Below are 71,177 nucleotides of genomic sequence, written 5' to 3'. Positions count from 1 at the left end.
TCTTTGGTAGCAAGAGAAGGTGCACACACTGTGGCCAGGCCTCTCCTGGTTATAACAGTGCCAATTAACTGCACTAATTACTGCACAGTGACAACTGCAGAGGTAAAGGTTCACTTTGGATTTGTTATTTTAAGGCATGCTTGGCATGTAAAGAGTATTTTTCTTGTCTGTTTTTACAGCTATTAAACACAGATTTCTTTTCTTGGTCAAAGGAAGACTTTAAAGAACAAAACAAAACACAATTATCAGGATATCACACTTGTAATGTCACTGTACAGTATATACTGGATTTACCTCCAAGAGCATGCAATGCAGTTGTCTTCTGCTTGCCTCAGTACCACCTAATGTAAATCTGTTTTAATGACAAAACGTTATGGGCAACTAGAATATATGTTATAACCTAGAATATATGTTATAAGCCTAGAATAACCCAAATGAACAATTTCTCCAGTCATACAACATTTTAGCAATAAAACTTGTCCTTTGCAGTAAGAACAAATACAGACTCGTTCCTGTAATATGACACTGAGCAACCTCCATGATCAGCCAATTTAAGTGTGAGGTGAGGACGCTTACTGGACTCCAACAATAAAGCTTGTTGCATGAGATGACACTGAGGACCCATCTCAACAATTTACTTGGCCATCTCCTAGAGTTTCAAAATAGGCTGAGGTCATTCAAGTTTTCCCTGACTAGTAAAAATATCTCCCTGACCTCCCTAAGCAGTAATATGAGACTCATAACCATGAGGTTAAGTTTCCTTTATCATACCACCTGAGCTCTAACAAAAGAAGCCCAAGTGCTTGCTCTCACTTCACTTACCCTTCCAGGTTCAAGTGACAAGTAAAGACAATAACAACACCAATCTGCCTAAGTGATCATGCCTTGTTAAATCAACATTATTGGTAATCAAAATGCTCTGTTTGTCAGATGTAGGTAAAGAAAAGCAGCAAACTTTAACAGAAGTAACTACTTTCCTCTGGAACTAAAATACACCTGCAAGTATGCACAGTACAGTTTTGAGTGTTTTCAAAGTTTGATTTATGGCACTTCACAGTATGTGACTGGGAAGCTGAAAATGCTTTTCATAGTTGTAGGGATCTTGCATAACTTGGGAAACTCTTTTAATTACTCCACTACAATTTGCTCTGTGGGACATTGTATGCACCAAGTAATCAAGAGCCAAATGTGGAACAAGGAGCAAAGTGCAAAACACACACAAATAGACTGCTGAGAAATTGGTTCTGAAAAGTTAGCAGAGCCAGCGATCATTTTAATTTTAGGGCTGAATACCTTCTAATATCAGCAAAGAATGGATTAGAAATTGGAACAGTGCTGGCAGGCAAAAGACTAAAACCATTAATAGGGCTATCCCATTTACTGCAAAGCCAAATGGGCTGGCAAAAAATCCTCTTATGTTTCAATAAAATGCAATTTCCCTAATCTTCAAAACTCTCTTAATGTTAAAACATTTCACATCTCAATTTGAATCATTGAGACCTTCTGAAAATCTTACTCATGGGACATGCAGACTTTGCAGGAAGTACTCTGCAAAACCTTCAAGGGGGTGTCTGATCTCGTATTTGTTAAACAACACAGTTTATTTTGCAAGGAATTTCTATGCTATATAAACTTAAGAATTCAAGTTTTAATTGTCCCTATTTCCATGTTTCAAGGACTACACATAAATCTGTTCACTTTACAGGCAAAATGTATTAATCAAGGTCAGCATGCACAGGCAGATGTCATTTTCAAACATTGTGTGGGCATCTATTCAGAAAGGTCTGTGGGTTTATGTGTTGGAAAACTTCACTTTTAAAGACAGTCTAAATTTGGAGCAAACATGACTATGGAATCCTGCAGAAGTCTGAAAGTTTGGGGAATAAAGGTTGTCCTTACCATCTCTTCACCCAACTATCATCCCCACCACTGTAAAACATTGTGCTGTTGTAAATTCTCTAAACAAAATGGAGAGAGTTCTTTTATAAAAGGTGCAGATTGATTTGTATGGTACAAACATTTCAGAGTAGTTCAGTAATTAGGAGAAAGGTAACAAGAGTGCACTAAAAGCAAAGATACATCAGTGGGGTCAGCACCCGTGGGTTGTGCTGTAGCATGTTGAATTCAAAGTAGCTCTGCTAAGGAACATCTGGTTGAATTTACATTGCAAAGTTTGGACTCAGCATGATAACACAAACAACATGATGACATTGGCTTCAGCCTCTAGTAACTAGCTGCTTGCAAATAGGGTATCAGTGTAACTACTGCTGAGTATCATCATCATCTTGTAATCTGCCATACTCCTGCTTTTCATCAGAGAGATACCACCAGTGAAGAATGTGTATCCAAAAAAAACCCCAACACCAAAAAACAAGTAACACAGCAGAATCTGTAACAGAAAGGAACTTTGTTGTTTTGAAGAAAAGATGAGCAGTCATATTAGAAGGCTGAGAGTTGCGTAATATAAAAAACAAACCAAGACAAACCCAGAAAAAAAACCAAACAAAACTAAAACAAACAACAAAACTAAAACAAACAAAAAACCCCAAACTACCAACAGATGTCTTCAAACTGTCTAGACCAAAAGAAATTCATCCAAATACTGTGAAAGTGGGATAAAAGCACTACCACTAAGGACTTAATAATCTGTGCATTCCCACATAATAATGTGGGACCTGACACAAGAAAGGAAAAAATTATTCCTAAGAAGCTATTTTTCACAGCTAGAAGTCCTCCTTAGCTTGTTTTTATGCATAATCACTTTTATTAGCCTTCACAACAGACACTAACAAGGAGCATTATCTTTAAAGTTCCCTGCTGCTTTCTGAACCTTGGTGGAACAACTATTGTAACTCCTGTGTTGTTTTCCAAGAAAAGGAAGCCAGTGATTCATCCACTCATTAATAAATAGCCAGATGCTTATGAAGTTAATTCAACACAGATAAGAAAATTTGAATCATCAACGGGTGGGGTGTCAGAGTTGAATGATTTACTTCCTAAAAAATTAAGTCAAATAATCTTCAAAAATAGATATAACTACAAAAGATTGTTTTCCAAAAAAACCTCCACAACTGACTGAGAAAAGCATATCCCACTCATAACAGAGAAGATTAAAATAGAAAAAAAAAAAACCAAAACCCCAATCCAACAGTAAAATTAAAATAGAAAGTGCTAAATGCTAAATGCTAAAAAAACCCACTGGAGTCTTTTGAAATTTATCTGAAAATTTTGGCTGTTATTTCTTTGCTCTCCTGGTGAAGTTTTATTGATAACATTTGAAAACTTGTCCACTCTTTAGAAGATATCAACTCCAACTTCTGCTTTGCAGCAAGGACAGTGCTGAACAAGAAGAGCTTGTAATCATATGCAGCAAAGATCTCTACAAGCAAATAATAAGTTTTGATAAGAGTAGATGAGACGGTGAAAAGGAAAAATTACCTGAAAGGCAACAGAACCAGATAGGAAAAAGCAAATTAAAAGATGGGATGTTAAAGCTTATTTCGCAATCCATTTTTAAAACCTGCAATATAGAGAAGCCAAGTTTTCCATAAAAGAAGGCTCAGTGTATTTCTTCTGAGTATTTAAATGAGTATAGCTGGACAAGACGGAGCCATCCCACAGTTTCTGGCCCTTAAGGGGATGTTTTCCTCTAATTCCTCCTCTTCATTCTCTCCTTGATCCTAGCTTACTCCCCACTTGTACTTCTGTGATTACGATACTAAAAGCTAACCTCCACAAAAGTATTGTTTCTTGCCAGCTCAGTGAGCAGAATTGCCTCACAGATGGGACCAAGAAGTGTCAGAGCCAGTCAGATGCTGAAAGCCAGTGGAGTAGAAGGTGACATGCAGCTAGGAGCCAGAGAAGATAAATTTAGAAGCCTAAAATTAGATGACTTTTTTAAACTTCCTTAACATTTTGGTGCTTGCAGTCACTTTTATTTGTATTACTGCTCAAACCACCCACAGCTGAAGTTTGTGTGATGGGAAAAAGAAGATAAAAAGAAAGGGCAAAAAGATCAGTTGATTTATTTTTCTTAAAAGAAAATAAACAGAGGCATTTACACTCATTTTTGAACTGTTTCTGTTGCTCTCCTGAAAGACAGATTACATGTCTGACACTGTGCTGTTTAAACAGGACAGAGGTACTTATAAAAAATGTCATTTGATGGGATCTGGCTAAAGCCACCGATTTACTGACCTACATTATTTTATGATCCCTATTAATAGCTCCTGTGTCATACATTTCCAATGAAGCATGAAAGTGGCATCAAGACACATTTCAAAAGGAACCAACCTAAACCCTCAAACACATGGCTGGAAGCAACATCTCCACAACAATTAACAGCTAGTTCCATGTAGCAGTTGAGTACTACTTACTCATACACAATACACCTTCAATGCGGACCTTTAAGGAGCTCGGTACATGCTCATTCTTCCATGAATTAAGTGCATGAGCAGCACATTCTTAAGGAACTTATCCGGGAAGCACACAGAATTAATTTGCTAATAAGCACAAAGCTGATGACTGAGCTTTAGATTCACTTTGATTTAACAGTAGTTTTCCCCTTGGTTCTGTCATATTCTGAAACCATTTAATGAATACCCTGTGGATTTGGTTTCCTTTAGTCTGATGCGAGTTCAGTTTTGGTCTGTTTAGGAGCATTTAATCTGTTTCATCTTCAACTTTTTTTTGAGTTTAATTACATTTTCTAAGATTTATTTAAGTGGAAATATTAGACAGACCAAAAGAAAAAAAAAAAAGAGAAGATAAGGCAAAATTCACTCACTTACCAAAACTCAGTTTGACTTTGTTCTCAGTAGCTAAAAGTGATCTTAACCTGATTAAATTAGCATCAGATAAAATCCTAGTGGAAACAAAAGGGGGTTTGGTTGGGCTTTTGCTCGTTTGTTGGGTTGTTATTGTCGTCTTTTGAGGTTTTCTCTCATAGTGCTTAGCAAATGCACACTTCTGCATAAACATAATTTAACAGTGGCCATTTAGGGAAGATCAGGGATGAGGCATACAGTTTATACATGTAATCTGTAGCAAGAAGAGAAAAAGGAGTCCAGATTTACATTTGGCTTCTACAGTAAAATTGAATAAGTAGCTCATAAAGTTATGAACTTTGCCAAAATGGACAAAAATATTTATTTGGGTGATTATTCTGAAGTTTGCTTCTAGTCACTTGTAAACACTTTGGAAGCACTGTATAGCCTTATGATGAGGTCCTACTTTAAATCTCTCATACCAGCCTCTACAGTATTACAAGTTTGTAGAATTCAGAGGATGAGCTTCTATTTTGAAATCCCCAAATGGACATCTTTTCTAATAAAACTTTTTCAAGGTTCTAAAATAAAATGTCATCCTCTATACTTCTAGCATATGCTTAATACTTTGTTTTCTATGTCTCCTCTCTTTCTTGTTCCCAAGGGCAATTTTATAATTAGCTCACATTTTATGAGTCCTTTTGTTTGTTTGTTTGTTTTGAGGAATGAATGTAATCTCTGGTAGATTCAATTTCTGAGAGAATTTAAAAGGCAGGCTAGAGCTGCTGACATCAGCTGCATCTTTTGCATTCACACCCAATCAATTTTTTGATTAACGTGCTAGATCACTGTTGCAAGTATCCATCTACCTGAGAGATGTTGTGTTAAATTACAGAAAACAGAGCACTATAAATATTTGTAACCATGACTAAACACTATTACCATCTAATAATTGTTTTCTGGTTCATGTTATCTTTATAATGGCAATCGATTAGCTTCCTATCGTAGAAATGTGAGTTATATTCTGAGATTAGCCTCCATGTTTTTTTTATCTTCTATCAGCTCTGTATAAGTGGCTTAAAAAACAAAGTCACATACCAGGGCTGTTAAGATGGAGAAGGCGGCAGACTGGTTTTGTTTGCTTTGACAGTGCTGCAATACTGTCAGTCCTTTTAGGAGGTAAAAGATTTAGTGTCCTTACATGTACTTGCACAAGACCCAAACCCGACAAAAGCCAAACAAAGAGTTGAAACAAAGTTAATTGAAGAGCTGAGATGATCAGACTCCTTCAGATTATGACCTTCAAATGACAGTTTGTTTTGCGGTGGTGCCCTATAGTTTGGAAATTAGGTTCAATGTAGTCATCTCCCATATGTGCACTTAAAAAAAGCCAACTTCTAAACAAAAAGTACTTTCTTGATTCACTGCAGCCCAAACACAATGTAGGGAATATCTGGAGATACAGAGAAGGGCAGCAGCTGCTTTGCATGCTGATTGTTTCTGTGACAATAAAGGAAAAAACACCTCCTTGATAAAAAAAGTGAACTCTGAGAGGAAGTAGTATGGAAATTAAGACATGTAAGCCTCATTCATGACAGTTGAACTGGACTCCACTGTCACAATTACTGGCATATTTATGGGTATTAATACTGCATAGTTTGCCTTTCCCTGTTCTTTTACAGCTTTATCACTTTTATTTGTCCTATGGTTTTTACCCCTGTATATCCTACGGGGAAAAAAATCCACCTCTGACTCATCCTTTTGAGACTGTAGATAATAATCATGGACTGGAGGAGGAATAATTAGATTGTTTCGAGCAAAACAAAGATTATCCTGTCTCTTGAGCCCTGCTGTCTTTCCAGACACTGACCTTCTCTTTGCCTAGGAGGGAACAGCAAAAAGGGCAGCAAAAGAACACTGAGAGGAGGCTGTATCCTGGAGTTCATTGGCTTAGACATGCTAACAATATTAATCTGGTAGACAAACGCAAACAAGAAAGCCTTCCTTACGCTACCCCACGTAAGTGCTGGATGGGAAATCACTTAGTCACGACCATTTTCGGGTACTGTAGGGCACTCTTAATCACAAATTTGAGAGATCCACTAGATGTACTGCGAGTCAAATTTTGGGTGCGGTTGTGCCCCTTTCGAACGCAGGCACACGCTTGGGAGAATTGTTTTAAGGATTCCCTTTTTATTCCCATATCCATTATGGCTGGTGCTTACCACCTAGTAGTCGTACCCCAAAATACCACCAGATATAAGTGCTTCGACCCTCTTAGGACCCTCATTTATCCGTAAACCCATGTGCGTGTGACTTTCTGCTATGCTGCTTCCAAAGGGTTTCAGAGGAGCTCCGTGTCCTCGAGGCCCTCACCTCGCTCAGGGATCTCGGGGGGAGGGCAGGGCCTACCTCCACCTGCGGCAGCCCCGGGGCAGGCAGCGGGCCCACGGGCTGGGAAAAGGCGCCGTTTTCTTAACAGTCAGCGCTAAGCCTCTTCTCCATCTTGTGCCTTAGGAAAAGGACAAGGAAGGTTCCTGGCCAGTCAAGAGGCGTGGGAGGCGCGATCGCCCATTCAGCATCTGGGGCGAGAACTCGCCACCCTCCTCACGCCCAGGGCGCGGCGGGGCTGAGGTAAACCCGTCGCTTGTCAGGCTGGAGGCTGGGCCCTACGGCGTTTCCCTCAGGCAGCGGCAGTTTCCTGCCGCGGAGGGGAGGCGACGGCGGCGGCTGCGGGCCTGGGGCTGCGGGGCGGAGCGGAGCGGCCGCCATCACGTGTCGTGTGGCAAGGAGCGAGCATCCCCGAGACACCCAACGGCACTGCCGGCTGGAGCGGAGGTAACGTGGGCGGCCGTGCCGCTACGGCCGGCGGGCTGCTTCCTCCGGGGCCGGCACCGCGGCGAACGGCGGGATCTCCTCCCACCTTGGTGAGGGGACGGGACTAAGAGGGGGGAGGCTGCCGGAGAAGCGAACAGTTTTTCTCGGTTCAGGAGGAGGTTTCCGGCTCCCCTCCGCGCCGTTGCCTCCCTTGCAGCATCCGGTAGCTGCTGGCCTTGGCAAACCGGGCCGGCTGCAGGTGTGCAGGGTATCAGTGCGACTAATAATCGTTTATATGTTTTTTTAAAGGGTGCTTCAGCAGCAGCACCTGCGGATGCCTCAACCGTGACAGCCCCGGGAGGGCAGCGGCTGCCCCACGTACCAGGGCTGAGGCGTCCGCCTCTCAGGGCAGCCTTTGCCTTCCCGGAGCTGTTGAAGAGGCGTGAAGTATGTTTACATCCCGACTTAAGGATGTTTTTTTGGAGCCACGTGTTTTATTTAGTTTGGCAGCAGGCAGGTAGGAAGGTTGGTGCTCAGGTTCGTTTATAACAGGATGTTTTTTGGTGGCGGGTGCATGGAATTTATAACTGCTGTGTTGCTCTGGCTATGGGAGGGAACTGAAGTGGGGTTAGTGACACCCTCAGGCGAGTATGGCTTTGCTTATTGGCATTTGTTAATGGTTTTGATTGTTCATGTGTTTTTGAAGTGAAATGCCATCTGTTTAGGCATGACGGTGAGTTATGGCTGAAGAGTACACATGGGTATAGATTTATAGGTAAGCATGTGCCTTCTGGCATTACTTTTCCCTTCTTTAAGAGGTTTTCACTTTTGTGCCCCAGCATAAAAAGTAAGATAAATTTGTTGAATAAACTCTATTATTGACCGTTCTGTGTTCACCTGGGAGTTATTGCACTAATTTCCCCAGATGTTGCTCTCATTGCAGTTTCCTCATGTACTCCTAACTTTTCTTCTGGCTAAATCAAGACTGTCTGCCACAAAGTCCCTAGTTGTGATCTTGCTTCTATTTTTTCCCTTGGAAATATAAAAATAAATGAGAAGTGTGAAGGATATAGTGGCATGTTGTTTTCCACTTGTAGCTAGCATAGTTCCCTACCTTTAAAGTGACTTTGTTTGAAATCTGGGATAATTTTCCTGAGGTGGATCTGTCTAGGAGTGGTACTTTAGAAAATTTTGTAAAGTTTCTGAGACCTTGTAACTGAGTATCTGTAAGCTGATGATAGGTGTTTCCCTCATTTAATATTTATAGTCTCATCCAGGATCTTTTCCAAACGTGGACAGTATGTATTTGGTGAACATCTCTCGTGCAGCGGTGTCACTGGTGTTTATAGTCAGAAATTAACTGCACTGCTATCACTGATACTCTTTTCAAGTGAATCACTGACATAGTAACTGTTCTTTCATACCTTTTTAGATTATAAACATACCTTGTCCTTTTTTAAATTGGGTGTAGCAATTCATTCTATTTCATCAAAGGTTTATGCTGGACTTTGTATTTCTAAAGATTATATGTTTGCACATGTGAGCACAAAAGTCTTGGTTGAACAGATTAGATCTTTACATTGAGAATTGCTTTTGTTGCAAGGGCTTCCTGTCTGCTAACTGTATGTATGGCAGGGGAGCGATTTTTCTCTCACCAGAATCAAGAAAAACATACTAGACACTCTCTAAGCCTTTCCCACTGAAATGTTCATACTGAGGTGCCTAAATGTATGCATTTTAAGGACTAGGTGTTTCTGGGGCTTACAACCTTTGTTCTGCTGGTGTGTAACTCCCTGAAGACTTTCACATTGTTTGCCTATGTAGGGGAATCTTTACTCTTACTGAAGGGCCTATGGTTGTGTTCAGAAACAGGAGTTTTACAGCTGATATATATGAATAGTCAAAATATGTATATAAAGCTGTGTTACAAGAGCTATTTTATGCAGTCAAGACAGCTGTGGAAGGTAGAGGCTAGAACACTAGGAATTTTTGCTAGTGAGCAGGTATTGTAAGATTTTTAGCATTTTGGTATTTCTTATAGGTCATTAAACCTGCTTGCAGGTTCATCCTAGGTTGAACAAATGAGAGGTCAGCGCTGTCCTGCTCAGTAGGAGAGAGGGAATCTTGGCAGATAGTTCCTCTTTCTCTCCTCTCAAAGGAGAGCCACCTTCCAATGTAGTGTTAGTACTTTAACTGCACATTAACCTTGACTGGCTTCTTTGGTACGTGGCCAAACTGTGAGAGGCCTTATCAGGCCTTATTTTTCACGAGACAATGAAGTTATCCTAGTTACGGGTCGCTCTGTCCTGATTTTGTATCATAGCTTTCTATATCAACAGCAGTGTCATTTCAGTTAAAAAAGTCTTGGCCATATCAGCGAAAAGATTCCCCACAGCTGCAATGATCAGCAAAAAAAAAAAAAAAAAAAGAGTTTAAGACTTGTATTGCACAAGGGTGAGGGATGAGGAAATCCCTGTGTTAGTTTATGTGAAGGCGTAAGCCTGCATTACCCATAGCAGTACTGTGGCAAGGCTTTGGCAGCATTAGAGATTGTTGTAACAATGTTTTTAGCTGCACTCTTACAGGGTTGGTTTATGTTAGAAGATAAATACTATTCATCTCTGGTTCTTCTCTTCCAAGCCTGTCTTCTGTTTCCGCATAAGCAATGGCATTGTGACAGAATCATAGATTTTAATATGTGTAGTGTTTTCCCTTCATTATTTTCTCTAGTATCTGCTCTACCTCTTCCTTTCCAACTTTTTTCAGCTGGACGAAGCCACTGAATTTAGTTCCAACTGAGATTAAGTGAAGTGCTTGTAGGAATAAACTTGTTTGTTATAGAAGTGGTGTAGTAAGACACACTACTAAGGCAAGTAAGCAGTTCTCGCCCTGAAGGCTTTAAGGAGGTAAACCAAACAAGGTTAGAGAGGAGAATGAAATGCCAAATCTTGAGCCATTTGCTGCACACACCTTCATGCAAATGTAGTTGTCAGCAGCTGTCTGAGGTTGGGAATAACAAAGGCAGACTTGGAGAGGAAGAAAGAGTGCTGGGGGACAGAACGACCCAGGTTGAGAGAGTGTGGTTGTTCTTTCCTAGGCAGAGTAGGCCAGGAACAGGCAAGGTCATCGGTAACAAAGTTGCATAGAACTGCAGTCAGGTGCTGCTTGTTGAGGTGGAGACACTTTAACAGTGGCAGGGTCTGTAGTTCCTGGTAATTAAGTGTACCTGTGAACTTCAGACCATGAGGTAAATTGAGGTGACTCTTAGTGCAAAACTGCAGATCTGACTTAATTTGAATGATTGAGTTGTTTTAAATCAAATCATCAAAATGTCTGAGTATTCAAAGTAATGTTTATTCTTCTAACCAAGTTGTACTTTGAAAGGTATTACATATCCTATCATGAGAATAATGATTAGGATATGTGGAGTAATAAATCATAAGCAAAACTTTGTATTTTTGTTACTAGATGCACAAATGCATACATAGTTTGGGTGATTGCATACTGACCCTTCAAAATCTCCATATTGAGAGCTTTTCATAGAGTTGTAGAATGATTTAGGTTGGAAGAGACTCTCAAAGGTCATCTCATCTACCCACCCTCAGTCAGCCAGGACATCTACAACTAGAGCAGGTTGCTCAGAGCCCCAGACAACCTGACCAGGAATGGAATGGTTCCAGGTATGGGGCATCTACCACCTCTCTGGTCAACCTGGGCCAGGGCCTCACCACCCTCATAGTAAAACAAAAAAAATTCTTCCTTCTGTCTAGTTGGAACTCCCTCTTTTAGTTTAATCCCATTACCCTTTGTTCTGTCACAATATCTTGTCCCCATCTTTCTTATTGGCCTCTTTAAGTACGGATGCCACAAAAAAGTCTCCTTGGAGACGTCTCCAGGCTGAAGAACCCCAACTCTCTCAGCCTGGTCTCACAGCAGAGGGCTTCCAGCCCTCTCATCATTACTGTGTCTTCTTCTGGCCCTTCTCCAGTAGGCCTATGACTCTCCTGTGCTGAGAACTCTGGAGCTGGCCCAAGCACTGTGGATGGGGTCTCAGCAGAGATGAGTAGAGGGGCAGAATTCCCTCCTTCCACCTGCTGCCCATGCTGCTGGGGGACACAGCCCAGGACATGATTTGGTCTGGGCTGTGAGTGAGTATTGCCAGCTCATGTCCAGCTTTTCATCGACTGGGATCCCCAGTCTTAGTTTACAAGTTTATTGAACAAAACCTTTTGTAAAATCAGTGTTACCACAAAAAAGCTTAAAAACTTCCCCCCCCCCCCCCCCCCAAATAAGTCAGCTGCTTTGTTCTAATTGACCCAGAGTTTTTAATTTTTCTGGTCTGTAGGAAGTGGTTGAAGTACACACCAAGGGTTTTATGAGGAGCAGGGCAAGTGAATGGCAGTGCATTCTAGTAATTATGTGGGGCCTGTTCTTTATGCAGCTGATAACCTTCTAATGAAAGGTACACTTGCCATTTAAGGTGGCTTCAATACAAGACCCTTTCTTGAATAGATTATTTCTTACTTGAACTTCTATAAAATGAGCTTTACTCAGAATTGCTGCTAATTGTCAGTGTATTCTTGTGCTAATAAATGTTATGAGTAACTTGCTTTTGGAAATCATAGGAGAATATCCTGGAGACTTGAGAAGAAGATGGCTCTTTTCCAAATGTCAGTTCTGAAGCAGAGGAAAAAAGTTTATTTCATGTCTGGTTTTGAGTACAGATGCTAATGGAGACTTTGCATTGAAACTACTGTGGATTTTTTTCATGTACAGCCTACAGTCTTAGATAACTCCAAGAAATGGGGCAATTAAACTGGGAATAGTTTTAGAGAGGGAGCAGACTGTCAGTTAAAAGTCACACAGTTGAATCAAGGAGTAAAGTATCTCTTCATATTGCCCTTAGCAAGAGTCCATATTGCATTAATAGCATGTGCGACCCTGTTACTAGATCACTCATAACATATACAAGTAAGTAGAATAATTTGATTAGTTTATTTAGCACTGCAATAAGTCTATGTTCATGCTTAGAACTTCCAGCTCGGTCTTAGGGTGTTTGCTTTTTGTATATCACCTCACTTTGCTTCTATCTGTTCTTTCTTTCCTTCTCAGCATTGGAATATTTTAATTATGGCTTTCCTTCAGTTTTGGTTGTTGTTGTTTTCCTAAAGGTAGAAGTTCCTTTCCCAACTTAAGTTATATTGGAATTTGTCACGTGCTCTGTGTGGACTGTTTTTTTTTCTTTTTTTTAACTATGCATGGGTTTACCTTTGTGCAAGAAAACATACACAGCAACAAGAGGGAATTTCTCAATTTATAAATCATTGGGTTGAAAGGTGGAAAGAATATTTGGCAAGAAAGTCCTGGGATAAAAAATAACTATAATGATTTCAGCTATTTTTATTTTGTTTTAGATTGTGTTTTGGAGTCGTGGAGAATTCAGAGTCTTTCCACAATGGAAGAAAGGACAAATTGTGTGAAGTCACATAGTTCACTGGCTGAATACAGCCCCGTCAATAAGCCAGACAGGACAGATCCAAGCTGTGAAACACAGGAAAACCACAATACAATGCAACTGAAGAAAGAAATATCTTTGATAAATGGAATAAGCCTTATAGTAGGCAACATGATTGGTTCAGGTATCTTTGTCTCTCCCAAAGGAGTTCTCATCTATAGCAAATCTTATGGATTGTCTTTAGTAATTTGGGCAATTGGAGGGATTTTTTCAGTCTTTGGAGCCCTCTGTTATGCTGAACTTGGAACCACTATTACGAAGTCAGGAGCCAGCTATGCATATATCTTGGAGTCTTTTGGGAGCTTCATTGCTTTTATTCGTCTGTGGACCTCACTCTTAATTGTTGAGCCAACTAGTCAGGCCATCATTGCCATCACCTTTGCTAACTACATAGTTCAGCCTTTCTTCCCTTCTTGTGATCCTCCATACTTGGCTTGCCGTCTGATAGCAGCTGCTTGTGAATGTAAGTATTTCTTGAAATTCATTATGGTAATTTTACATCCAGGGTTAAGTTTTTTAAAACAGATCCTACCAGCTCCCAGAGTTAGAATCATAGAATCAGCCAGGTAGGAAGAGACCTCCAAGATCATCTAGTCCAAACCAATCACCCAGCCCTAACCAATCAACTGGATGATTAGTGGTCGCATACTGAATCTGCAATGGTCTGAGTTAGAGTAGGGAGAAGAATTTCCATCACATGAATAACTTGCAGATACTCAATCAGTGAATTACCTTTTCTCCTTCAGAAGCAGAACAAGGTATTTAACTCTTCCTAGTTTCCTTGCATGGCTAAAATGGGGGGGGAAAGGTAGGTATATTAAATCAAGAGGTATATTAAATCAAACTTAAAGATAGTTTTTGTGTGGTCTAAGAGTTATTGGCAAAACAACTTTTATGCCACAAATCTAATGTAACTTATTTTATGATAGCTTGTCAGTGTAAACCTACCTAAGTAATTACTCTGGGAGGGTTTCAAGAGACCATTTAAGATTATTCTTTATGCTCATGATAAACTGTAACATCAGTAGAGAAAGCTCTGTATCAAGAGAATTAAACAGTGTGGTTGTACTCTCTGTGTCTTATTTCATTTTAGGTATTTCCTATTAAAAATATTTATATAAACATATTGCATTTCCAGTAGAGAGTAAAAAATACACTTCAAGAAATCTGTATGGCAACCCTTTGTCCTGAAGCGATCAGGAGATCAAGAGCTGTGGAGCTGCCATCCCTATTATTGTAAAACTTGACATATAGAGAATTTGGGCTTTTTTACTGCTCCTTGCTGCTTCCTTTTAGAGGCAACAGGGAGTCTGCTGAAATACCTCAAATGTTCCTTCCTGCAGTTGTCTGTGTGGGACTAGAATATGGGAAACACAAAGGCAAATAGCTTGTGCAACAGAAACTTGACCTCTGTAACTACTTGTGAACATTTTAGCTTCATGTTCTGCTTTGGTAAATTAATTTGCTACTGTTGGGAAAGCAGTAATGTGCTGCTCCAGGTCCAGGTAGCAGGAAGAAGAATCACAAACTTCTTCCAAAAGATCTGTAAGTGTACTCAGTTCTATTCCCTCAGTCTCCCTCCTTCTCTTCCAAATGCGTGTCCACATTTTGTTGTGACAACTTCAGGAAAGAAATGAAGGACCTGTAATGTCATGTCCACATTCCTCGAACAGCAGCCATCCCAAGGTATCCTGGCAGAGATTCAGGGAGAATCTGCTTTTCCATTTAAGGTATCTCACATGTGAGGGGAGTTAGCCCTTCTAAAAGGCAGTTTAGCAAAAAGCAAGAAATTAAGACAAAATTATTCGAATGAAATGATTCTATAGCAGATGTAGAAAGATGATGTGACAATCCTGTACACTTGCTGCTGAGAGGGGATTTAGCACCTTTTTCTTTAGTGGAGGCATGTGACAGCAAGCTCACTGTCATGTAGATGGTACAATTTCAACAGTTCCTTTTATGATTTAAGTGCTTGTTCTGCCCTGTTCTGGGTGTTGGCGACTTGCTCCTCTGCTGTACAGCTTTGTTTAGCTATTTCTGTTACAGCCTATGCTCCTCCCTGGCCTGGCAGGACTGATACTGTGTCAAACCCTTAGCTCTGGGTATAGTTCTTTATTTATGAAATGGCTGGTAGTTGGTTAGGTACAGATTGTACATGAGAATAGCTGGGTTTGTTGTTGGGTGTATTTTTGGTCTTTTTAAAAATTGTAGTAGTAACAATACTAGATCTAATCTGAGATTAGTTTTAGTCTTGCACAGCATCATTTTATCAATCATTTTGGCAGTGGTTAGCATCTGGTACCACTAATCTAAACTTGGCTGCTCTCAGGACCTTTGAGTAGCTACATAATAATTAAAGTTCAAAGGAAACAGAATAGGAGAGAATAATTTTAGTAAAACAAAGACTCTTGATTACCTTTCTTTTTGTTTTTCTTTTGAAATTTAGAAGAGAATTTGAAGCAGGCCCTAACTCACTAAAAGAAGTTGATTACAATTACTCCCAAGGGAAGTTGTTGTTTAAAAGAAAAAAAAGGCACTTAACTAAACCCTGTGAGCAAATACACCCTGTAGATAATGCTGATCATTAATACTGAAGAGCAGAGGGGGAGCAGTGTTGTGTTTTTTCCTGAGGGCTCCCTGGGAGCTGCAGCAGTTTTGACTTTTGAAATTTGATACAACTGTTTTTTTCCCATCATCTTGCCAAGCTCAGTGGAAGCCCGTTCAGCTATTCCACTTGCCCAAGCTGTATAGTGTGTTAGTGCCATACTTTTGAGAGCATTACCTTTCTTTTATTGCCTTTAAAAATTATTATTTTTCTGTTTGGCAACTGTGCTAAGTTCATTTTTATCTTAATAATATCACATTATTATTGGAAAGGAAAATATTTAGCACATAGTTTAAACAATCAAGTTTGGTTTTTATTTATATGCATATTTAAAATGCATAGTATAATAAAGTTGTTTGGAGGTAAAAAGTGCAGTAGAATATAACCACTTCTTTTCTAGCTAGAGAAAAAAGATATGGGGGAAATATTTAAACTTTGGGTTGGAATCAATAATGTAATGATAATCTGGGCAAGAAAAATATGCACTGAATTAGTATTTTATTCAATAAAGAGTACTGGAGATAGCAAATCCTGTTCAATGTTCAGCATTTGAGTTCAGGCAGAGGTTGTCTGGCTCTCCACTTGAGGAAAAAGTAATAAATGCAAAAGCAAAATATTGAAAGCCATGAGAACAGTGTGAGGAAGATGATCATATGAGGAAGTTTAGTTAGCCACTGTTAACAAAATATTTGAGAAATCTGAAAGTTTCATTTCAAGTTCCATCACCATCTTGTGAAATAGGTCTGACACTAGTTTATTTTTAGATAAAGGGTGAAATAGAATACACATTACTGCCAGTTCTTAAAAATCCCAATTGACATTGCAGTAGCTGTAAATTGTCTGTTATTTGGTCATATTTGTTCTAACCTCACTTAATAGCAGAGTTTAGTACAACTGGGAGAGAGTATTAAGTCAACTCTGACCATATTCAGTCTTGCATGTCTGGATGTTGAACTCAGACAAGCAAGGAATGCTACAAAAACTTTTCAAATTCTCTTTTTATATCTTTGCTAAAGGAATTTCTAGGTAATCTTTTGTTAATCAGAATACTGATATATTGAAATTAATTATTTCATCTGGTAGTTTCTTTAGCTTCAGGAATAGTACCAGAATTCAGCTGATGAGGGATAACAGGAAAAAGGGTGTGTAATCAGAGAAGGGGAAGATTTTTGCTTCCATATTGTTAAATGGTGTGTTTAGAACATCTGTTTCCTACTGGTTTATTTTAACCAGTGTGTTTTCACTACCAATGTATTCTGCTTAGTTAAAACTAAGTGTGTCAGGTAAGTGCATATTGAGATTATAGTTGAAAATATTTGAAAAAGGAATTAAAGTGAATATTGTTCATATACTCTTTTCATTCTTCATTTTTCCTTAGGTCTTCTAACATTTATAAACTGTGCCTACGTTAAATGGGGAACAAGAGTGCAGGATGTATTTACTTATGCTAAAGTTATTGCTCTTATTGTCATCATCACAACTGGAATTGTTAAAATATTCCAGGGTAAGTTATGAAATGAAAGCAAAGGTTTGTATTTATCAGTTCAACTAAGTGACTGTCTAATAATCCATATGTGTTGTGAAATAATATAGCGACTCTGAAGACACTAGTAATACCAGTGGTGAGCATTATCATGGTACTGTACCATAAGAATCTGTCCTATCTTGGTTGACTTTGAACTGGGTAAAAGAAGGTAAGTGACTGTTCAGCAGTGTTCTGGAATTTACAGCCTGCAATATGGAATCATAAGGGAAATGAAACTAGCAAAATACAGAGCTAGCAAAACAGTGGGAAGAGAGAAAGCTGTAAGTTTCTGTAAGAAACATGCTACTTTACAGTGAGATCAACTGAATATTTTTGGTTTTACAAAATGAATTTTGTGTAACTTAAAGCAAAAATAAATATGTAAGAACATGTATTTGTGGATAGCAGCTCTTTGTTTGCTCAGATTCTGAGTTCTATTAGAGCTCTTGAGAATTAAAAAGTTGCTGTGAGTGTGCATGTGTCTGTGTGTGTGTGCTGAGCGTTGTGCCTTCAAGTTATGAGGAATTCTGAACTTAGTTTTGTCCGTTGCCCCTCCTTTGAGGAGAATGTGTTAGCTTAAAAAAATCACCCTGCATTCAAAGTTGCCATAAAGGTCTTTCCTTGGCAGTCTGGCAATTCGAGTCCTTTGCTCTAGCTGGTTATTGTTGAAAGTCCATGAGCAAGATAACTACTGTGAATGGAATATCCTTAGCACATGTGCCCATTTCTTGTTTTGTAGATACTGAGCTTCTTCACTACTGGCTTACTTGTCATTATCTCCTTTGTTCTTAACTCAGCAGTTAATCTGCCATGTCTGTGCCAAGGGAATAGCAGTGCCTGATTAGGATAAAAAGTAAGAAAGAGAAATAAGTGAAGATATTTTGGAGGCCTCTAATGTTTGCCCGGCCAGTTTTGATGAAGCCTGATCATTTCAGAATATATAGTACAGGGCACTGTATATCAGACGTACAGAGTAACTTGCCTTTCTGTACTGATTTTCATGTGTCCGTGTATGTAAAATAATCTGAATATACAAAACTGACATTGATGAGCTTTGTCTTGACTTGTTTAAAGTCAAAAGAGGGCACAAGTTCTCACAAGTTCTGATGCAGAAAACCACGCACTTTTTGTCTTGGCTTGGGAAAATTGTGTCTCAAAATAACAATATCTTCTGTTAATTTCTCTCAGTTTTCTATTTTTAATAGGTAAAATTTAGGTTGTTAGGGGGTTTTGGTCATAGTTACCTAAAATCAGCTGTAAACTTTGTTTTCCATGTGGATTAAATGATTGAAAATGTGAAAGGATGGAGTAGATTATAGCATATTTATAAAATAAAAACTACCTTTAGCCTGAGTACTGTCATTGCCAGTTGTTTGTAGTTTAGTTTGAACTTAATGTTCCTGTACTTTTTGTGGTATTGTGGACAAAGGTGTTTATCATCCACAGAACATGATTTTTAGTGGTTTAAATGCCATGGCTGAAGCAGAGAACAGAACTGGAAAAAGAGGTTAATAGACAGCATTGAAGGAGTTAGGGTTTCTGAGGGGTTTGTATTTTAATTGCATCTCTTCCACACACACAGGCTATTCATCACACTTCGAGAAATCTTTTGAGGGATCTTCTTTTGATATAGGAGACATTTCCCTCGCACTCTATTCTGCCTTGTTCTCTTACTCCGGTTGGGATACCCTCAATTATGTAACAGAAGAGATCAAAAACCCAGAAAGGTAAATGATGAGATATTCCAGACTTCTATAAAATGACTCTAAGAATTATATATTTCTCATATGCACTTGATTCATAGTGCCCTCATGCTTGTCCAGTCAAAAGTTGCAATCCACAAATGCAAATTTGAAGTAGTCTCTTGGCTTTAATCTTGGATAATGCAGTCCTTAAAATGCCATTTCAACTTCTTGTTGTATTACAGAACATTTCTAAATTAATTTCTATATGGTTTCCTAATTCTGTTTCTTAGCACTGAGATTCTTGGGTCTTTCACTGTGACTGTGCAACCTAGAAGCAGAACTGGAACTCCCAGTTACTAATTTAATGATTTATATTGGTGGTAGTGGTGTGCATTTGGTTTTTTGCCTCCCCAGTAGACCCAGCTGGAGTTCTGGGCCTCAAGCAATTTTTGAGGAAGCTTCCAAAGTGCCTTCTATTTTTCTACTTTGTTGGATTTTTGTTGGTTTATTTGTTACTGAAAACTGTGTTCATGGCAAATGCTCATCCATGTCAGCATGCTGTGTTTGGTTTCAAACTGGGCAAATGCAAGTGTAACACTCTCAGTTCTGCTTTCTCTTTTGAGATATTGGAACATCCATACAAGCTTGGGGGGGTGGGGGCAGGAAGAATAAGGCTGAGAAATGCCAAAACCTAAAAATAACAGTTTGCTTCTGCCTCTGCTTTGCAGAGTTCCTCCTTATGGTGCTGCAGACTCAGGGCTGTGAGTCTATCTCAGCTTTAAATCTTATCTGTTTACATCTAGAGGTTTGAAATGTTTTTATGTTACTCTGGACTTCTTTAATACTACTTTCTAGATACAATTGCTAATAAGATGCACCACATCCTGGGATTCTCAGCACTGCAACAATTTTGGATCTGCCCTCTGTACCTCTACTTTCTGCAGTTACACAGAATAGTTAGGGTTTTTTTTTTTTTTTCTCTGCAGTGATGAGTGGAGGTGAGATCAGAGGTGTGGCTTAGTGGGTCTCCCTGCAGCAGCTGCAGAAGTAGATGTTAGAAAAGAAGCATTTATCAGGGAGGAGTGCAGTGACCTTCAGCCCCTTCAGATTCTGGTTGTGCTAATTAACGTGGCCAGTAGGAAATAATTTAAAGCATGTAACTTGGAAGGCTGTTATTGCAGATCTGAAACCCTGAAGTCGGGGTACTTGAAGAGTAGTTACAGAGAATCCCTTTTTACACATCATTCAAGTTTTAAGTTATTGCAAAAAAAGGTTTGTGGAGTTGTTTCTTTGGTTGTTTGGGCTTTGTTTTGGTTTGGTTTGGAGTTTTTTTTTTTTTTGTTACTCTATATTAGAATTTTTAGTTTTAAAAGAATCCAAGTTCTTCCAGAGATACCTATTCTGAAATCTTTATTCTGTCTTCATACCTTTTATCTTTAAGGTAAAGGAATCAAATAAATAAGTTTATTCTGTTATTAATGGAATTATTTTTCCCTGTGTTGTGAGTTTGGTTTGTTTTTTCTGTTACAGGAACTTGCCACTGGCTATTGCAGTGTCTATGCCAATTGTGACTGTTATCTATATTCTGACCAATATAGCTTACTATACAGTGCTGGATGTTGAGGCCATTCTTTCTAGTGATGCTGTGGCAGTGGTAAGTTGATTGTATAGTATTTTGCTATACCATTCATATTTCACCATTTAGGTCGTTTTGAGGCACAAAACAGGAAAAATCCCTCTTTTCTTCCAGTACTTCACTCAGTGCAGGAGGACAGAACAACTCATCACAAATAATTTAATCCTAAATAGAAGAATACTTAATGAAATCACATGTAATAATACTATATTATCAGATGTATTTAAACAAGCACAGATATATCTTGTCAATGTCTTTTGCAAAGATACTAATTAGACTTGTGCACTTTCAACAGATTGTAAATTAAACTCATTAGTACATAATTGTCTTCCCTGTTCCTTCATCCTGCAGCATTTAGAGAGCTGGAGCAGGACACAGACCAGTGTTCCACTGAGCCACGTTTTCTTGAGCTAATAACTGGTGCCATGTATCTCTGTAAATGGATGTGTTGCAGCTCAGCTCTGACAAAGTTTAGCTTTGTATCACTTTTTTAATAACTTAAATCACTGTCTTCCCGGCCTTTATTAATTTCAATAACTTCTCATATTTTGAAATGTGAAAATGAAATTTTCATGCATGGTTAACGGTTTGAATCTAATTAAAATGTATAAGCTTCTTAAAGTAAAAGCTGGTCAAAACATGTTTTATACTTAAAGGTAATCATTAAGCAAAAGTGACGGGTTGGCTTGTTTTGGTTTTTTGTTTTTTGTTTTTTTTTTTTTTCCCCCTGTAGCTAGTGAATTAATTGGATAGTTCTGGTTACTATATCCTTTAGAGTTGGAACTTGGAAAATTTAATCCTCTTTCTGGTTATTTAAATTGGAGGAAAAGAAACGGCTTTCCTCCCTTTTAGATTCCCAGTTGGCTTCTAAAATGTAAGTAGTTAGACAATGGACAGAGAGTTTTAAATATATCCAAGTGAAGGAAGTATTCACTCTGTTCCCACAGAGGATTACTATGATTAAAAACTGGCTTAGCATATCAGCGAACTCTTATGTCAGGTATTTAGGCAGATGGTTCCACAAAAGCATTTATTTGACTTCCTTTCAAATTTGAGAAATACTTGTAACTTGTTATTTCAAATGCAATTATGCAGATGTTTATATCAAAGTGTACTGAAAGTAAATAAACCTTTGTTCTTTGCCTCTTTTTATCTGAAATATGGAAATAGAAAATATACTAGGAAAAGCTTGGCAAAGCATTTCAGAATGAAACAAAACAAGACAAGGACATCAAATATTTAATTTTCAATATGCACATGCTAAGGAGTAATAAAATCTCTGGGAATATTTATTTTTGTTATAGGCTCTAGTATCTCATGTAAAGTATCTTCCTTCAGTGAGTGATAATGGAATTTTTAATTCTTGTTTCCAATTAATGAATCCAGACAAAACTAAGGTTCAATACACAATCCACTGTGCATCCTGACTTCTGTAAAGCAACACACTATTGTGTTTTTTCTAACTATTTCATTGGTGTCACTCCTTGACAGCAATGAAATTCTCCAATCTAGCCTATCCCCGAAGAGTATTCTGTGCCTGCTGTGTGTCAGCACAGAGGTTTGTACAGCCTGGGTGAATGAGATCCATTTTCCTGATTCACTCTGGGAGACTGGGGGATGATTCAGTGTGGGCCTGTCCCATCTGTGATGCAGTACACAGCAAGTGGTAGCACTGCTGCAGCAATAGATGGTGAGATAAAAGTGATAGATGGCCAATGCCTGAACCTTACTATACATGTGAAACCCGAGCCTGAATTTTTATGATTTTAAATACACTTAATTTAACTGTTCTTTGACATTGTTCTTGACCAAAAGTGAGTATGTATGTCTTTCTCTGTGTGTGTATATATTTATACATATATCCATTCTGTGTAATTTTACATGAAATTATAGTCCTCAGAGCTGGACAGGTATTCCTCTCTAGCATAGGGTAGATCCAGACATGGAGGAGACATAAACAAAACTCAATATAATTGCATGCAGAGATACTGAGTGACCAGGATAAGAATGAAAAAATATTTGTGATTTCCAAAGTTATTAGAGGATTTACTTGTGCTAGTTTTAGTGGAACTTAACCTTAATAATAACTTTGCACTTAAAAACTTAAGTAATTATCTCAGTGAAAATCTTTCAATAGACGTCTCAGCAGCTGGCAAACGGTGGTCTTCTGATTGCCCCTACTTGTGTGCCTCTTAGAATGGTAACGTGAAAGTGCAGCTGAAGTTTAATGTTTAACACGAGTCATTAAAGATTCCTATTTATTGCTGATATGAATTTAGTTGCTCTACTAATCAAGCATGGGCCTCTGGAAAGCTGGCAGTCAAGTGGAACAGTTAGCACTGAGGACCTAACATCACACTACGCATGCTTCAGGGGTATTTTACTTTACCTCTCACAAGGTCCCATAGACTGAATGCTTCTGTGTGGTGGGACTGTAGTAAGGGAGTGCAGTAGTTACACTCTTGAAGATCATCTTCCAATTTAGTCTGTTCTAAACGGGAAGTGCCCTTTAGGGCCAATGCTAAGCAACGTGAACCAAAACCCAATTGCAATAATATGGAAGAGTTGCTTCAAAAGTGCATTTGCAGTCTTAACTAAAACACTCAGGATTCACCCATAGTTCTCTAGTAAATAGGGGGGGGAAATAGCAGTGCTGATGACTTTAATGATCTGTATTTGAAAAATATCCTGTAATACAGAAATGTAAACATTTCATGGTGACATTTCCCTGGGTGGTGTAAGAAAATTTTATCCACAGTAGAATCTTTATGAAGACTTAGGGCATTGTGGTCAGTGGATGAATGAAGAAAGGAAGTGACAATTAAGCCATTCAGAAAAATTAATCTGATGAAAATGAGCCACTTTGATCTGCCTACATACTCTGCATGTGATATATGATATAGATTGCTGTAGTTTTCTTGCTGCCCCCTGTGTAGTCACAGGGTGAAAATTACAATCAAGATTTTTATACAGAAACATGGTATGAATGCTGCTGCATTTTAGTCTTGTGTAGTAAAGCAGCAGTTAACTTAATATCTTTCCTTGTTGCTATTTCAGAAAGGAATAGAGTAGCTTTCTCCTATTCACTTCAGTTAAGAGGCTTTGAGGTGGGAAGGGGAAGCTACTTCCAGTTTCCAAGTCATGAAAATAAAAGTTTTAAATAAATCTAGTTTATCTTTGCACATCACATTGCATATTGTTAGTGTTGATGGCTAGAAGATGAAAAAAGTCTTGTCAAGGGATGGTATGGAACAAAATGATAAATGATACTTTAGGATTAGCTTCATTGTGGTATACTTCTAGTGTCAGGACTAAGAAACTAATTCTTTTAAAATGTTTTTTTTTTTTAAAGGAAGTAGCTTAGTTCTGCAAATGCTCTTCAGACAGTTGCTGATCATGTGAAAATTGCTTCCTTTCTCAAAGTTTTGTGTCAGAGTTTCACAGCTGAGTTTTTTCAGAAATGTTGCCTCATTGTCCCCTGAACAAGTGGGGTTTTGCCTCTGAGAGGTGTTGTAATTTTTGTTTGTGAAGAGGGCAGCTGGCTCTGTAAGCACCGTTTGGCCTCCTTCATCTTCTGACAGGAAAGAACATACTGGCTGCCAGTGTATAGCTTGTTACTTGCTTCCTGTGTTTTGGTCATGTCTTTTTTGATTGAGTTAGTCTGTTAGGTGCCACTTGGCAGCTTCTTTCGCTTGGAAATGGTAAAATTGAGTCCTTTTTGAAGCAAACGGTTGTCTTGCATAGCTGTCATCTTTCTTGGAGACCTACAGCTTTGTTGATAGATTTGGAATAAAAGTGACTACTTCAGTGGCCTCTTTGAATACCGTCTTGCCAGTCCAGTGCTGATCAATCCAATTTACCTGGGTGTAGTCATACTCTAGAGCAAACTTGCTTTGCTTCGACATGCCTCTCCCTCTGTGAGCCAGGAATGTGGGAGGCTGTGTTTTAGCTCTTTTTTTCTTTTTTATTGTATAGTTTAACAAATGTTGAGTCTCTCTTTTTTTGACTGAATTCAGCTAGAAGTTCTTAAGGTACTCTTATACCTTCTCTTCCTTCAATTGGTCAGTCATCTGCTTCATTTCTGAAGAGGAAAATCTGCTTGTCTTTGGCTGCCAGTGTCATGCCATAAAATCATGGAATGGCAAGGATTGGAAGGGACCTCTGGAGATCATTGAGTCCAACCTCCATGCCAAAGCAGGATCACCTTCTCTACTTGTAGTAGCACTTCCTAGTAAAGTCCCTTTGGATGAAATGCACATTCTGTACTTGCAATGGAAGAACCCTTCATTAGAGAGAGGCAGTTGCTTTCAGAAGAAAGCTGTGCAGTAAGTCATTTGCCTTCTTTCTTGGAGCTAGCCCTCATTCACTACAACAAAACTACCAACACAGCACTCCTGTTGCCGGTTATGTAGAAGCTCTCTAGAGTTGCAGGCCAGTCTGAAAAGCTGAGCCAGAACTTTAAGAAATGCTATATAATATTTTTAAGCGTGAGAAGGTTAGAGACATTGGAATAATACTGAACCTTTACAAATAGATCTTAAAAATGCTACAAGCAGGATAAACACCCAAGATTGTGATCAAGTATCTTCAGCACCTCCATGAAGACATTAAACAAAACAATTTTTCTCTTCGAGCTGGCATCTATAATCTTGATGTGGGCCATGCAGAAGAGACGTGTTACATGCAGTAGACGTGCAATATATTAATGCAGTAGAGTAGTGCTGGTTTATCTTATCATAAGATTGTACTGAGTGGCCTAAAAAGGAAAAGAGAATTTCATGCTGGACCTTGCAGAGCACTGTCACCTTTTTCTCCAAGAAAAGACATTGCCAATAATACAGAGAGAGAATTATGTCTGAGTAGAATCAATCAACAGAATGGTGATTGAAACAAAAATTAGAGAAAACCTGAACATTTACACAGCTTGCTGTTGCACCTGTACACATTTCTGACTGTTTCCAGTTGATGTGCACTCTGCTTCCTTCCTTTAATGTAAGTGATGTTAAATCTAATTTGGTCCAACCATCATACAGTATCTTGACAAATATAATTTATGGCAATGGAAGAAAACTTCAGCTGCTCATTGGATTTTTTTGATTGCCATAAATCAGAGTTTCTTTCTTTCCTTTAGGAAGTAGCTCTTTAAAGACCTGAGAAACTAAAAAATAAGAAAACAGACTGCCAGTTCTGACTGCCAGGTCTTCCTGCAACACGGGAATGCATTTATTCTCTGCCTCAAGAGAAAAGTCAAAGCAGAATTAGTTGCACTTCTAAGATACTAGTCAGATTGCTCATATATGTTAATCTCTGTACTGTTGTATATGTCTCTTGGGCTAAGTGTTATAGACCTGAGCCTGGAAAAGTGCACATGTGCAATAGGATCTTGAAATGAGCTATTTTAAGAGGCTCTGCAGATGTCTTTTAAGTCTTCCTAGCAGAAATGCCTCATAATCTTTGAATACAGTTTGGTCTAAGTTACTTTTTCACGTTAGACAATGTTCTCTTTGCATTTATCCATCTGATCACTACTGTTTGGTGCTTTGCCAGCCTAGCATGTGTTCACAACTCCTAATGCTCTCCAGTGTAGTCTGACTTTTTGTGAGGGTCTCTAAGTGCACTTTTAACGTGCAGCCATGTGTGATGAAACCGTTCTCACCTTGCAATTAATAACATAAATTTTGCTCTCTCTAATCATCTGTGTTCCTGAATTAGTGGATGTGAGGCAGTATCTGTGTATTTTGTTGTGGCAGCTCTTTATGAGGGGCAATTCCTGCTGCTCTTAGTTCAGCCTATTTGTATAGAATTGTTGTTTTGTCCTTTAAAAGGACAAAAAAAAGTGTTCTTGCAAACCATTCACAAGTTACCAGATGATGATCAGGGGATCAGACTAACCCGAGATAAAAATAAAATGTAGTTTAATCAGACATTCATGTCTTGAAACAAAGCTGTAGTTCAGTTTTTGACTGTTCTTCTAGGAGTAACAAAATAAGGGCAGTTCAGCTGAGAAATGCATGCCTGGAAGCTTCTTCCTTCATTATTATTCCCTGTTGATAGTTTGGGTGAAAAAAAAATCACAACGAAGGGGAACAATTCCAGGTGCATGTCTTTCTACAGTGTGTGTGTATATATGTATATCTTAGATGTCCAATGGATGGGAGGGCATAAAAGGACTTAATCTGTAACTGCAAGTGCTGTATCAGCCACTGAATTCTCTTACTGTTTCCTAGCTGTTAGAAGCAGTTATAGTTCAAGTCTGGACTACAGGACTTGTCAGACTATAGCAGAGATGACAATTTAATCTCTTAATCCTTCTTGCTCTTTAGACTTTCTCAGAAGAAACCTGAGAAGAAATCCATCCCCATAGTGGTGGCTTTCTCCTGTTATGGTGGACTAAATGCTTCTGCTATAGCTGCCTCCAGGTAGGCTCCTCTGTCATCCTCCGCATACCCTTGCGAATGCTCCATTCTTTCCCCTGTTACCAGCTCATTTGTTTTCATAAATGCACTTCACTGCTCCCAGAAGTGGTGGTAGTTAAAGCGGAGTTGCTCAATGGAGGATCCATGATTGTACAATAGCAGTTTTAGGAGAAAGCAGCCACTAACTCTTCTCCTTCCCTCTTTCTTTTTTTTTTTTTTTTTCTTCCTTCCCTCTTGATGCAGTGCACGGAGTTTGTGCTTGATAACTCAACTGCTTTTTGTACTTTTCTCTGCCCTTCTGTCTTACATAAAATAACCCTCTGCCATGCACAGTTGAATGCTTTTTGTGGCCACTTTTACTGACACTTCAGTAGTGCTTTCTGCAAGAAGCACTCGAGATCTTTGGGCTTGTCATTGTTCAGAGGAGAGTAGAGCTCAGCTTTGGAGAAGACTTTTCTCGGCATGTTAAAATGAGAGTGTTGAAGGATTAGTAAGTGTATACTCTGAGGTATAAAAGTATTTTTATTGTCTGGGTAGTAATACACAAACTTGGCTGATTTTCGTTAGAAATGCAGGTGAAATCCTGTCAGAAAACACTCGTGTAAAGGGCGGATGGGTGTATACTTGTCATGGTAAGCTGGTTAACATCACTAGAAAGTTTAGCCAAACTTCAGGTACCTTTCAACTTTTTTTACTGAAAGATGATTTTGCAGGCAGAACTACCTGGCAAATCAAGTTGAACTTCTTAGGTCGTTCTGAACTGAAATACTCCTTTGCATTACCTCACTTAGGGAAAAGTTAAGCTCTTGAAGTTAATGCTCCACCCTTTGCTTTCACAGAAATCCCAACTACAATATTAGAGAGTACAGTGGGAATGACAGGGTTGTTGCCAGGTTATTCTTTCTTTTGAAGAGTCTGACTCTTACAGATCTAGGGAACATGGAGCTGAATCAGCAGTTTTTAGACACTATATAGCTTGTATCCAGAACACACTGGAGTTTATAAGGTCTTGATCGGTGTATAGTTTGTGGCAGTGATGCTATATCTGTGCCTTAACTCTCTGTGGTTTTTACTGCTCATATGAGTGCTGTTTCACAGGATGTGTAAAAAAAAAAAAAAACAAAAAAACAAACAAACAAAAAAACCCATTATCATACCTTAGCAAGATAGGATGTACATTATAGGATGGAAATGTCCTCTGAGGTTAGTCGCACATCTTACAGTCCACACTGGCACATTACTAAATGTTCTAAAGGGAAATGGAAAATGGTTGCAAAGAGCAAATGCCAGCTTGCCCTTTGAGGGGGAAAAAGTTTCTTCAAATGATCTATTACCTAATTTGCATCCTGCAGCATAGGAGTACATTCATACATTTTCTTCCTCTTCTCTAACTTTAGTTGTTAATATTACTTATCTGAATGTTTGTCCTTTAGGCAACTGTACTAAACATCTTAATTCTCTAACATCTTTTTGAGTTCTGTATCTTAGCTTTGTATTATAAATAAATAAATCCTTTACCAGTGTAAAGTAATGTCATTTGCTGTTTGGTTTTGGAAATCAGCAATCCAGGTCTAAATCATCCTTTAAAATATTAAAACATTTGCCTGTTATAATTTTCATCTTGTCCTCATTCTTAATTTCTTGTGAAGAAGTCTTAATTCGTTCACTGTATCATTATGGGTTATGTTCTGCTTTAGGAGGCCAGGTTTCACCGCTGCATCTAGATCCAATAAGGATCTGAGAGAAGCACAGTAGATTTTAGCAATTATTTGTTCTTGCCAAACAGAAATCTTTTTATATGATAAGTGTAAACTACTAGTCGCTTGTTCAGTTTCAATTGACTGAAAATGGGTAATGCATGGCATACAGAACACACTTCTTATGGCATGGTCTTTTGCTAAATTGATGTTCTGATTTCAGCATGAAATAGGATTCATAGATGGATTTGTTCTTCTATACTTTTCTTGTGTTGGCTTTTATAATTTTTGTGGGAATCTATACATGTGCCTTTTTCCATCCCTGTCTTGAAGCTGCATTTTGAGGTCAGGAAGAGAGGTGTTTTATTAAGAATCAGGGTAGCTAGCACACTTACCTTTTGGCAAGGCTCCCACTGAAGTGATTATATGCTTTTGCTTTGTCCCTTAGCAGCAGGAAATCCTACTGCCGAGGCTCAACTAAATTACACAAAAGGATGGAATAGATTTTACTTTTTAGTGTAGATGATGGTATACAGCTGAACCTTAACCTGCCTTACAAACACGCTGAACAAAGCACTTTGTCAACCCAGACAACAACAGGAAACGTCAGCTGGCCAAGCTTTGTTTTATATCAGTAGATTTTTCTGTAATTTGTGGTTTGAAGATCGACGTTGTATGCAGGAGTTTGCATCCTGAAAATCAATCATTCATTTCACACATACACACAAAAAAAATCTATATTTTACTCTCTGTATGTTTTTTTGACCTACAAAAATCCTTCAGAAAATGTATACCGATGTACTGCTCCTGGTGATCTTGTTCCTGGGGTAATTCAATCAAAATTTGGCCATTGTTAATTTCAGATGACTTTATAGGCTGCAAACAAAGGCCAGTTCTCAACATTAATCCACTCAGATTGTACTCTGTAGCTCATAAATAGTACAACAAAGACCAGTAGTTTAAAGGCAAGGTCAAGGGAGTGATGTTTCAAAATACACAAACATTAAAACCTGAAGGAAAAGTTTTGTAATTGAAAAGACACCTGCAGAAAGCTGAACTAGTATATATGTTTATTACGCCTGAGTATCTTGAAATTGACAAAGCAAGAGAACCCAGAAAGTGGTTTAAAGCGAGGTTCATAAAAATACTTACGTTACTGCTACCTGCTGAGGTGTTTCTAATGTTATAACACAAAATCGTTGGGGTTTGTTTGAATACCACTTATGCATTATGTACCTTTCTGTTTCTATAAATAGTGATTTCATGCTGTCTAATCTAGGCTTCTTCTGTAGAAGAAATCATAGAAGTGATTTAACTGTTGGTAAAATTGGGATATGAAGGCTTCCACCCAGAAAATCCATGGATGAATTTATGCCTAACTCCAAATATGCTGATGTTCAGATATGTGAAGTGCTGAAACTGAGATGAGATTAAGAGTGGCTGTCAGTCTTCATGTTTTAAGTTTCAATTTCCTCATTTTTCAAACATTTTGTTTGATATTCTAAGTTTCTTTCCCCCTTTTAACTCCATCCAGGAGGCTGAACAGAATTGACCAGGACAATATCTTACAAATCATTACCAAATTTTCCTGATAGGTCCCAGATTACTGACAATTCATGTCTCTTACCTGCTGGCTGTGACACTTGGATGCTCTTGGTTTCTTGGTTCTAGAGCTCAATCATGGAAAAGTCACCACAGTTGGCCTGCTGTATTGTCTAGCAACATTAACAAATGACTGCTAATAAGATACTTGCTCTGTCCTTTGCCATGTTGTGACAGTAGAGCCCTCCTGCTGGAGCAAACACAAAAGATGATGTTGCTTAGGAAATTGAAAAAGAAGGGAAATAGACACTATTCTAGTAGCCTGTATGTAGGTGTTATGGTGGTTATGTTTACCATTTGCCATGTGACACTTCCCTTTTGGGATATGCACTAATGTTTTTGTGCTTGATTCTCTGTGGTTACTGTGTTACACTTGAGTTCTGTTGTTCAGTTAAGTAATAAAATGTATTAAGATTGGTGAGAAAATTCTGAAAACATTCTGTTTTCCTCAGTGAGCAGAAAATGTGAATTCAGGTGCTTGACTAAAGAAGCTTGTGCTTGTTTAGACTCCATAAACAAATTTAAAAAGCTGTGTGCTTCTTTGAGCTGCATTATGGATTGTCTCTATTCTGTTGCTATTCTTCTATACAGACTTGAGATGAAAGTTTTCATGTTGTTGTTTTACATATCCTTTATTGCAGATATTTTCATGTTTCCTTTTTCTTTTCCCTTTTATCAGACCTTTGCTGACCAGGTGTTTGGTATCTTCAGCTGGACAATTCCCATTGCTGTAGCCTTTTCTTGTTTTGGTGGACTTAATGCTTCCATTCTAGCATCATCAAGGTAATTCTTATCTTTCTATTTGATGGTATTTTGTGCATTACTGCTGTGCTCGTCTATTATGAGGGTGGCAAAAATATTTTTGTAATGGAACCTGTAATGAATAAGCATAGTACAATAAAGCTGTCTATGTGTATACATACATCCTGAACACTGCCTTACTTCCCCTAGCTTTCCCAGCTGTGTGCTGGGTACAGTTCAAGATCAAATGTGTGTTGTCTGTGAGTCCTGAGGCCTTCTGCTTATTTGCATTAAGTTATTATTTCCATTTTATTTAATACATCAGCAACTTCTTGTTTTCAAATGTACTTAAAACTTAATGACTTTTTAAAGTCACTACATTTTAAGGCTTTTTCCAAGTGAAAAGGTTTACAAGTTGCTACCACTATTAGCAAAAGCAGCAAAAAGCTTAGGACACAGTATAGAAGCTTTCCTCCGAGCACTGATTAGTGATGTTACTAGTGAAAGATTTCGATAGATTTATTCTGGTGTGTTGAGACTCTTGCTGTCCATTGAATGTATGTACAGTGCCTCTGCAATGAGAACAAGTCTGAATGTGATCTGGTGAAGTAGTCTCTATAGAACTATTTAAAGTTGATGACAGAATTCTGTGTGTCTTTTGAGCATGTGGCAGAGTGCCTTTTTAAAGATCTGTCAATCTCTTCTGGTTGGGACTAAATACTTCTGCTATAAGCCAGAATGTTTTCAGTGGTGTAATTACTTATTTTGAATAGTATTTTCTTTGATTTTTCTATGATACATTCTTTCTCAACTATGGCCTCAACATCTGTATTCTGGCTTTTTTTTTTATTATTTTTTCCCCCAGGCTGTTTTTTGTAGGATCTCGAGAAGGTCACCTTCCTGATCTGCTTTCTATGATCCACGTAGGGAGGTTCACACCTGTGCCAGCACTGCTCTTCAATGTAAGTTAGTGTTTTTCAGCTCTTCAGATGTAACTATATGAATTATTTAAAGGAAAACTTTGACAAATCACAAGAGAGAACTTCAGATTAACTGTCATGAAGGTGATTGCTGGGAGTGATTTTGTTTGGTTGGTTAGTTGGTTTTTGTTTGGATTTTTTTAGGCCATACACCAAGAAGTATCAGCTGTTACTTAAAGGCAAAAAGCAGCATAAACAATAAGCTTCAAACTTCTCTTGTTCTTCTCGACAGTGTGTTATGACCCTTATTTACCTGGCTGTGGAAGATGTCTTCAAGCTTATAAATTACTTCAGTTTCAGTTACTGGTTTTTTGTTGGTCTGTCTATTGCTGGGCAATTGTATCTGCGGTGGAAGGAACCAGACCGACCCAGGCCTCTTAAGGTAACGGATGCTTAGTACAGAATTGTTCTTGTCCTCTGCATAATGCGAAAGTACTGTCTAAAATTTAGACCTTGTATGTCCAGCTGCAAACTAGAGAATGGCAGATTTAGATTGGATATCAGGAAGAAGTTCTTTACTATGAGGGTGGTGGAACACTGGAACGGGTTGCCCAGGGAGGTGGTTGAGGTCCCATCTCTGGAGATATTCAAGGTAAGGCTTGATGAGGCTCTGGGAAGCCTGGTCTAGTTGAGGATGTCCCTGCTGACTGTGGGGAGGTCAGCGTAGATGACCTTTGGAGGTCCCTTCCAGTCTGGACCATTCTGTGTCTAAAGGTTAAAAATTGAGCAGGACCTAAAAAGTGGCTTCCATTTTATATTTTATCATGAAAGCCAGATTGTCTGCTAGATAAAAAAATAAGTGGTAGTTGTAGTGTACCTTAGCTCTATCCTTATCCCTTCTCTCAATTGGAGAATGTCCCAGTTGGCTAACAGAGTAGTTAGCCTTTTTTCTTGGTTTAGAAATCTCCAATTAGGAATGCTTAAGTTAATTAATTCTCTCGATGTGGAGCACATTTACCTCTGATGGTGTTTCTGTTCAATAACTGATCCTCTTTACACCTCTCAGACTAAGTTGATACTCTACAGGAAAAAGTCATCCTTGTTTCCTGAGTTTATTTTTGGATTTGTCTTAAAAACATTTCATGCTGCCATACACTGTCTTTCAACACAACAGTTACCATACTTGATTACTTTTGCTGTTTTTAGCAGCAGTTCTGTCAAAGAATAATTCTGCAACTTGCTTATGGTTCCAAGTAGGCAGATGTGCAAGAGGAGAAGCAGATAATTTCACAAAGTGGGATTGAGAGGGAAATCTGTAACTCTTCACTAAAATGTTTGTAACTCTGCACCACAGATATTTCACTAACAGTCTTTTCTGTTTTTCTGTCTCTAGCTGAGTGTGGCTTTCCCAATAATATTCTGTATATGTACAATATTTCTGGTGGTAGTGCCACTCTATAGTGACACTATAAATTCACTGATTGGAATTGCCATTGCTTTATCTGGAATCCCTGTCTTTTTCTTGGGAGTATATTTACCTGCATCAAGGAGACCTCAGTTTATCAACAAGCTTGTAGGTAAGTTTCTTTGTAGGTGGAGATATGGTTAGAAAAGAAGGAAATTAAGTAAGTGAATCTGGGTTTGTTGATGAAAAGGGGTTTTGTGGTCAGCTGACACCAACCAGCAGCTAAGTACCCACATAGCTTCTTGCTCACCAGCACCCCCTCAGCAGGATGAGAGAGGAAACAGGAAGAACAAAGGTGTGAGAAGATAAAGGTCAAAATAAAAATAAAGGTGAGAAGAGAAGGTTAAGATAAGAGACAGTTGAGTAGTGGAAGACAAGTGGGGAAAAAATCCAAAGGGATTGCAAAGGCAATGACAATCTCCCACAGGCAGACCTATCCAGCAGCCTCCCACATGCACACACTTCTTCCTCTGCCCACGTGTACTGCTGAACGTGACATAATATGGCATAAAATATCCCTTTCCCTAGTTTGGTCGGCTATTCTGGCCATATCCCTTCTGAATTTCCTGCCCGTCTCCATCATGCTGGTTGCAGGGAAGGGAAAGTGTGTTCAGCAATAGCCAGAGCATCAGTGTGTTACCAACCCTGTTTGAGCCGCAGATCCAAAACACAGCACCATATGGTACTGCACCCCAGCCAGACCCAATGAAAGGATGCACTAATTTTATATGTGGTTTTACACCCAGGTTATATTTACTGCATAGTTAAAAGACCATCTACTTTCTGCAGATTTCATTCTGCTTTTATACGTTGCTCTTTAATCAAGCACATGAAAAGTCTTTTTCTTAAGCAAGGTTGATTGATGACTATAAAAGGGGCTGGACATTCTTGGTAATGCAAACAAACTGCCTTGCTTTACGGTAGTGGGTGTTTGGAGGTAGATAAATTCCATGTCAGTCACAGACTGGTATTTTGCCTTTTGCTGAATTGCTGCAGTTAAAGTAGCCGTTTTTCTTCAGCAGTACACTGTTGTCATTGTTACTATGTGAGAAAACCATGATGAAGGATGTGGGAAGGTTTATAACATAATCTTAGAATACAACAGGATGTGGTACTGCAGCAGCTAGTGAATATCTAAATACTTGGTAATCTTGTCCCTTTCCTGTGTGCTGTTTGTTTTTGTACTTGATTGTCCCAGATTTACACTCTTAGTTATAGAGAGCAAAGGTTTTTTTCACTTCAGGTACATAGCAGGGTGCCTAAGAAGAACAGCCTAAGGCATCAACAGAACAGTTTTAAATGTTTTTCTGTTTTAAAAAATTGAGTGGAAGACACTTCTCATATTAACTTTATTGTTTGTTTCCCTTAAAAGAAGTGAGGCAGCATTCTTGACAACAAACTTTCATTAGTCTGATGCATGTTATGTCATTAGAGTTGAGGTAGGTGGCTATTCTTCTGACTTCTCTCCAATTTCCTGTGCAGGTGTAGTCACACGGAACATGCAGCTGCTCTGTTACTGTGTTTTAACAGAGATGGACCCAGCTGAAGAAAAGAAGTTAGAAATCAAATCCAACTAAAATTTTTAAGGCGTTACAAGAAACAGGACGGAAGATAAAGCAGTTCTGACAACAAAAGGGAAGAGATGGAACTGGAAAAAAGGGGAAAACCTTTTCCAGTGGTCCTTCAGAAACACCAAAAATGTACTTACTTGCAGCTGAATTCCCACATAGACCTAAAAGGTCACCCTCCTAAACTATGGCAACTTTCAAGGGTGTGTTTTCATTGGGTGATGATTACCTACTCATTTCAGGCACACAAGCTCAACATCAGTAATGTTCCTTCATCAGAATTGGTATTAAAATGGTAAGAGCGAATGGATCAAATTAGGTTTCTGTAGAATGAGGTGGTGAAGTAATGTGTTTTTAAGTCTGACTGAACCCCACTCTGGCTTGAAAGACCAGAAGTCATTTCCAGCTTAAAATCTGATGGATGCTTGCATGAAATGATTTGCTGTGCTATCTCAGTTCTTATCCCAGAAGACAACTGGTCACAACAAACTGCCTAAATTTGTTGTGTTAGCAGAAAAATGAATAAAGTTGTGCTACGTTATTTAAAGACTGAACCAACCTTTCTTCCTTAAATATAAGTACTTTATTCTGTGTGCTCTGCTGGTCTCTTCTCTGGGTTTAAAGATCACTTAGATGTGCTTGGGGATATGGCTTAAGGATGAACTTTGTGGACCAGTTGATCCCAAGGTTCTTTTCCAACTTGAAGGTTTCTGTGTTTCTGTGAAATGTATCTGACTGGGGTGAGGATTTCATTAACAGCATCTTGGCAGTAAATATTTGATTAACATTTGATGATTCCTGTTAGCTTGTTAGTACTTGGCTAGCTTCTGATAGGCGTTATGCAATTTCCAAAATGCAAATGCTCACTTTGAGGCCTTTAAGCATTTGATTTTTGAGGTGTTTCAGTAGAACACACTTTAGCAGTGTTACCTCAGCAGTCAAAAAGTTCTTGTTCTAAAGTTCAGTGCTCTTCACTAGAAAATGACTAAAAACTCAGACCAAACCCACTTTTTTTTTAATAGAGCTGCTGCCACAGAACTTCTCCTATCTTGAAGGCTAAGTAGCAGGGAGAGAAAATAGGAATAAAACAAATAAAAAGTAAGTAGAAGTAGCAGTAGTAGTAGTGTCATTCTAAAGCCGTAAGCCTACCACGAGGACACTGATACTGAATTGTGTTGCAGCAAAAGGTAACATGAAACCAGTCTCCTTGGCTAGCAGAGTGCTAAGTACTTCAAAAACATACCTGAAATTTTTATCTTGGTTTACCTCAGCTGACCTGAGTTTGTCCACGTGGGCAGGTTTTTTCATGCCTTGAAAGGGAACTAAATCTTGTAGTCACCAGATTCTGGCTGAAGCAATGGACATTTCAAATGCTGCACTAGATTTGACTCCACCAATGTAACACAGCATTTGAATATTAGTGAGAATACTTTGATTCTTGTACTGACTCCCTGCCCAAGCTTATCTTAAAAAGCTATAGATGGTGGCAAGTAGGAGATGTTCATGAAGACTTAACATAAAATGGACTTTTGGACTATCTTTAATGAAGTAGCATTAGGATTTATAGTTAAAGATAGTTAAAGTTGAGCTGAGAAATTTTGTGTACAGTTGGCACATAAACATGTATTTAATGAAAATTAGCCTTTAACTATTACAATACAGTTTTTTAATCTTGCATGATTAGAATGAATTCAGTATGCAAGTGGAGGAGCTTCCAGTGGCAAAGCATTGCTTTAACATCTTAGGGTTGTGAACCTTTCCATGTAACCAAGGAGGAAAAAAAACCTACGTATTTTGCCTCCACTACTTTGACATAACAGCCAGAACTAAGCAGGCTAAAGTCAATCCTGCAACCTACAGCCCATGAGTTGACAGTGAGATGACATGGCATTAGCTTTTCTTATATTTTTTTTTTTTAATAGACTCAAGTAGGAGAGTGCTGGAATACTGTGTGTCCAAAGAGACAAGAGTAAATTGTTTTAAAGGTGGATGAATGAAAGTTAAAATGCTGACTTTGCCTCAGCTGTACTAACTCTTTAAATGAGTAAAGAAAACTTAGTCAAAAAGTTATTTATTTACAGTTTAAATGCACACTTATTGTTCTACTCCTGGAGGGAGATCCAACAATAAAATGCACAGATCAAGGCATTTCATACACTCAGAACACTTGTAAAGAGAGTAACCTGAATGTTAGAAACAAATACAGTATCAAGCATTAGGCCTTTGTCCCCTTTCCATCACAGCAGATGTTGTGAAACCTGACACAGTCATGACCAGAAGGGATGCTGCCAACACCACTACCATGTAATGTGGAGGTGCTGTCAGTACAGGTAGAAATGTTTGGGTGTGCAGCTTTAAAAACCCCCAAATTTCCTTTACAATAATCTCTGCATCACAAAATAGGCAGAGAAATCTTTTTTAAAGGATATAGTATCTTTTGTTTGGAACAAAAAATTTGTGTTAAGTGGCTGTGTTCATGCTCATCTATTTAATATCTATGAAACAAAGTTGGGGGCTTGGGTAGTGAAAGGTTTTGACATTTGTAGTAAAAGGTTTCAATGTTTACTGGAATCCCAATTTAGTATCTAATACTCAAACCTAGTCAGTAAGCCACTAACGTGGCTTTCACAATGCCAGACAGGCAACAGTTTAATTTAAAGCTCATCCACATAAAGATTGGTCCCAATGAACACAACCTTTACTGGAAAGTGGTTTTCCAGGGATTTTATTGTGGGCTTTGTCTATTTTGTGGTTTGGTTGTTTGGGTTTTTTTTTCCATTCAATATTCTTGTAAATATCTACCAGCAGCTGTCTAGATTGTCAGGTCTACTGCAACAGTAGGATTTCATCTTCAGTATGAATTTCATCTTCAAAAGTAGGCTGTTAGTCAGAATCCAAATCTTGGATCTCATCATAACCAAATTCCTGCAGAACCTCCTGCTGGTATTTGTTCCATGTTCTTCTCCTGTAGTACTGGTCCTCATCACTGAGGCTCTCTTCAGAGTCTAAAAGAAAGAATGATCACTTTTAGATTAGCCCTTCTTTTTAAAGAATTAGGTTAATCAGATTTTAAGCTTCTTGAGTAACTAACACAAAGTCTGAACAATTACACAAGGTAAAGTCTGAATTGTGCTTGGAGTGCACTGGAATGGGAAGTTAAAGCAGAGGCAGTGCTACACAAGCTTGTGGAACCAAATTATCTTTTTCTCAAAACAAGAAGTCACTTGGCGTTCTTGGAGCTCTTAATTCTAACTTTGCAAAAACACTAACAAATGCTTGTAGTCCCAAGAAAGATGATCCTTCTTTAAGCAGATTTAACCCACTCTAAGAGCAGAACACTCCCCCAGAGGTGCTGTTAGTTGCTTTTTCAGACATGGCATGTAAAATGATTAGATTTACACATGCACAGCATGAAAGCAAACAGTATTTATGACAGGCGTACCTTTTTCTCCATCACAGTCTTCCTCAGGTAAGAATTCATCTTCATCAGGGTAATCATTGCGCCAGTTGTTTTCATCATTTTCATCATCTTCATCCTCATATATTTCCCCTGGAACTTGATCATCATGTACCTGCAGGTCAACACAAAACATACTATTCATTATAGACAGTCAGCACCGAGGATTTTTCCTCCACCTATACGGTTAACATATGGGATCATAAAAAGCCCAGAGATACTTACCTGCAGAAAAATCTATGTTGCAAATTTATTCACTGTAATTTGGTAATCAGCTTTAGGTGGAAAAATGAGTTAAGCCACACATTTATTTACATTTTCCACTTTAGCATATACATGGTAGGATCAGTGTTTAAATTAATCCTATTCACTTCAGCAGCAGATCAAAGAAAAGTAGCTCCAAGTTCCCAAGAGTCAAGTCTACACAATGTACACACTATCTACACAATGTAAGACTGAAGCGTACATTTGGCTTTTGAACTCTACAATCACTGAGTAACAGTTCTATTACAAGAAAATATCTCAAAGTCAAGTCCTCAAACACCAAAAAAGTTGTGTCCCCTTTCTTTTTTCACTACTGCCTTCTAATCATAAATGAATTATGAATTACTTTGGTTGACGTTTGTGTGCCAAAATTTCTTTGGCAATTTGAAACCCAAGTTATTCTGAATACTTGAGCACTATCCCTTCAGTCTTCATCATCATATCCTAATTTACTTGAATCAACAGCAACCTGCAGGAACACAGGCTGGCAGTTACAAGAAGCCTAACACAGAAGTCACTGAGCATACATTCAGTATCTCAAAGGATCTTTCTTGGCATGGCAATTTCTAAGCACGTTTGCTTGTGGCCTTTGTATTGAAGAAGGATCTATTTTCCCACACTCTTACCAGTTCATATTCTTCTCTATAGGGCTGTACAGAAAGGATGTTTTGGATCCAGCCAGGGGCTGCTGTTTCCATATAGTAGATGTCATAAACATATTCCTCCTCTTTCTCATGGTCACCTTTTCTGCTATCTTCAGAAACATGTAAACGCTCACGGATCATCTCTACTGCATTGCAAAGAATCACATCCGGATCAGTCTTCTGCTGAGAAAAAAAAGCAGCATCACAATTCTACTGAAGCCATGCACACAAAGACTTATAACAGCCAACAGTTTCCTTTCTAGACAGCACCCATCAGGTAGACAAGGCCAGCATTCTGAAATCTTAGATAAAAACACTTTCCCACTGGAATACTGATAATTAGAGTATTAGCAACCTAGGACAGAAAGGCAACCAAGGGTTCCCCAATTACTGCAGTACTGTGCAGCCATGCCTTCTTTTAGATAGTAAGAGAAAACTCCTGTGACCAGCCCATTAGCAGCTACTTAAGGAGGTATGATTAATCCCACAGAACTGTTCATCTGTATCTCATGACATGTTGGTTGAAAAGACAAGTTCTGAGACAGCCTGTGCTTTGTAGAACGTTAACACTTGCAGTGCTGCAGGAAAGCAGTGCTTACAGCAGAGCAGGTAACGTGCAAGTAGACTGCAGTGTACAAAAAGTACAGCAGAAACAATGTAAATGTGACAGATAACAGGAAAAGACTGACAGGTCGTAGAGATAACATCTTTTAGTGCCTTCTCACTTCAGCATTAACACAAGAAATTTCAAGCTTTCTCCTTCCTCAGAAATTATTTGCAATGTATTTGGTTTAGTGGCCTATGCTTCAAGATCTACACAGGCAGATTTTTGCTGCCAATTTTTCTCTGCTAGAGTTTGTCAGAATATCCTGTCCACTCCACAATGGTGCCTTCTGAACTACTTCAGTGATTCCAAGGAACAGCTATAGATCAGCCTTTCATTCACTTCAACATACTTACAGAATGAAAAAGAAATCTTACTTCTTGCTTTCAACACATAGTGCTAGCTCTAAAAGAGTAAGCGTAAAAATTCTGCTGCCACCTACCTCAGATTTGTTTCTGGTTTTCTAAATCAGTAGGGTGACAGGTAACAGTTAACTAACATTTCAAATTGTCTATTTGTACTTAATAGAAAGTGAGAGTTCACACTAAAGTTTGATAACCTATAATAAATGCTGAAGGTGACAGCTGGTTGAGCCCTTCCTCATCTGGGTATTTTCTGTAACATTAAGCATTTAAGTTGTCCTCAGAGCTGTGATGGGCTGCATTAGTAAAGCATTCACATACAGTGAAGAAAGTACTAAAGAAAGCCCGCATAGCCCTCTTACCTTCTTTTCCATATGGTTATGAGTCTAATAGAAAACATTCTTAATGCTCTGTAGCTCTACACAGAAAGCAGAGCTTCTCCATACTTAGAACCAGGCTAGATATTGAGCAGATGCTCCCCCAACTGAAAAGATACCAAGCAACTCACAATACCAAGGAAAACAGAATGTAGAGCCTCAAGCAGTCTGGCAAACACCTAGAGTTCTACCATAAACAAAACCTACAATAAAACCTTATATTGGAATTGCGAGAAAGCAAGGCTCAAAACTATCTTTTCCTTTAATGAATCTTGCCTTTCTAGGTATCTGGGTAGATGAGAAGACACTGTATGAGATTTTTTTTTTTTTTTTTTTAGGTAGGGAAGTTAGTAAAAAATATCAGAGATCCACCTAATGGATGAACATGAGAATTTATACATCAGAAGAGGGTACAGAAAAAACAGGGAGGTGCAAGCCCTTCCTGTAGCAGCCAGTTCCACATGGCTGCCTGTCTCAACAGCATTAGTGCACTTAAGGATCCTCATGAAAGTGACTCCCTGTACATTCCAACTTGCAAGTATCTAATTAAAGCTCCTGTTAAATAGTGGAATACTTACAATGGGAAAAAACTCCACAGCAGTCAGTCTGCCCACATGTACCAGTCAACAGTGATATCAAAGTACTTCAAGTACACTGCTTTGCTGACCTGTGGGTTTGCAGCAGCTACATTGGAGTCTCCCTCCACCTCCTCTTCTTGTTCAATATCAAACAACTGGAATTTCCCACAGCAGTCTGAACTCTTATTGACAGCACCACTCTCCTTTTGTGAAGCATCTTCCCTTGCTTCAGAGTCTGATCTGTCACCACCACTCGATGCCTGGCCATCTGGGACAGCTGCAGTTGTTTCAGCACAGTTAGGTCGATGGCTGGCTACCACACGGTAACGGCTTTCCTTCCTTTTCTGTTCCGTGGAAGAGCGGAGCTCCTGAAGGATTCGCTGAGTGCTTCCTAAAGAGGGCTGCAGACTTTGCACTGCTTTGTCTCGAGTGATCGCTTTTTGCACGTATTTCTGAACTGGTTCGTTCTGGGTAGAAGAACAAAAAAAGAGGACTATAATGACATCATCAACATTAAGCCATACTTTCCTAGAAGTGATTAGTAATGACTATTATTAATGCTTCCTACTTGAGGACTGCAGCATGTATGTTCCCAACAGCATTCAAGTAACTTCTACTACTGCTATAAGCAACACAACTGTCATATTATTCTCCTGGTAAGAAGGAAAGAAGTAAAATACATTTTTTAGTTGTAAGATTATGTCAGTTTTATTTTTGGAATTGATGATCTTTAAGAGGTCTTTTCCAACCTTAATAATGGTATGATTTTTGAACAATATACATTGTGGTACAGAATAATCCTCTAAACAAAACCACATGCCCTTGTAATCATGGAATTGTTTTGGTTAGAAAGACCAAGATCATCCAGTCCAACCATTAACCCAGCACTGGCAAGTCACCACTAAACTATGTCCCTCAGCACATCTAATGGCTTTGAAAGCCCTCCAGGGATGGAGACTCTACAACTTCCCTGGACAGCCTGGTCCAGGGCTTGACACCCCTAATGTCCAACCTAGACCTCCACTGGCACAACTTGAGGCTACTTCTTGTTCTATTAAATGACTGCAATAATCCCAACTATAAAGCATAATATCCTTTACAATCTCCTACAAAGACTACTCCCAAGATCAGTTTTATCCAATATAAAAGGCTGTACAGTGGATGTAAGTTGTTAACCTTGTAGGATTGAGCTTCAGTACTCAAACAGCTGAAATTCAGGCTTCACTTATTGACTATTCTGTAGTTTATACTTGAGGAACAGTCCATAAAAAAATCAGGGTTGAACAGAGCACTTCACGGTGCCACTCTGTGCTAAGTCCCTAAAGCACAGCCTGCTCCGCACGCAGGTTTGCTGCTGCGCGGCCGGCCGGTCAGACGCGGGGAAGTCAAGGCCATGGGACGAGGACGAGGGTCTATCAGGCCACGACGGCATTACCCGGCCGTCAGAGTGGTGGCAGGGCCGCGGTACCTTTGAGGAGACGGTCGCCACCAGCTTGAAGAGGTTCCTTTCCACGGGCTGGGCGTCGTCGCCCTCCTCGGTGCGCAGCCGCTTGCAGGCGAGCAGTAGCGCCTCGGCCGGCTCGGTCCCGCCGCGCTTCCGCTTGATGCGCAGCACTGCGGCCCGCTCCATGGCGTCCTACCCACACGGCGGAAGGGGCGGCCGCCGTCGCGGCCCGTCCGCCGGAACCCCGCCCAGACAGAGCCTGGTCCCGCGGAATAGCGTCCGCCGGGAACCCGCTCCTCCGGAACCTGCTCCCCTGTAGCCTGCTCCGTCGCCGCGGTGCACGGCGGGCAGGTGGCGGCTGGCGTGCGGTGTGGCAGTCTGAGGGGTAGGTGGCCGCCACGTCGGGGGCTGCGGAGGTGCCTCCGTCTGGCCCTGAGGGGGAAATGAGGCCGCGGCTTCGCGATTTCGAACAGGGGAGAGCGAGGAACTTTCTCTTTGTCTCCCGGTACAGCTCCTTGCTGAGGTCCGGGCCGAGGCTCCTCTGCTGGCCGCTGGGCCTGTCCCGAGGTGAGGCCCACCCCCGGCAGAGCTGCTGCTGCCAGGACACGAGGAGCTTCGAGCACCAGATGCCTTGCTCCGGTCTAAGCCTCTCATCGGCCCTGGGTCCCGCCGGTCCCTTCGAGCTGTCCCTCCCCAGAGTTTGCAGATTCCGCCTCAGAATGTAGAGACTTACTAGAGAAGGTGGTTGGCCTCCCCCGGCCCGATGTGCATCACCTTGATGTTTTCCTTGGGGTTTTCCTTGAGGATGTACTGGTGCTTTGTATCTTTTTTTTTTTTTTTTTTTTTTTTCCCCCCCTGGACAGAGTTTCTGACAGAGCTGGGTGATAGGTTTGAGATTAAAACCTTCATACAGAAAAAGTGCAAGGCTTCTGGCCGAGGCAGGTGTAATAGAATCACAGAATCATAGAAGACCCGGTTAGAAAAGACCTCGAGGATCATCTGATCCAACCTTTCTTGGCAAAAGCACAGCCAGTCTTAAAAGTGTCCAGCGTCTGGAAAATCCATCCCTTCCCTGGGGAGATAATTCCAATGACTGCTTGTTCTCTTTGTGAAATTTTTCCATGTGTTCAATTGGAATCTCCCCAGAATTAGCTTGTACCCATCACCCTCATCTTTTCCATGTGACTCCTTGTAAAAAGGGAGTCTCCATAGCTAAAGTGATGTCTTGTTTTCACTGGAAATGTTGATATTTTTTTCCCTGCAGCCAGTATTTTGAGTAATATACTGATGCCAAAACAGCAAAACTACACACGATACATAAATAACACAACTTTAGATTGATCATGAAGACCTTTTGCGGAAGAGCTAATCCAACCACTGGCGCAATTGAGTGGTTGGAAGAGGATGAGAACTATGACTACCATCAGGAAATCGCAAGGTGCGCTGATATAAATATCTTGGGGGTTTTCTCTTTAAAAGTTTCCAGGGCATGAGATGAACAGACTGTAGGACAGGGTAGATGTTACAGTGTAAAACTATAAATGCAGGATTTTGTGCAGTATTCCGTCTCAGTTTTTTAGATGTTTTCTGAGGTGCTGATCTTAATGCTGGCAGTCACTGAGTTGTGGCAAAATGCATTGCCTAAACTTCTTGTAAATCCCTAAGGAAATAAATAATTGCCAATTGTGTTATCCCGTAGTAACTTTTTAAGAGCTTAATGTAACAGCCAGAGACGTTGGAAAGATTAGATTTTGGGGTATTTTAAGTAGTGTGACCCATAAAGAAATGGGCACCAAAGAAATTTAAGTCTTGGTAAGAAATGGTAGACCATTATTAGTTCTCTCCTTCATTGCCATGTATTGCTGTGTGTGAATCTCTGTCTGTCCCAGGTATTATTTCAGGGCTGTTAGTTCATAGGGTCAATACTGGGTCCATTGCTGAAGAGAGGATATATGCCAGCAGTTAATTAGTTCATAAATGTGCTAATGACCAGATCACTGAAATTACGTTATTTGAGAAACAGATCCTCAAGGAGCATGCAGTTATCTGTGCACTTATGGACTATGGGGACCAGCTGCCTTACTAAGAGGGAACAAAGAAGGCTACATAAAATCTAGCATTGTTGTTGTGCTTTGCAGTATGTAGTATTTTAACTGGATTTTTTTAATTGTAGGTCACGCTATGCAGATATGCTTCACGATAAAGACAGAGTAAGTATAGAAACAAAAAAACTTGAACAGTGAGAAAATACCCATTTTCTTTCTCTTGAATAGCTGTCACTGCATGATTATACAGGTTTCTCTGAAAGATGATCAATTTGTGCCCTTTATAACAGACCTGCTCTTAGATCAACAGATGGCTTCCTATTCTGGGGTTTCCTGCAGAACATGGTATTTACATTCACTAGATGATTTTGTGTTCTGTGTCTGACATTTTTGATAGAGGTAGCTAATTAAATCAGATTTCAGAGGCTGTAAGTTTCAGAGGCTTCTTAGTTTTTATAAGAATGCAAGTAAAGTGTAGTCTTTTGTGGTATATTTAGCTCTTATTGAGAAGAAAATTGAGATACTATAACTATAGGCATAATAAAGTCTGGAGTGAATGATTTAAGTGTTCTTTCTGCTCTAGTTCACCATTTAATCAATAACCTTTTAAAAGTCTGTTACGGTGCCTACTCTGTGAGTCTTAAATTCATACTGAATTGAAACATGGCGGTGGAATCGAGTATTTAATAAGCCATGCAGAGACAGCAGATTGTGTCCAGGTAATTAAAACAACTCTACTGGAGTTATATATCAGAAGTGTTAACTAGAAATGTTGGGAAAAGGATCCAACACACCTTCCAAATTTATGCTGTCCAAAGATAGTGTATTCTTTGGAAAGGCTTGATAGATCATTTGGAATACCTTACAACAAACTGTTATGGAGTAAATATAAGCATGTACATAGTTGTCAGCATTTGTTTTTTCCACTGTTGAGTATAAATGTTTTCCAGTAGATGAAGAGAGGAATCTAAATCAAAGATGCTTCGTCTCTTGTGCTATCATAGGCACTATATGACTGTTTGAGTGGTGATGCATGGGAAGAATAATAAGAATACCACTTGCTTTTGCTGCAAATGGCTTTGATATGTCTAGAGCATAAGGAATGTCTGGAGGCTTTTACCTAATTATAAACTCGTATTCCGAGAATGCAAAGTTTCTCCGCAAATGTTAAAAGTATAACTAGATAGTGGGTTGCTGATCTCTTTTTTTCTTCCTTTTTTTTTGTTTCCCCTCTCCACAGAACACAAAATATTACCAAGGTATTCGTGCTGCAGTGAGCAGAGTGAAAGAAAGAGGTGAGAAAGCCATTGTTCTGGACATAGGGACTGGCACAGGGCTCCTCTCCATGATGGCAGCTTCAGCAGGTGCAGATTTCTGCTATGCAGTTGAGGTGAGCATTTGTCACAGCTTGCACATATTTCTGCTTTCATACTCCTAACTTCTCTTCAGAGTTTTAGCACAGTTGTTCTGCCTGAATGATCAGTACTGTTTTGTGTTGTGGTTTCTGAAGAGCAAAGCCGATGATTTTGTGTGAGTCAAAAAAACTTAGATCTAACAAGAATATGGTTGAGAGGACATAATATATTTTTAAATTTTGGGATGCCTTCTGTAAATGTACAGATTGGCAGTACTGAGTCAAGTTTTATAGTATTCTATGTTCTCCACTTATCATGCCTCAAGTGTAATATGGAAAACCTGTTTTTGAAAAATGTGAGTGTTCTCAGACTATATTTCTGATCTTCATAAATTTCAGCTCTTGGAGATGGGTTCTCAGACCCACTTAATCATAAAAGGACCTCATCTTGAGACTGTCTTACAAACTCATTTTTCCATCTCTTCGTGACTAGATAGAGCATTTTTGGTTATGCTAGCAGTTAAGAGACACCCTGATGGTCATAAGCAGTCATGACTAATATGAAGGATAACAGGAACAATTTTGGCCAGTCAGCCAGTTTTTGTCACATTCAAAGAAACAAAAAGAAGATTCGCTTGACTATAAGTCATAGATGAAAGGGTGTACTGTGATTTTTTTTTTATCCAAGTGAAAAATCTACCTTTTGTAGTCTAGGATTTTACCCTGTCATCATTTTTCAGGGACAATCGTCTTTCATAGAGGCACGTGAAGTCAAAGTATCAGAACTGGTGTGGTAGGAGGGATCTTTTGTCTTCCGCTTAGTAGCTTACTGGCCCCTCTGGCAGAGAAGGATCAGTAGCTTGTGAGAGGAAAGGAGGCCTGTGATGGAAAATAAATTATGAGAATTACTGGTGTAGGTGTTCTAATGGCAGTAGATTACTTAAATTCTGGAACTTGGGCTAGGTTCCTGAGCATCTATAAATGCCTTAAGTAGCCAGGTTTTGTGGTCAAGTAAAGTATTGAAAACTTTTGAGTTTAAAAAGTGGGTATACTCTTCATTCTGCTCTTTTCAGGCTACATATTTTCTCTATTCATTGTTCTAAATGAAATGAAAATTCTCTTCACAGATGTGATGTTAGTAAAAGTATATTTTTAGCATTTCAGTGCTGGTTGGTTTGGGTACCTTAATTTTATGCGTGTGTTTATTTTATAGCTTGAGCACTTCTCAGACTCTTGGCCCCTCTCTTGACGCATCTTTATTTTTAGAAATCAGAAATTTGTATTCTTGTCTTTCAAAAGTGAACTTAGAGTAGCTTTTGGAGACTACCAATGGTTTGTAACAGTGACATTGGAGCTCTGTGAACTTTGGAAGTGAGGCTTGCTGTCTTGTTTTTCGGTAATGAATTTCAAACAAGAGAAGGCAGAAAAGATGTTAAAATTGTTGCAGTACTAAAAACTCTGTGTTTTGTGTTGGTGCCCTTTCATTTGTGAAACCTGATACTAGCTTACCAATTTGTTAACACTCCTGCTGTTCACAGGTTTTCAAGCCTATGGCTAATGCTGCTGTGAAGATAGTGGAGAAAAATGGCTTTCGTGACAGGATCAAGGTAATCAACAAGCATTCCACTGAAGTCACAGTTGGCCCAGGTGAGAAAAATAAGCTAGGCTTAGAAAATTTGGCAAGTACCTCAAAACTGTGAAGGGATATTCCTTTTTTCTTACTTTCCAAATGTTTTTAATTGAAACAAGTAAATCCTTTACACTCTAGAAAGTAACTTGGGAAGTTTACTTCAAAAGGAAATGCTGCAATAATATTTCAACAGTTGTTTGTGTTTCATAGTTAACATCTAAAGGAAAATGACTTGTACTCTTCAACAGGTTCTCTAGCAGGAGTGAATTTTTGAATGACTTGTGTTTTCAGTGTAGTCTTTTCTTGAAAGATTACATAAAGTCTTAATTTTATGTGTTAAATTGTGTCTTTTAGATGGAGATATGCAGTGTCGTGCAAACATCCTGGTAACAGAATTGTTTGATACAGAGCTGATAGGAGAAGGAGCTTTACCATCCTATGAGCATGCACACAAATACCTTGTGCAGGTGAGAACACAGAAATCAATAGTGTGTCAGATTTATTCCTGAAGAAACTCTTTTGTCTTTTTGGAGTAGAATAGAGATGATACTTGGTTTAGGCTTCTATAACCTTTGTAAATACACCTTCAACAGTGCTAATATCTTATTCAGTGATAAAAGAATTTACTAAATTCTTTCCTGGAATAAAGCTGTTGGAGTGCATACTGTACATCACAGGCTCTGAAAGCACACTTGGTCGGTTTATGTTTTAGCAACTAACTTGCTGGTTAACAAATTTCTTTCAGGAAGGCATCCAGGTACGATTTTAGCTTTGCTTGGTAGTTTATTTTGATGGCAAATAGGTACCAAGATGTTTTAAGGAGTTAATTTATTTTTTTCTCCTCCTAAATTTAATGTGCTTCATCTCCCAAGGATATTTTTCCCAAGGATCTCTTGCCATGTGTTTTTTTTGCCTATGGAAAAACTTCAAATGCTGTAATGAAATTAATATCCAGTGGATTTTTGACATGTAATCTATGATTAGGGCTTTCTCCTTTACCCTTTCAGTTTTTGTTTCTCGGTTAAACTGTGGATGGCAGAACTTTCCTTAGGTTTCTTTGTTTCATTTTGCCAGTTTTATATGTAAAGACAATGGCACTCCAGAAGTCTTTACTGCTTTTCATATGTAACTCTAAGCTGTAATTAGTCTTTCTTGTAAAAGTGCTGTTCCTGGACTTCACAGTTAGCTCTTTATTCACAGTGCTTGCTTAGAACAGCTTGCATGTTTTCTGCTCTTTAAACATGGATACAGAGTTGTTACTGCATGAACATGTGAGCCATTATTTTTGTTGTTTACTCACTGCATTCACAAACTCTGGTTTAATGTTGATAGCTTAGCAGTGATCTGCCTTTGGAAGGCCAAGATAAATTTCACCTCAGAATGAGAATGGAAGTGCATGTTTAACTGAAGCTAGTAAAATGATACTGTGCAGGGTTAATAAAGTAATCTGGCCTTGCTGAAGCACACTGAGCAGGACAGATATAAGTATCATAATGCACAGGTAAAAAAAAAAGTGGAAGTGCTCTGATACTACAGAAGTCTTAGAAGTTATTTGTGTTTAAGATTTCAAATCTCCCAGTCCAACTTTTCTTTAAATTGGTTCACATTTAATTTGATTTAACTCTTATACATGTTAATAAGTCATATTTGTTGAATGTTTACCCTTTGTTTTGACAGGAAGGATGTGAGGCAGTGCCTCACAGGGCAACAGTGTATGTCCAGTTAGTAGAATCCAAAAGGATGTGGTCCTGGAACAAGCTGTTTCCTGTTCATGTTGAAGCAAAGGATGGTGAAAAAATTATTGTCTCCCCTCCAGAAATGGAGAACTGTCCAGGAGTTCCTTCTGTTTGTGATATCCAGCTGAACCAGATGCCTTCAAGTGACTTCACTATCCTTAGTGATGTGGTGACAATGTTCAGGTAAGATAGGCATTGTGTTGTTCAAAACACTATTTTCCTGTTATGCCTTTCATATAAGTTGTGTATTCAGCTTAGGAAACTAGTGAGAAGTTCTGAAGAATGCTGAGCTATTTCTTTTTACATTTTTAATGCTTCTCTGCAGTGTGGATTTCAGTAAGCCAGTCAGGAGTGCTTCTACCTGCTACAGAGTGCAGCTGGAGCCTGTAAAATCTGGCAAGGCACAAATTGTACTTTCTTGGTGGGATATTGACATGGACCCCTCTGGGAAGATAAACTGCACAATGGCTCCATACTGGGTAAAATCCACTTCTGCCTTACAGGTAAAATACTGAACCTTCACGTGCTGTCATCAGAAGACTACCAGTAATTACTTGGAGTAAAGGCCATTCTGGATGTTTTAAGCAACTGTCCCTTCAACTCTGCAGAGTTTTACTAATGTTTTATGTAATGGAAGATGCCTATTAGCATCTTCCAATAAAAACAATCAAATGTATGAACATAGAGATCATAGTTTTAGATTTTGTTTAATCTCAAGTTTAAATGTAAGCTGTACTGTAAAGCTTAAAAATTGAAGCTGTCTTCCAGTTTTATATTTTATTCTATTTTAGTTGAGTTGAGTTGTTCAGTTTAGTTAAAACATTTCCACATGTTTTTCTTTAACTAGTCTCTCTCCGTGGTCAAAATATTGGTCTGTAGTCTGCTTCCATGTAGTTCTTCTAATAAACTTCCAAAGTGTTAAAGCTTATGGTAATATATTAATTCATAGTCCCATGATGAAGGCTGGTATAAGAAAATGCTGGGTTGGTATTGGGTATTTATAGGAACAGGAGGTCACTAATTAAATCAGATTCACGTGTTTTTATATGAATGTATTGGCTAGTAATATCAGCCTAGTCGAAAGTAAGCTGCAAAATGGTTGCACTTAATGGTGTTTGAGAATAAAATTTGAAACCATCATGCTTGAGGGCATTCAGTCAGCATAGAATGACCTGTCAGCTTGGAATATCTTCAGTGCAGAAAATGGCTTTTTTGAAGCACAAAATATAGTTGTGCTGTCATATCAGAGTGACACTAAGAGACCTTGTTTTGATGCATGAGGCTCCAACCACTGGTCATTGTCAGCAGTTCAGTGTAAGCGAGCTATAGAAATAAAACTGCATTAAGAAAGTGTATTTTGGATCTGCTTTCTATTCAATTAAAATACAGGCTTAGCTAGTCAGCAAGCCAGTGGCCTCAGGCTTATTCTGTCGTAAGGAATCTACAGAAAGTATGTTTATTCCATATCTGGTATTAGTCCTTACTTAGCCCTGCTAATGTCCACAAGATTCTTTCAACTAGGTGTGCATCAGTATTTCACAGTTGTGCCCATTCTTGGTAATTGATTTCCTGGTGTACTTTTCCTTTCCATTTACTGTTTGTGAGTTAATTCCTGAAGTTCTGTTTATCAACCCTTTTTCAGTGGAGAGATCACTGGATGCAGTGTGTGTATTTTCTTCCCAATGAGGAGCCCATTCTCCAGGGTGAGAAGGTGTGCCTGACTGCCTGTCGTGATGAGTACTCTCTGTGGTACAAGCTGCAGAAAGCCAGGTAACAATACATCTGCAAGAAAAAAGGTGGCATTTTATTCCAATCTCAAGTATTTGCTACTCTTAGAGCAAGATAAGAACCTGAAGACTGAAAAATTAATGAAAAACATTCCATGGGCAGTGCACAGGTGCAAAAAACCATGTGATGCATAAAAGCACAGCTGAGGTTTGGACTATAGGGTCCTGCCTTGTACCTGGTGACATTCTGTGACAGAGAAACAAACGCTTGTGGTAGGCTTCTAGAAATCCTAAAATACAGCTCAGCTGAGCTGGCATATAGGTAAAGAGGTAAAATAATTGCCTTTCTCTCTCTTTCCAGTATCTGTTTTGTTAGTCAGCCCTGTCTTTTTGAGATTAATGCCTTTTGTTCAAATTAAAGCTGACCTTATTCATGTTGGTTGTGATGACAGTATCAGACAACATTTTTAAAAATCAATACCAGCTTTAGGAGTTAATGCTGATTTTTCTGTGCCTTGTTGACTTAGGAATCTGAATTAGTCATGTTTTTCCTCAAAGACCAAAGCCAAAAGTACCTCACCATCAGAGTGGGAAAGTTAGAGGGGTTGTTTGTTGTTTTTTTTTTTTTTTTAAGGTGAAAATTTGCCCTTTTCATTTGGAAATGCAAAGTTAGCAAAAGGTCCCTGCAGAACTAGTAAATTTGAATGACTAGCAGTGGAGTCCATGTGCATTAATGTGTGTACTAGCCAAAATGTATAAATGTACCTGTCTGCAAAAACATGTTACTAGTGCTGTCATTAAGTGACCTTTTTCTGCAGAGAAGAAGAGGAGAATAAAGCTGATGTTCATGTTGAAAGTCCTGTCTGTAGATGTCAGGCTCACCTCCTGTGGAACAGACCACGCTTTGGGGAGCTAAACGATCAGAACCGAACACACCAGTACATCAAGGCTTTGATGAAAGTGAGTGCATGCTGCCTGTAGGTTTTTTGGCTTCTGTGATAGATGGGTGTATTAGTGTATTGGTTTATTTGCAGTAATTACACATGGAATTTGTTTCTCCTCTTCTAAAGGACTTTGCTTGCAAAGTATGTTTTATTTACATCAGCAGATGTAGGTTAGATTTTGTCATAGAATCATAGAATGGTCCAGGTTGGAAGGGACCTCTGGGGGTCATCTAGTTCATCCCCCTCTGCAGTCATCAGGGGCATCCTCAACTAGATCAGGTTGCCCAGAACCCTGTCAAGACTCACTTTGAATATCTCCAGGGATGGGGCCCCAACCACCTTCCTGGGAAACCTGTTCCAGTGTTCCACCACTCTCATAGTAAAGAACCTGTTCCTCACATCCAGTCTAAATCTGCTCTTCTCTACTTTGAAGCCATTGTCCCTCATCCTATTACTACAGGCCTTTGCAAACAGTGTCTCTCCATCCTTCCTACTTGTGGGCCCCTTCAGGTACTTGAAGGCTGCTATGAGGTCTCCCTGGAGCCTCCTCTTCTTGAGGCTGATCAACCCCAGCTCCTTCAGCCTGTCATGAAAACTTCAGTATTACTCTCTTTATATTGTAAGCAGTCATTTCTGCATATAGGGACATGTAGCAGCTCTGTGTTTTTGTTGAATAGAGACACCCAATACATTTTTGTACAAACTTTTTCTGACCTAAATCAAGGGGATTACATGAAAAACTCTTACATTGTCCTGTTCTGCCTGAAGTGGTTACATTAATCACTCTATCTTCCAGTCGTTATTTGATATGGAAGTGTATAAAGCAGGAGGGAGAGGGGGGGTGCTAGGGAGGGGAATGCCACCAAAACTGTTTAAATTTGAAAACTTTTACATTTGGAAAAGAAATAATAATGAAAATTTGATTTCTGTAGGTTCTGAAAATGGATAGTGTTTGTCTCTGTATCAGTGATGGCAGTCTATTGCCCATGCTGGCTCACTATCTTGGAGCAAAGCAGGTACAGTACTACTTGTTGGTTTTGTGATTCTTGCTTTTTAGTTTAGTATTTTTAGTTATCTCATATAGTTCAGCATTTCCAGCCCATTATTTAATCGTTTTCAGTGCCTTTTCAGTGACAAGTGAGGAAGAGGCTCCAAATGTATGGAAATACAGGTTAAAGTCATTGAGTGAAATGGTGTTCCTCATTCCCCACTGATTCCAGTTCACAGTCATATATATTAGTGCTTTTGGAAATATATAATTAGATTTATTACCTAGTCTGAAATGAAAAGTCTGTATAACAGCAAAGTAGGAGGCAGTAAGAATACTGAGTCTGTGTGAAAGGCGAGCTGAGAGCTGCCAGGCTGTCTCGTGTGTGTACACCATACTTGATGTATTCCGTCATGGGGCTCTTCAAACTCAAATCCCTTATAGTTGGACTGAGTATCTGCAAATACGTAATGCAGTATAATCCTGAGGAAGGTGCTGGAGCCCTGTGTTTTGCTTTTAGTAGTGGCCAGTCACAGACATCCAGAAGAGAGGAAATGAGCAGGGCAGACACAGAGTTCCCTAATATTTTCCTAGCTCTGTAGCAGCATATTGCCCAATTATTCACCAGTTTTGACTAAAACCTAATGTTTTTCTTAATTCAGAAGGCTGGTGTGTAGCACTGCACATCTGAGCTCTTTCCAGCTGGTCTAGTCAGGTCATGTTAACACTCAGAGGAGAAAGCACTAATGGAAGTTCAGGAGTGAATGTATGCCTATAGGAAATGTTAATATGCTATATGCATCTTCAAATGGAAAATAAGTATTTGCATTCTGTTGCATTTTTTTTTCTTGTATGGCTGTGAAAACAGCTTTATTTAGCCTGTAGTCATTGGAGGTGTTTTTAAAAAGGTACATAACAGTGGGCTAATGAGTAGATGTGTGGTTCTTATGAACTGTGTTCACTGGGATGTGAAAACAGTTCCTTCATTGTACATTTACATATTCTTTTAATTGCAGATTATAAAGCTAGTTTACTAACTGTTGTGTATTTCCTTCAGGTGTTTACAGTAGAAAACTCTGCAGTGTCCTGTTCTGTCATGCAAAAAGTGAGTATTCATTTTTCTGTAAAAGCAGTAAAGGAACTCATGGCATTTCTAAGGCCAGAGATGGAGTCTTAAGTTGCCTTTGCATCAATTGCTTGGAGATTAGATCAGTTTAACTAGTGTATGTGATCATACAGTGTGACAAGACTGTGGGAGGTGGGATATGTTGGGGAGTATTTGTACAGAGCTCTATGCAGAAACCTGGAGGAATACATCCTGTTGGAGATAGGTCTGGCCTCATAGCTTTAGCCACAAGCTGATTAGGCCACTGGGGAAGTTGAACTGAGAAGAGGGAATTGCCAGTGCTTGATCTCTGCTTGCACATGCCTGTTGGCTTCTCTGCTTGAGCTGCTGCTCTGCTGCCCTCATTGCATTGGTGATAAAAGCCAAACAGCTTGTTTCTGAGGATTAGTGGAATGTAAGAACATCCTGTAGCTTGCACCAGTCTTACCTGGAAAGTGGCATCTAGCAGCACTGTCTTCAGCTGAGACAAACTGCGGATGCTTCTTTAGGGTAGAGCACAGAAGGCATTGCAGTGGAGGCTGTTCAGCAGAGGCAACTGATGTCCCTAAGTGGTGACTAGAAACAGCTTCCTGAAGCCATGGTTGAGCTGTATCTCTTAGTTGGCATTCTGTTTGGAAGAGGTGTGTCCCAGCTTATGGCTTAGGAGTAAAAACATGAATGGTAGGCAAATTAGGATGCAAAGCTGGTCTCAAACAGAGGCAGTGTATGCAGCGTATTTATAGCTGAAGTAATCTTTATCTTTCTTGACTGTCCTATACAAATGAATAAAGGTGATGTGACTTTTGTGTTATCTGCCTTTCTCTCTGCTTAACTGAAGGCATATGTAGAGCATGTGTTTTATTTTATTTAGTTCACTCCGTGTGACAGGTTTGCTCTAAGTGTGTGCACCCTTCAAAAACAGACTTGTATCATCCTGATGAGTTATTGTAGGCAGTTTTGGAAAGAGTTCTTTTGGCTATTGGTTTGGGGTTTTCTTGTTCTGTGTTGTGTTTTTTTTTAATAAAATTGTTGTTTTGGTGTGGATTGGAGTGTCAACTGTAGCTTTGGATAAAGACACTATGTTATTTGGGTTTTTATTTTTTAGTTTTTTAAAGCAAATAATCTTGAAGATAAAATAAAAATAATAGAAGCACGCCCTGAGTCACTGACATCTTCTCATTTGGAAGATAAAAAGGTATGTTCTGCTTGTCCAATACTGATTTTCAGGGAGGTGATGGGGAGCAGAAAGTGAAAATGCATCTTGCTATCTTCCTGTGCTTCCATACCCAAACTGAATCCCATTATATCCCATTCATGGAAAGTGTAATGCGTAGACAGTTCAGAGCTTGTCTTAGAGAAACTAAATGAGGCTTAGACTAAAGACTGTGGGAGGGTTTTCACCTTGCTTTTAAAAGGATATGACTTACCCTTCCTGCATAATCTATACCAGTTGTAAGGACAGTTAAACTGGTTTAACTGTGTATGTTGCACTAGGCTGTAGCTCTTCTTTCTCCAACCACTCAGAAGATTGCATTTGGAAGTACTAACATCTTTAAATTAAAAATGTCAAAATTCTGTGACTCTTTCTGCAAAGCCTTCCAACTTAAAACTGCAATAGCTTCTCTCAAATGTTGCAGGAAAATTTGATTTATAATTTGCTAACTGAAATCACAAAAAGCTGTCTGTTGTGCAGTGTATGCAGTAATTAAATCCTTCTGCAGCAGGACAAGTTTCTATCTAGCTGACCACTTGCTATATTGTATTGTCAGCTACTGAAGGTATAAACAGCCTGTTACTGAGTTGTTGTTCTTTGTTATAATGCATTTTTATCTCCTCCTTTCTTTGCCAAGATTTCTGTCCTTGTGGGAGAGCCATTTTTTACCACAAGTTTGTTGCCATGGCATAACCTGTATTTCTGGTATGCTAGGACAGCTGTGACCAGCCACCTCACCAGTGATGCCACTGTCCTACCTCAGGCTGCATCTTTGCACATGATGATTGTGGAGTTTCAGGTGAGACTGCTTAGAACTATCTATCGGATGTTTACACAAATCCACTTAAAGTAGAGCACTCTTCTAGGTTCTTCTAAGTGGTGACTTAAGATTGTCCAGCAAGGTAGTAGCAGAATGTAGAGTAACATTCATGTCACCTGAACCCCAGTTTTTAACACTTTTATGTACAGTTACTCAGAGATAATTCCATGTAGCTATTTTGGTAGAACATTTAACTTACTTTTTGTTTCATTAAGGTGTTCCAAAAGCTGTTACTTTAACTGTACCTTTACCTCTTTCTTCAGTGGAGAATCTAGACTCAAAGACTGGAATCCATGGGTTTTTTTAATAACCTCTGCATTTACCAGTTAGACAGAAAGAGCAGTTGTAAAGTATTCTGCAGAACTGGTTCTGTGGACTGTTCTGCCTTGTCAGAATATGGATATGTCATTATAGTTCAGCAATTGGCAAAAGCTGGATCCAGGAGGAAGAATTTGATGAAATTACTTCTGTTATAAACTTGTTTAGTCCATAATTGTATTTAGAGAGCAGGATGCAACCTATCTGGTTGGACAGTTCTGTCAGGTACACCATTCAGAGAGTCTTGATATATTGTCACTCTGGTTCATGCTGTATTCAGACATGAATTACAACAGCATTTCTTAAAATTTCTGGTAGTCTTACTGTCATTTTGTAGAACAGGAACATTTGAAATTGCTAAGTGCAACAATGAACAGGTAATAAAATGTGTATATCCACAGCTAGTGAATGTTCTTGGTCTATGCAGAGACCATGAATGTAGTCCAAGAAAGGGCAAAAGCTGAACTGAGTAATTGTCCACTGGATTGCTAAAGTCAGTGAGAGGGCAGTGATTGTTCTAATCTTTGGCATGCTAAAGGGAGGTATGGTCCAATAGGTCAAGATCTTTGATGTGGCTGCATCACTTAACTTGTGCTGGGTAATGGAAATTGTGGGGGCTTTAGGGATTTAGTCTTAGCAAATCCATACCTACTTTAAAGATGGAGGAGATGGAAACAGTGGCTAAAGAGTGAACTTGCAAAATATTTTCCCAGAATGACAGTGTCTTCTGATCCTTGCAGTAGTTCTGATGGTTTAGAAAAGTATAGCTGCCCAAGAGTCTTTATTTGACTTGTTAGCAAATGTCTGATCTACAGCTAGAATTATTTAAAGATTCCCTATTTCCTTGAATAAAGCCAAACAAAATCCTGTTTTCTTTTGTAGGACTTATGGAGAATCCGAAGTCCATGTGGCACCTGTGAAGGTTTTGATGTCCAGACTATGGATGACATGATTAGTGTAAGGAGACTGAAAATAGTTTCAGCACAAGTCTCAGCAAAATGGAACAAAACAAGACTCACTTTGGCTTAAAAATTTTTTATGGTGATGGTTGAAAAAACCTGTATGCTAGGCAGAAAACCATTTTTTTCAGTTTTTCCTGAGTATGGTGGCTATTCAGTTGTTGCAGAATGCTAACTTCTGTGACATGAGTTTTGGAGGTGTGTGTTTCTTCTCATTTGTCAGTCTCTGCAGTACTTTGCACTGTTTCCAAATGACTTCTGTTCATTCAAAAAGACAAATAGTATTCTCAATTGTACTGTGAGCTTGAAATCAAATCACCTGCGAGTTCTTCATAGATGAATCCTACTGCCCTTGACAAAGTCTTTGTAACTTCTGAGAAACAGATATGAAGGTGGAGATTTATTTGTACCACTTTCCAGAGCTGTATTGTTGATACTCATATTTGAGTTAGCCATTTAGATTGCTTTTAGAGTTCTTGTGGAGCAGTACAGGCGGTTCTAGAGTAGATTTCATCTCAAGGGAGGAAAAAACTTAAATGTATTGTGTTTTGAAAGTACCTATTTCCATTTCACTACTGAGAACCACAGTCATAGCCATTAGTTCATGCATATAGTACATATTTTACCTTGTGCCCAAGACGTGCAGTCCTGTCCTCTGGTAGCTTTGTTTCTTAAATCTGAGTTTGGGACACATAATTGGCTTGGAAACAAGGACTGTTTGCCTTTGGATTCTTTTCACATAGTGTTATTACTTCTTTTCTTCAGAATTCTCTGAATTTTAGGGAATCCAAGGAAGCAGAACCTCACCCTCTGTGGGAATATCCTTGCAAGTCACTCTCTGACCCCCAGGAAGTTCTCACATTTGACTTCAGCAAGACTGTACCACAGGACTGTCTGAGCACAGAGGGTTCTGTAAATCTTCTACGGTGAGTTTTCTCATTGCAATAAATACTCTTTGTTTTAACCTCATATTCAAGCTCTATGTGTGTTACAGTTAACTAGTTGGAACATAATTGTCAATTTCCAATATTGTGACCTAAAGTTGAGGAAGCTACTCTGATAAAAATTTCCTGTGGCTGTTCACAACAAGCTAAAACAATGAGGGTAACAATCAGATAATATGCCTGTATTTCAAAATTAACATTTTTCTAGATGTTACTATGATTTAAGCCTTAAATACTTTAATTTATAGTTTAAAGGAAATAATCCATCATCTGGATGATTTTCACTTTGTTCTCTGTTGCTGAATTCTTCCAGAAAAAACTTCTATTTAACTTTCCAAATTACTGTCTTTAATAGCTTTAAAGTGTACACTGTTCTTTTTAACTGTAATTCTGACAATGCTGATATGTCACATGCCTTCTGAGATATTTTTCACTATAACTACAGATCGTACTTGAAATGCTGTTAATGAAAAAAAAACAAACCAAGGGAAAGTTATTTTTAACTATCTGGAGCTTATGTGACTCAAGCACTTCTCTAGGTTAGTTGTATGTTTCTCTTTGTGAAACATAATCCAAGCTTTTATGAAATCCAGAATCATCTGTGTTGGGCCTCCCTGCCTTTGCACCAGTTGGTCTGTTCATAAACAACAAAGTAGCATGACCTCTGATCCTCTTGGAGGATCAGCATGACCCTGCCTTTGCACAAGGGTATGTAAATATTCCCTCAAAACTCAGAAATAAGAGAAGCTGGAGTCTTTGAAGGAAGATGGCTGTGGTTCTGAGCAGATTTAGTTATGACCTATTCTCCTCTCCTGGTCTTCTTTAGATGTCATATATGCAAATACTTTAAAAGTTGCTACCCATTTACCAAATCATTCATCTGTTCAACTTTATTTTTAATGGAAACAAGTTATTCATGCTTTTATGGCTCTCACCTAAACTACTTAGGGAATGAGTGCAGCGTATAAACTGTCAGTATTGTATAAAGTGACAAGTTTTGATCCTCCAACTCTCTCCCCACAGGAAAGGCACAAGCCATGGAGCTGTCCTGTGGATGGAGTATCATCTTGCTGCTGGCATCTCTGTTAATACAGGACTGATGCAGATTTCAAATGAAAAGGTATTTCTTCAATCTAATGTATTATGTCAAAATCTGTAAGATTACAGTGCTGAAAAATGGTCTCTGTTGGCCTTCCTTGGTTTAGTTAGTGCTCTTTGTCACACTATTGGAATACTACATAGACAGAACTAGTAGAACTTACCTCTTCATAGTTTTGGGGGGGAGCAGGGAGAGTCTGAATTGGATCTAAATGCTCCCGTAGTTTGGAACAACATTCAAACTTAAATATGATCCCAGATCAAAGTAGAATTTATTCATACAAATCCCTTTTCTCAGTTTAACAAAAGCAAAAAAAAAAATTGAGAATTTGAGAGGAAGTAGTAAATGTTTTTGATATTCTGCCTAAATGTTGTTTCACCAAATCCATTTTTCCTCTTTGGCTTCTCTGTGCAGTGTAGTATTTCAAGTTCTGTATTCCTGTAGTGAAATGGATTGCAGTGGAAGTGGTAACTGCCTGATCATTGTGCACTGAACTGGAAACTTACTGCTTTTAACTGCCTACTACTGATATTGTGGAGTTTTGACTGCTTCTACTTTTAACTCTTTCCTGTAGGGAAACTGTGAATGGAATCCCCACTGCAAGCAAGCTGTCTATTTCTTCAGTTCTGTTATTGAATCAGAAACTCTGACAGACCTTCCTAGTGTTGTCACTTATGCTATCAGTTTTGACACAAAGACAGGAGAGATTGCCATGGATTTTAAGCTATTGTAACATACTTTCCTTTTGCTCGTGTTCCTAAATTATAATAAATTTACATAGTTGTTTTTTGGGGTTTTTTTTTGTATGGCAGATGAGGCTTTTTATTTTGCACAGAGAACAAACTGACTGTTCTAAAATAGACTTTAAACTCTTTTGTTGTTTTTTTTTTTTCAAAATATATAGCTGTGGAAGTAGAGAGGAGCCTTTTCTTAAGGACAGGTATTCCTGACAGGGTTTATATACATATATACACGTACTTGTTACCATCTGTTTCAGTGAGAAACTCTGGTGTTTTGAATAATGCTGTGGAGCTACAAAACAGTTGATGTTCTCCTGGAGTCTGAGGTTCTGCATTTCTGACCAAAGTCTGGAAAGGTGTAACTGGTAATTAGAAAATATACATACTCAAGTTAATTGGCAGTGACAGACCCATGGTGGTCTGACCAAAAACAAAAGAAAATGAGCCATAGTCTATAAAACATTTGCAGACCTTTAGGAGATCATAATATGCATTAAATGGTCAAAAATGTGGCCATTAGAGGTCTAAATATCTGCCAGTTTAGCTAAGCTGTGTGTTGTTCTGGAAGAGCACATGTCCGCAGCCAAGGCTTTCTTAGTTGCATTCCAGCTCGTGTTGGTAGAAGTTGTTTTCTGTGAGCATGTGTGTGTGATTAATTCTGCTTTAGAGGAACAATCAATTGGTGTATCCATTTTGTATGTGTGACCTGTTAAGGGAAATAGAAAATCAATATGCTGCCTGTCCTAAATGATGTCAGTCAGCTGCAGGGATAACTGCTTACCAAAGCTACTCCTGTTTCCTCTGAGCAGCAACTTCAACAAAGTGAAGGGAACACCATAAAGAAGCCATGAGGCAGCAGGAGCCTACTCTGTTTTGCTTTCCTGGTCACCATGACACATAATTCTGGTGAGTAGGAATTTTTCTTCATATGGTTCAGGGAACCACCTGAAATACTCCTAAATTTTTCAGAACTATTTTCCTGACAAAGGTCTTTACAGTTAACAGACATAAGGAAGCAATGAAATACATGACTCGTGTTTCATTAGAAGAGAAAACCTGCAGCTCCTATGGAGATCTGTGGATTTCACTTTTCAAAACTGTATTTTAAGATGCTTAACTTCAGACTGTTTTTTAACAAGCTTTGAGTACATAGGAATATATAGGTTACTGTTCTTTAACAATTATTGCTAATTTTGATACACTGTGCCTAGCTCACAGAAGGTATGGAGGTACAAATCTGTTTGTTGGTAACACGAGCTGTACAGTTGTGGAGGGAACAATAATATGTCCAAGCCTTTTAAATGATAAAGGTTTAGCTTTTTATTAAAAAAAGGGCACAGAGACAAGTTGTGCAAGTCTGAACAGGTAAGACTTACATTGTATAGCTTCTCCTCTCCTGGAGGAGAAAACCTGAGATGCTGCCTCCTGACACGAGCCACTGTTCTTGTTTTGCAGTAGGAAGAGCTTCTGAAGGTGCTTTGCATTTAACTGTACAAATTATTTTGGTTCTAACAGAAACATACAGTTTTTCAAGGGGAACATGGAACTAATACCAATATATTAGAATTTATATGTTTGAAAAATAAAAAGATAGAACAATACCACAACTAAAGCTACAGTATTTTAATATCTAGTGTTAAGTTTCTCAAATATAACTGTGTATGTATCTGAATCATGCCTCCTGTGAAAAAATAAAACAGATACATTTGCTAAAATGCCAAAGGGAAGAATCCACATTGATGTATCGTGTTCCCAGTGTTGGGTGCAGTGAAGATACGTGGGCACTGCAGTACTTATTAGGCATGGGGACTGAGAGGTGGTGTCCTTTTTAAACCCTTTGGTGTTGTGAGACTTGGGACTATTGAGATGCTCAGAGGTGGGTGAAGTGAAAGTGAAGGGCATGGGCTAGATGGAGTAGCTCACATACCTGCAGAACTGCACTTCCAGAACTGAACTGTGGCCATTAAAATGAACCATACCTCTGCATGTGAGGGGAAGTACCTTACATTTCAATACACCTGCAGCAGTAATTGTACCACTGCTGTCCAAAAAAATTAAAAGTCTGGAAAGCTGGAATGCTGAGCATGATGTAGCACTTGTGAGTTCCTTAGAGGAACAAAATCTGGTAGATATGCTGAAGAAACCTTGTGCATGTGGGTGTGATCAGCATTAGTAATGCTTGCTGGTTATGCTTATGCATTTAGACAGGCACTGAAACTGCTCTGAGGATTTGGTTAGAATATGCTGGAAGCTGTTACGTTGTAGTGAACTCTTACCACATAAATCACACTACTAACTAAATTCTGGTGCATACAAGACATAGCTGTGTTGATACTAGTCTGGGTGACTTGGGGAAAGATTTTTTTTTTTGTGTGTCATTAAGAGCAGTGTATGTCTTGGCTTCTGTGAATTCTTGAGGTTGAACTTAAAAATCTAGTGTGATCATAGAATCATAGAATTGTCAGGGCTGGAAGGGGCCTCAAGGATCATCTGGTTCCAGCCCCACTGCTATGGGCAGGGACATGTCACACTAGATCAGATTTCTCAGAGCCCCATCCAGCCTAGCCTTAAAAACTTCCAGGGTTCTATGATCTGTAAATTGTGTGGAAAACAGCTGCTTACAGGGGGATACTGGCCATTGCTTACACATGTATGCAAAAACAAACCAAAAAAGTGCTTCTGTCGCTGTCCTTTTCCACAGGGCATTTTACTGCAAACACGCACATGGGGGAGGAAAGCCACTTTATCAGAAAAACACATCTACCCAGTAGCACCGTTCAGACTCCCATTTGTTCCCAGACCTGACAGAGCATTGCAAGGAAGAGCTTCTGGCTATGGCATCTTAATGAGCAGAGCAAGAATCCTATTTTTCTTGGAAGGAACTTACTCTGTGTGGCCACCACAGGCAATTTTTTTATTAAATGACAACAGCTTTGATGTTGAATGGGCCTTCAGGCATAGATGGATGTTTTAATAGAAACAGAATCCCCTCCCACCACTGAAATACTACTATTACAGTTCATCTGCTGCATGAGAACCAGTGCATAACTGGCAGATTTCTTAACGTGGCACAAGAGATGCTTGCACTAAAGGCACAGGACTAAAGGCACAGGTTTTATTCAGGAATTTAAAATTATTATAAACCACAAACTTTTGCCATTCACAGCTAACTCCCGTTCAAAAATAGCAACTTTTCTGTAGCTCTGTGAACTGTAATCGTTTGACTTGGTGGTTATCGCATCACGAATCCACAAGAGGGTGCTGAGGAGCCGCTGTGTCATTTCTAGAGCATTTTCAGACTTGCAATGCAGCTGTCTCATCTTGTGTGCAAATAAAATGCTTGTGATGTTATGAGATACACTGTACATAAAGAAATGGGAACTAGTACAAAAAGTGACAACTGCTGGTAAATCTAATAGGACTTGCACCTACCATAAACAGCAGGCAGGCAGCAGTGTCTCATGCTTAGTACACAGAATTAGTGTTTTTAAGACAGTGAAATTGTCATGGTCCCAATGCAGGACAAGTCTTGTAAGGGTGTTTTCTAAGTTATGGCAGCTGCAAGATTTGCTCCTTTATTTGGTACCTTTTGTCTGAAGGCAGGGCAATTCAAAAACTGAGATCCTTGAGGTTGCTTTTCTCCTTCATTAGTCCCTTTGAAACTGCTCTGTGTAGGCTTCCTGCATTTAACAAGATAGAGAATACAGTTCAGGAGTAATTCATTTAGTTATTTATCTTTTGTATTCTATTTGTAGTTACAGCTGGTTGTTAGGAGGGGAAGAGACTATCACAGCTTCCTAGTGCTAGATTTTTCCAGTGACTACTGTGAGATGAATATAATGGGTGCTTCTGTTGTCATTCTACATTATTGACTCCAATGGCATTGCAAGATGTTAATTTGGTTTTGTACTTAATCATCTTAAAACTTCCCATTTCCAAGCAATTTAATGCAGATTAAAGGTTAGGGTGCTTCTCAGAGAGAGGTATCTGGTCTTATCCTCAGATGAGAACAAACTGAGTGTGCATTGTGTGGGTGTTCAAGTGTTTCATCTGCCCCAGGCTCACTACAAGATTAGGGCCTCAGAGCTAAAAATTACTTGCTGAAGGCCACACAGAGTAAACTAATCCCCTGACTCCCCTGCTTTCCTTTAATCATTCGTTTCCTTAGCACAGTGTGATTTCAAATGCAGCCTTATGAGGTTTGACCGAGATACAGCAGACAAAGGCTGAGAGGAAGCAAATCCTTGGGTATCTCAGTAATTAAAACCACAGGGTTTTAAACATATATATAAATGTATATATTTAGATACAAATTATGTTTTTAATATATAGGTTATATATTTACAAGGCTTTAGGGCTTTGTTTCTGTTTTGAAAGACTGCCATGAAAATGACCCACTTTTACTTTTTGGGTTTTTTTACACCAGCAGGATTCTGTCTGGGATTTGAGAGTCTTAAAGATGCCTCTTTTGGGGAGAGAGGCAGTAATGAAAGAATGGGAGCTGATTATCTTCCTGCATGCAAAGGGAAGGCCCCACTAGAGTGCAGGTCTGATGGTGCTTTTTGCAGTGATGTGGGCACAGTCCCAGGGTTTCTTAGCCCTTCAGTTATGCACAAGACTGGCCACGCAACCTGTTCTACCTCGGGGCTTTGATGGAGTGCAGCTGTGTAACATGCTGCAGCAGCAGCCTGTATGCTGTGGGGTCATATCTTGCTCCCCTTATTTCCCTCATCCTCTGCTTTCTTGCCTTGCACATCACCCTCCAGGTGAAGTGCTGCATTCCCGCTTTGGAAGAAAGAGTGGGTGCTGCAGCGGACTGAGCGGACTCCTGTGTCTCAAGGCTGATGGATCCTGCTGTGTCAGTACTCTTATAAAGTGATTGCTTGCTTCGAGTATCTGAGAAACCAATTACTCACAACCCTGAGAATGCGCAAATCAAGCTGCGGCGATGAATGGGGTGGGAGGGAGAGACAGCCTACATGGCAGCACTTAAAACTGTCCTATTTGATCTCAACTATTCTAGGACTGGTCGAAGTGCCTGTACTGCAGGTCTGCATGCACAGTCTCATGCCTGCCTCATGGGTAACCACACGCCGTTTATAACGAGGGGCTGCTGACTGCACCCCAGCTCTAGCTGGAAACGGCCGTTAGTGCATCCAGAATTGATCAGTACTACACCGACTGCCCTGAGGCTGTGCCAGTGCTGGCCGTGAGGGCCAGACAGGGGGGCCAGGCTGCCCCTGTCCCGACGTTGCCGCCGCGCTTCGGCCACGGCCCCCTTCTCTCGCGAGCAGCGCCGGCCCGCGCCGGCCCTGGTTGGCCAAGCTCCCTCCTCAGGCCAGCTGGGCGCCATTTTTGCCTCTCGCCGCCTCATGGGAGGGTGTGGGCATCTTCCCCCTACCCTTGCCCTCTGCGACGGAGGAGGCGGTGGCCAGCAGCTGCGCGTCGAGTCTGCGCCGTGGGAAGGCCGCTGTAAGCTGGGCCGGGGAAGGCGGTGCGCGGCGGGGCTGGGCTGGGGCCCTGCGTCTCGATGTGTCGAAGGGTTTCCCGTCATGGTTGCCGTTGTGGGCGAGCCTTCGGCTGTCTCGTCGCGGTGACCCTTCCTGTTGGGCTGTGACCGGCCTCGCTTGCCTTGGCGGGTCTGCACCTTCCAGTGAGCCTGAGTGTTGGCTGCGTAAAATAAGTTGTGTCGGCACCTGCTTCCAGTCCGCTGCTTTGCACGAGGAAGCAAATTTGGTCTGGCTTAGAGGCTGTTTTGTTTTAGAAGTAATAGTGGGCTTCAGAAAATACTGGTGTGTGGAGTGTATCTCTGTGGCTTTCAGGCCGAGGAAGCCAAGCACACACGTGGTTAATGGACTGGTATGGAAGCACTATTCATATAATTTTGCCTACTATTTTGCCATGCATGTATTCTGGCACTGGAATCAACATTCCAAGCAGTAAGTAAGCTGAGGACCAAGACAGTGGCTTTAGAATTGAGTGTTCATGCTCCTAGTGTGTTAAAACAGCAGTAGTGTGTAGGGTCTCTTGCCTCTTCAGCTGGTACTGTTTAGGTGTTCTCCATAAAACGTCTATTCCCTGTGAGTAGAACCTCTGCCTAATGGCCTTGTAAGTAGATACCTCGTTGAAGAATTAAAAACGCTTTGAACACGCTTAGCCTCTTTCTTTAGGAGTATAAAACCAAAGACTTTGGTTGATTGGTTGGTTAGTTGATTGGTTTTGGGGGGTTTGTTTGTTTAGTGTAACTAGAATTTATTTGCTTTTAGGTCTAATGTAGCTGTAAGCTTCATTTGTTATTCTAGATATGCCTTTACAAATAATACGATAAAACAGCCATTCATGTTGACTGACAAAAAGGGAAACAGTATGTAAAGGGGTTTGTGGGTTCTGCCCCATTCGAAGATACTTTTCCATGTTATGTTATAACTTTCATTTCCTTAGGGAGATGAAGGGAGAGGGCAGTGAGGGATAAAAAGAAACTATTAGTTGCAGAGCCCAGTTTGGGGTTAAACTTAGTTAATTTTGTTGTAGCGTGTACATGCAAGGCTGAAGACTCTAAGGGCAAAGTTTTTATGTCAAAAGTCTGATCATCTCTTGTTCATTTTTAAAAGAATTTTTTCACTCCTCCTTTTAAGAACTATTGTAACTATTCTCATATCTCTTGTGTTGAGTGACGCAGACTAGCTTCAGCTACTTAAAACCACAGCTATCTCTGTTACTGTCTCTGGTAAAGGGACATCTGAGTGATTAAAATGGTCTTTGGACTCCCAGTTTAATAGTGATGGTCCCTTAAACCACCCTGTTGGTATTGTTCCTCATGAAGCCTTGGCCTTGCTTAAGACCCATGGTTATTTCTTTCACTCCTCCTATCTCCCTTGCGCCCTGTGGGCCAAGCAGTCTGTCATGAGTGCAAAGGGGCGGTTTCAGTAGCTAACAGAAAAGGAAGCCAAGGAGTCCCCTAGAATTAGGCAGAGACTCATACTTCTCTTCAGTAAAAGGTATTTCTACCTACAGAAGTGGTGACATGAGGATCTTGGTGAACGTAGCATGTTAATACCTTGTGGTCTTGTGTTGGTAACTGTGTTGGTATATTGCAATATGATGGCTCAGTATGTGTGTGTTTTGCTTGAAACTGTTAGGGAAGTTGCATCTCTTCTCCTTGCACTAAGTAATTATTTTATTTCCTAGATGCAGAGGTTTAGATTTCCACACGCTGCCCTTTTTGCATAGTGCTGATTAGTGCTCAACAGAAACTAGCAGTTCTATGTTGCATAGCAGAATAAATGAACCATAAGGCCAAGGCACATACCCTGCAAAATACATCAAAAAAAGCCTCCAAAAAGGTAAGCAGGCAAAGAAAAATCTACTACACACCATGTCTCTATGTTTCAGTACATAGTAGGCTTTATGTCTGTTGTAGCAAACTGCTGCACTCCACAGGTTTCATGGCTGTATACTGACAAAACATTTTATTTCTGTGGGTTTTGTGCCTGTCACAGACAAGAAGCTCTTCCAAGGCCAGGCTCTTACCGTCAATGTAATGTGTGCAATGCCTGCACTACCAGGCTGTGGATTTTGTGTACTGTTTATAGAGGATATGAATGAAACAGCAGGGTAGAGGTACAAATAGCATTTCCCTTCCAAAAGAGGGTCCAGTACCTCAGATCATTTAAGCAGCTCTTGTAAACCAGTTAGTGTCAGGGTTGCATATGGAGAGTTGAACTCCTCTAATCACCCATTGTAGACGTGCTAACAAACAGATGCATTTGGCAGCACAGTGGCAGTCACCACCATACCACCAGTTTTGCACTAGGGCTGTGTCATGGCCCTTTCAGGTGCCATTCAGGCCATTCTTCTTTGAAGCTTCCCTTGACGTCAGAATGTGTTCCCACTTAGAATGCTGCCATTTTTGTACTTGTCACAGTGCCAGGCAGTTAGGCTGTCTGAATAAATGAAGGTATCTTTTCACAGGAGATCATCTGTTCAGATTGATGTGCTGCCTTACATCCATTGCCAAGCTTCCTGCTGCTTTCTTGGATTCTGCTGCCCAGATCCCTTTGTTTAGGGGGAGAATATTCCACTTGTGTTTCTGCCTCTAGCTGGGAACTAGATACACTGCTCCCATTGTTTACCTCCCCTTAAAAGCTGAGAGCTATGACTCTTTTTGAGACAGTCTGTATTTGCATGCCCTGTGTTTGCTGGGCAACAGCTAATCAAATAATTACATTTAAAATAAGATTTAAAAAAAAGCATCTCTAAGACTAAATATAAGTCATGCTTCTCACCCACAAAATGAGTCAGCAGTATATAAACTGTTTCCCAAATAACCAAGGGCCATTCATTCTTTCTTAATGTTTTAGTTGCTGGGTTTTGTTCCTTTTTAGATGATCTTCTATTTAAATGTTCTTGTATCTTTATAGTGTGTGTGCAGATTCAATATCTCGTCTTGCCAGTTTTTCCTTTCAACCCCCTGCCCCTCTGTGCTTTAAGAGCCTTTTCACATAGAGCCTTGACAGGGAGCTATTAATACTTGAAGGGTTTCTGCTAGTAAGCATCAGTTCTGTCCATGTTTAAAATGTGGATACAAGTATCAATTAGTTTTTAAAAAGAATAAACTGAAGGTCACTGTCCAGAGGCAGAAGAAATACTTTTCCCTGTCCTCAAACCAAAAGCAGGACCTTCTGGGTTGCTGTGTATAGTTCCACCCTGTAGTAGGGCCCATGTGTATAATCCTTCTTTAAAAATACATCAAACTGTGTTTGAAGAGCACTGGGGTTTGAGAGAGGAATTTTTCTTTGTTTGTTTTGCATTCCGATGTGGTAATTGGGAAGCTGGTTTTGAACTTCTCTAGTCTTGTGGTCAGAAACCTTCTTCTAATTGTCAGGCCCAGAAACCTAGGCCTGGACAAGGACCTTTTACACCGGGTAGGGAGCTGCTGCCCGGCATTTAACCAGACTCAGCCTTTCTTTCCATCAGTGTATAATAAACGCTGCCTGAGGGTTTCTAATTTGCTCTAACTTCGGAACCCACAGCTGGAGAATGGTAGGGCTCAGGTTTTTGCAGTGAGGTGTAAGGACACTCAAGGTCAGCTGTGGGCAAGAGGCATCTCACCAGGTTGAGCACCATTATTTCAGAAACACCACAGAGTTCCAAGAACACCAATCTAATAATTAATGAAGTAGCTACTGCATGAAGTCCTTATGTGTTTATTGTGGGATACAAGACATGTTTTGTTAAATGTCTGAATTTGTGGTGGCTATAAATAGCTTTCTTGGCCAATGTGGGAAAGAAATTATATGTAACCAGGGAGTAACAAAAAATAGGTTTTAAATTCCAGTTTCATAACAGTCTTCTTTTGGGGCTGATATAGTGGACCAGGCTGTGTACTGAGAATTAGTTTGTCTTGTGTGATACACCTTTCATTAGCAATATATTTAGCAGAGTGCTTGGCACCATACTAGGCTTAGGATGGTTTGGGTTTTTTTTTCAGTGATGTTGTGCAGACCTTGCAGCTGCCTTTTGTTCCTTGATATCCTGAAGGTCCTTACTAAGCAGTAAGAAACCCTCAACACAGGCTTTGCTGAAGCTGGTGATAGTGTTGCAGTTGACTTCAGGAGAAGATTTAATGGTGAGGAAAGATCCAGCTGGAGTTTGCTGGGTATTCAAAATTCTGGATTTGTATTTGAAAAGTATATAAGAATCTGTTGCAGCCAAACACAAAAAAAGTAACAATTGCACCTGGTTCTGAAAAGGTAGTGAGGGTGTTACCCAAATTGTAGCAGGGTCAGAGTCTTCAAGCTGATAGTCTTCTGCTGATTTAGTTCACAGACCTCTTTAATGAGAACAAAGGTGCCTAACTACATTTGATGTAGAAAGGCTTCATCATCTCTTCATCATGTTAATCCCTTTTACAGCAGTGAGATCCATTCAGAGTATACTGCCACTGGGTAATTTCAGCTTCTGAGCTCTCACATTGCTTCTTCCAAATACCGAAGTGTTTGGAGGCTGCCCATGCAGGTTCTGGAGCAGGTGATGCTGTGGCAGCACTGGAAACCCCATTGCTTCGTTTTACTACATCATCCAGAATCTTAACATCAGAGGAATTGTGGAATAGAGCAGTTCTGACCATTCCTGCATCTTAACTCCTGTGGGTCACTCTGCTCAGCATTTGGGGAATCACACCTCCCAGGTTAAATGTGTAGATGCGGATTCCAGCTTTACAAATGTGCTACTGTCCTCTCCACAAGCAGCTCTGTTTCTCTGCTCTCACACTGCCGTGTCTTAGCCATCATCCTCTGTGTCATTAAGGCAGAAGGATTTATGTCTGTTTCTAGCTAATACAGTGTTTACTGTGTGTATCTGTGAGGCAAATTCCATTTCAGCGAGGCGGGATGTGGTCAGAAGTATCAATATTCAGCATATTGATGACAGCACTGCAGTCAGGATCACATTAAGGTCTCTACTGATCTCATCAGACTGACGCATCTTGTTGCAGGGTTTGGAAAGAGTCAAACAGTTGCAAATAGGAATGGGATTTCTGAAGCTTCTGGTTGCTTTGTGTGATGCCATGACTTGAGGAGCTTTAGCAGAATCTTGCAAAAAGCCTGTAGAGGCAGATGTAGTATAACAATGAAAACTGCTGGAGCTGTAGCAATATGTAGTGTTGATACAGATAAAGGATATTCTGACATCCTGGCTTACCTGGTACTTGAAGTGGTTTGGAGTTGTTCTGCTGGGTTTGGCTTTGGAGACATCAAAGGTTTGTTTAAAGAAGGGAAAGAAAGGGCTTGGCAGTGGTGGGAACTGTGCATTGGCTTAGGGATGTTTCTGAGGACCAGAGTCAGCAGGTGCCGTTTTCCAGGAACCA

At 39.6% G+C, this 71,177-nt stretch overlaps 3 protein-coding genes across 3 annotated transcripts; 2 read left to right on the top strand and 1 right to left on the bottom strand.

The window, feature by feature from the left end:
* Window positions 1-13,002: 13,002 nt before the first annotated feature.
* Window positions 13,003-34,990, top strand: SLC7A6 (solute carrier family 7 member 6). The gene is made up of 9 exons (XM_054389916.1): window positions 13,003-13,561; window positions 17,082-17,207; window positions 18,811-18,955; window positions 20,444-20,567; window positions 30,944-31,047; window positions 31,871-31,967; window positions 32,218-32,367; window positions 33,319-33,502; window positions 34,873-34,990. Exons 1-9 carry the CDS (start codon window positions 13,039-13,041, stop codon window positions 34,965-34,967), a joined length of 1,548 nt encoding a protein of 515 aa, XP_054245891.1. The 5' UTR covers window positions 13,003-13,038; the 3' UTR covers window positions 34,968-34,990.
* A 2,526-nt stretch (window positions 34,991-37,516) lies between these two features.
* On the bottom strand, window positions 37,517-42,874 carry SLC7A6OS (solute carrier family 7 member 6 opposite strand). Its single transcript, XM_054389638.1, has 5 exons — window positions 42,713-42,874; window positions 41,334-41,711; window positions 39,306-39,503; window positions 38,401-38,530; window positions 37,517-37,963 (listed from the first exon to the last, which is right to left on the bottom strand). Exons 1-5 carry the CDS (start codon window positions 42,872-42,874, stop codon window positions 37,842-37,844), a joined length of 990 nt encoding a protein of 329 aa, XP_054245613.1. The 3' UTR covers window positions 37,517-37,841.
* A 1,157-nt stretch (window positions 42,875-44,031) lies between these two features.
* On the top strand, window positions 44,032-60,303 carry PRMT7 (protein arginine methyltransferase 7). The gene is made up of 17 exons (XM_054389691.1): window positions 44,032-44,126; window positions 44,862-44,898; window positions 45,974-46,123; window positions 47,626-47,734; window positions 48,072-48,184; window positions 49,395-49,636; window positions 49,779-49,956; window positions 51,096-51,223; window positions 51,999-52,140; window positions 53,057-53,140; window positions 54,170-54,217; window positions 55,323-55,412; window positions 56,068-56,229; window positions 57,451-57,525; window positions 58,293-58,453; window positions 59,495-59,591; window positions 60,145-60,303. The coding sequence occupies exons 1-17, from the start codon at window positions 44,032-44,034 to the stop codon at window positions 60,301-60,303; spliced, it is 2,070 nt and encodes a 689-aa protein (XP_054245666.1).
* The last annotated feature ends 10,874 nt before the right edge of the window (window positions 60,304-71,177 follow it).

Source organism: Indicator indicator, chromosome 19 (assembly GCF_027791375.1).
Source record: "Indicator indicator isolate 239-I01 chromosome 19, UM_Iind_1.1, whole genome shotgun sequence".
Classification (NCBI taxonomy): Eukaryota; Metazoa; Chordata; class Aves; order Piciformes; family Indicatoridae; genus Indicator; species Indicator indicator.
The sequence above is the reverse complement of the archived record's forward strand: the minus strand, read 5'-3'. Positions and strand labels throughout refer to the sequence as shown.

Coding starts and splice junctions, on each gene's coding strand:
- SLC7A6OS (XM_054389638.1), bottom strand. CDS start 42,874: ATGGAGCGGGCCGCAGTGCTGCGCATCAAGCGGAAGCGCGGCGGGACC. Junction 41,712..42,712: donor TGGCGACCGTCTCCTCAAAG/GTACCGCGGCCC, acceptor TCTTCTACCCAG/AACGAACCAGTTCAGAAATA. Junction 37,964..38,400: donor AGACTGTGATGGAGAAAAAG/GTACGCCTGTCA, acceptor TCTTTCTTTTAG/ACTCTGAAGAGAGCCTCAGT.
- PRMT7 (XM_054389691.1), top strand. CDS start 44,032: ATGAAGACCTTTTGCGGAAGAGCTAATCCAACCACTGGCGCAATTGAG. Junction 52,141..53,056: donor ACATCAAGGCTTTGATGAAA/GTGAGTGCATGC, acceptor TGATTTCTGTAG/GTTCTGAAAATGGATAGTGT. Junction 56,230..57,450: donor TGATGATTGTGGAGTTTCAG/GTGAGACTGCTT, acceptor TTTCTTTTGTAG/GACTTATGGAGAATCCGAAG.
- SLC7A6 (XM_054389916.1), top strand. CDS start 13,039: ATGGAAGAAAGGACAAATTGTGTGAAGTCACATAGTTCACTGGCTGAA. Junction 20,568..30,943: donor CTAGTGATGCTGTGGCAGTG/GTAAGTTGATTG, acceptor CCCTTTTATCAG/ACCTTTGCTGACCAGGTGTT. Junction 32,368..33,318: donor ACCGACCCAGGCCTCTTAAG/GTAACGGATGCT, acceptor TTCTGTCTCTAG/CTGAGTGTGGCTTTCCCAAT.